The sequence below is a fragment of the Eulemur rufifrons genome, chromosome 16, assembly GCF_041146395.1.
Source record: "Eulemur rufifrons isolate Redbay chromosome 16, OSU_ERuf_1, whole genome shotgun sequence".
Lineage (NCBI taxonomy): Eukaryota > Metazoa > Chordata > Mammalia > Primates > Lemuridae > Eulemur > Eulemur rufifrons.
The window spans coordinates 58,749,546-58,821,634 of NC_090998.1; the positions used below are offsets into that span (position 1 = coordinate 58,749,546).

General features: G+C 37.2%; 1 protein-coding gene and 1 non-coding gene across 5 annotated transcripts; both read right to left on the reverse strand.

Moving 5' to 3' along the window:
• Window positions 1–13,479: 13,479 nt before the first annotated feature.
• NAP1L1 (nucleosome assembly protein 1 like 1) lies at window positions 13,480–44,006 on the reverse strand. 4 transcript variants are annotated; one of them, XM_069489304.1, is made up of 17 exons: window positions 43,916–44,006; window positions 39,809–39,897; window positions 35,529–35,566; window positions 30,631–30,716; window positions 29,108–29,210; window positions 22,604–22,745; window positions 22,259–22,339; window positions 21,296–21,424; window positions 20,256–20,327; window positions 19,282–19,421; window positions 18,710–18,855; window positions 18,595–18,614; window positions 16,583–16,705; window positions 15,973–16,002; window positions 15,416–15,466; window positions 14,297–14,340; window positions 13,480–13,590 (listed from the first exon to the last, which is right to left on the reverse strand). In XM_069489304.1, exons 2-16 carry the CDS (start codon window positions 39,854–39,856, stop codon window positions 14,305–14,307), a joined length of 1,245 nt encoding a protein of 414 aa, XP_069345405.1. In that variant the 5' UTR covers window positions 39,857–39,897; window positions 43,916–44,006; the 3' UTR covers window positions 13,480–13,590; window positions 14,297–14,304. The 4 variants fall into 4 exon arrangements, with proteins under 4 accessions (XP_069345405.1, XP_069345404.1, XP_069345406.1 ...); XM_069489303.1 differs by having other exon boundaries at window positions 14,269–14,340; XM_069489305.1 differs by lacking the exons at window positions 29,108–29,210; window positions 30,631–30,716 and having other exon boundaries at window positions 14,269–14,340.
• A 10,271-nt stretch (window positions 44,007–54,277) lies between these two features.
• On the reverse strand, window positions 54,278–54,398 carry LOC138397780 (small nucleolar RNA SNORA32). The gene has a single exon (XR_011235888.1). It is a non-coding gene; the product is annotated as a small nucleolar RNA SNORA32 (small nucleolar RNA).
• Window positions 54,399–72,089: the final 17,691 nt, after the last annotated feature.

The window sequence follows — 72,089 nt, forward strand, 5'->3', positions numbered from 1 at the left end:
AAGCAATAGCGCTACTGTCAGTTTGGAAGGAGTGGAGAAAGGTGGACCCACTTCAGGTGGCATCTCGCCTTCCTTTTCTTGACCCCGACTGCAGGTACTAGCCTATCTTCTCCACCCACAGCACCTCTCCGGCTTCCTTCTTGACCCGTCTGTACAGCCTGCAACATCTCTTAAAATAGTAACTCAACTACAAACTGGGGGAATGTCCGGTACTAAGAGATCCCACACTTCAAGACAGAGCTCCAAACAGCTGGTCGGCCTCTGCTGGTCCCTCTTTGCAAACACCTAGCTGGATTTCTGTTTTGGAATCTCATTTATCTGTGACCTGGGGAAGGTAATTCCTACTCGCTCCCAGCTCCCTCCTACTCCTACATTTAGACAATTTCTATAGAAGCTGCTTTATGGAAGGCAGAATAAAGAACATAAACTGAGACCTAGCCTCCTAGTAGGGAAATTCACCCATTAAATAAACAGGGAGCCCAACTATGTGCCAACCCTGATGAGGATATGGAGAAGAATCAAACGAAGAAATAAACCAGTGGTGGACAAGTGAGAGTTAGCCAAGGTAAGAGGAAAGGCTGCTGCTGTGACTAAAGTGGAAGAAGAATTGTATGGCCAGAGCAAAGAATTCAAGAGGGGAAGAGAAAGTGAGAGATGAGCTTGGAGAGCAGAGCAAGAGTCAAATCCTTTGTATGTCATGTTAAGAAATTCAACCTTAATCCCAAAGCAATCAGAACAAAGGATAACTTAAACACAGGAGGGTGCAGATTCTTAATCTAAGCAACACTATCTGATTAAATTGGACAATTCCAGCAATCCTGACTCCCACTAAAGTGCACTTGACCAAATCTCTGAGCCTTCACATTGCTAATGTATTAGCAGTCATTTCGGGAGAAAGGCAATTATTAAAATTTTGTAGATTTTTAGTAAAATTATGCTTAAAAAATATTTACAATTCTGTATACCAATGACAAACACTACACCAAACATCTGTTTGTTTCTTTCCCTGCCTTTGTAGGACAAGTGAGCATTCCAGAGAATTTCTACATGACCAGCTGTTCATCCTTTTAACAGAATGGCATTCTTCAGCTCATCTGGAAAGTATAATTCCTTCAAGTCTGTTAATTCAAAGTTTTTGAGGGCAGGTGTAGTTGGGAAAGTATTTCATATGGAAAAACACAAACTTGATAGGTAAAAAATGAGATATAATCTCAAAGCACAAGTCATTTTTGTAGGAGAAAAATATTTGTTGTTACCTAATCCTCTGCTGTTTATCAGGATGCAACAAATGTGTTCTAACTTATTTGAAAATATCTGAACATACAGCCAGCACAATTTTCAAAAGCACCCATTTAATTATTACTAGAGACTTTAAAACTCAGAATTTCCAGTTGGGTATTTCATGACAATTTAATAATTTTGTGAGCAGCTCAGAAGTCTATAATGTGCCCTTACTGACCACAGTACATTATTGGAAATTTTAGTATTATAAGAATCTCATAGATTGAGGACAACTTTGCTCTTAATTTGTCACCACCAACTCACTAAAATGGCCATATTTTCCCTTTAAAACAATGAAATAAATTCACAAGAAATGCATTACAGGAATTAAGTGTTAAAAACAACTTTGGCTGTATAATGAAAACCTACAAATGTCACTTAAAAGTTACTAAAGCTTAGAAACTAGCTGACAAAAATCATTGCTTTGGTAAACAAATTTGAAATGGCTAATTCAAACTGCATTTTACAACTGGCAATATTAAGTTGTGTATCAGCAGCATAGGACCGTGGTTCATTTTTCTTCACTTGGCTTCAAGTACATCACTTAGTTTTCCTTGTACATCTCTGGTCAGTCTCCTCTACAGGCTCCTCCTCGCCTCCCCAGTCTTTTAATGCTGGAGTGACCCAAATCTGAGTCCTTGGTTCTCTTCGTTATCTACACTCACTCCCTTGTTCATGTCATCCAGTCTCATCACTTTTAATAACATCTATATGCTAAAGGCTCCCAAATTTATACCCCTAACTTATATCCAACTGCTTATCGCCAAAGAATAAACTACTAAAGTTAAAAAATAAAAAACATGCCAGGCAAGGGAACACTTACTAGTAAGGACATTGACTGAACAGCTCACTAGAGAGAAAAAGTCTGAGGGGATTTTAGGCCATCGGAAGCAGGTTTCATATAGATTTTATCAATTAAAAAAAAAAAAAAGAGCACCCTGAATAGGATAGAGGACCATAGGTGAATTAAAACAAATTCCTGGATAAAACTGGTTCAATAGGGGCCTGGAGTGCCAGGATCACTTAGAGTTCATAGTTTTTTAATAACTTTGGATTAGAATGGCTATAGTGAAAAATACCCTTCAGTTTTGATATATTCCAGGCCAGTGCTGTAAGAGGAAAATTTTCCTTTTACACATCTCTACAATAGAGAACTCAAATATATGAATGAGCTCCCAAATTGATTTCTTCGCCCTGTTCTACCTGCAGCCTCCTTCTCAGTTGATGGCAATCCATCTGTACAGTTGCTCACGCCAAAAACCCTGGATCAGCACTGCCCTTACACCAGGCCAAAAGAGGCCCTTCTCCAGAGCACTGAAAACATGTCCATTTGGAGTGCATACTCATTCTAGACTATACTCCAGGTACTCAGGATTCCAAATGCCCTGCCTAAAAGACCTCCAGATTGTTTCAGGGAATGCATTACATCACCACCGTGTGCACTAATGTGTAAGGGGGGTGGACCCTTCCACATATATATGCAGAAGGCCCTTTGCCATACACTTCAGAGCCAGGGGTGGGAAGAGATAGAAGGTGGGACATAGGCTGAGGATCGGCTCTGATCCCAAGTTATGTCCTGGCACAAATTCAAACCTGGTTTTCCAGGTTCTTCTGAAAGTATATTTGTCAAGATAGATGCATATTTTCATTTAACAAAACTTTTAAATATTTTAAAATATGATACCTCCATTGTACTTTTGCCCCAAAACTGCAAATATGTAGAAGCATGCCTGCCTTACAATAATTCTTTTTTTCTCTCAATGCCTAATCTACACATTTAGTCAGAAAATCCCACTGATGCCTTCAAACTACATCTGGATTCTACTTCCATCATTACCACTATGATCCAAATAACCATCAACTCCCCCTAGATTAATGCAATGGCCTCCTAACTTGTCTCCCTGAGTCTATCCTTATTGTCCTATAATCTATTTTCGACACAGCCATCAGGGTCATCCCACTTTCTTTAAGTCTTTGCTCAAATGTCACCTCTCAGCAGGCCTATCCCGATCACTCTAAAATTGCAACTACCTAATTCCTCGAATTTTTCCCATAGCATGTATTAGCTTCTGACATTCTACTGGATAATTTATTATGCCTGTTGCTTATTTCTGTTCCCTTTCCTACTAGAGTGTAAGCTATTCAAGAGGACAAAGGATCATTGTTTCTGATGTGTTCTAATCACCTAGAACAATTCCTAGCACAGAGTAGGTAGGTGTTCAAGAAGTGTAGAAATTTTAAATGGAACCACATCTGTCATTCTGTCATAAAAAGAAAATCAATTTCTTCAAATGCTTTTGACAGATTTTTCATAACGCATCCTACTTTTAAAAAGTTTTAAACTGTAACAAGACTATAAAAACACTTGCAAAATCTGTGATATCAATATATATTTGGTACATTTTAAATGGATAACTACTATACATGCTGGGCTTCTGTGAATTCTAACAGCAATTATAGTCCATAGATGCCATCTGAAATAAATCTCACAAACTTTTTTCTGAGCAACATGCAATTTAATATTGTGAGAGGTATTTATATAAACTAGCATCCTGTTGTTCTCTAGGAAGAGTAATTAAAGCAATGAGAAACACAACTGGAAATAAACTGGTTTCTCTTACTTAGCAGTTAAATAGCCAAACACTTGCTTTAAAAAGTCCATTAATTATAACTAGCTTAAAGACTTTAACAGAACTCAGAGAGTTATTAAGAAGTGTTTAATTTACAACTTGATTATAAAATTATAAAAATCTTGATTATATAAACTAATTTGCAATATATACTCATGACAAAGATTTGGACAGAGCAAAGGTCGTGTCTTTCAAGAAATAGTTAAAGCCAATAATCTATGAAAATGTCAGGTCACTCTCATCAGCGTATAAAGGATAACCAAATAGTTCCATGTCCAGAGTGAAATTTAGATTTTGCCATTTATTTCATCTTTGAAATACTTAGAAGAAAAATCTTATAAAGATTCCAATTTCCAAAATGTCTTGAGTTGAAAAGTTAAATATTAACTTTCTTCAACACAGGCTTCTCCAGTAGCTGTCTAGCTGCCTTCCTTTTTGCCTTAGTAGTTGATGAACTACGCCTCCTAGTGATCAATTTGTGCAACACAGCCTAAAGCAAGTCAGAAAAAGGGCACTTGGTGCTGGTTAAGTACAACCTATTTGTGGATCAAGCACTGTCAATCAGCTGTCGCCAACCTTTCTATTCCTGCCATCGGCCTAATTCAGGTTCTCATTTCATCTAGGCTCTCAAGTGGCCCAACCAACCTGATCCATACTATCACATACATGGCCATCGAGTCTATTAATCTATCTATTAAATATGATAGAAAACTTCCATTTGCTTCCTCTCCTATGTAACACTATGATTCTTTACCCTGGCACAGAAAGCACTCCACAGAATGGGTCCTACTCACCTTTACAATTTTGACTCCTTACCTTATTCAACCTTATGTGAGCTCCAGTTATATATCTACTTGTGCTGTCTCCAATTTGCTCTCCCAAATCATTTTTTGTTCTTCAAAGTCCAATTCAATTCTCACCTCTTAGGTCTCCCCTGGCTGTTAATTCCTTCCAGATCATTTCAACCTCTGATCATTAGTTATCAGATTTTAATGTATGCCTACTTCACTAGGTAACTAAGATCTTGGGTAAGTGTTTTCATTGTTGTACCTAGTAGCACAGTGGATCCTACAGACAACCAATATAGCACTTAAAGTGAGGGGAAATGACCAATACTGGAAACGTATTGGTATATCCAAAACTAGGCAACCAGGCTGGGCACAGCGGATTACACACCTGTAATCCTAGCACTCTGGGAGGACAAGGCAGGAGGATCAGGCCTGAGCTCAGGAGTTCAAGACCAGCCTGAGCAAGAGTGAGACCTCATCGCTACTAAAAACAGAAAAATTAAGTGGGTGTTGTGGCGTGTGCCTATAGTCCCAGCTACTCGGGAGGCTGAGGCAGGAAGATGTGTAAGCCCAGAGTTGGAGGCTGCAGTGGGCTACAATGGTGCCACTGCACTCTACCCAGATAGACAGAGCAAGACTGTCTCCACAAAAAAAAAAAAAAAAAAAAAAGGCACTGAACAAAACCAGAAGACAGGCTGAATGGACATTTTATTAAAAATCTTAAGTAACTGGAGAGTCTGGTGGTTTATCAGATACTTAATTAAAACATGACAGAGATATTTAAGGAGAAGAGAGAATGTAATTCAATTAAGAAGGCTGAAAAGAACAATTATGGGGTCACAAAACTAAAACCCTTCAAGAGTAAATATACTGGCCCCAAAGGGGCCATGCCTGGAAGCTGGACATGATGGACAGACCCCAGGACTCACTATGGACCATAAAGCAACTTACCACTGTCAGAAAGCAGAAAGATGAAAGCCTATCTTTGAGAACCATGAAGCTCCGAGAGCCTGTATCTAAGCCTAGGAGAAAATTAAGCCATACTGTATTTGGATTGTGTTATGTATACAACTAATATATATGTAGAAGGGAGAGGGAAAGAATATCTGAATGTTGTTTAAAATTGAAAATGCTCTAGATTAACTCTGGTCTCTAAAATATTTCAGATTCCGAAAGCGTTAAACTAAAGAAAGTGCCTATTTAACCACTAGTTGTGGTAGGGATATCCTCAAGGCAGTGCACCAAGTGTCTCTCAGAGCAGGTAGGAGCATACAAGTGCTAGCTCCAATACAAATCAACTGTGTCCCTTGTTAAATTATGTATAAAAGGGAAAGTTATCCTCAAGAAAGTATGAAGACTAATTTGTATTTGTATTATCTTAAATTGTTAAATTAGGAAGCATTTAGCTCTCAAAATTGCTAAGAATTGTAATGCTATTAAGCTAACTCTTGCTAGTTTAAAAATATTCATGGAATTGCAGGGAAGTTTTTCTCTGAACCCCTCATTGTGGTTACACCCTATCTTTGAAAACAAATCTCAATGGTCATCTTTTTCTTTTAATATGGAGGGGGGAGTGAGGAAAGGGGTTCAATATCCTTTCTTTTTATTTTTTTGACAAGAGTCTCACTCTGTAGCCCTGGGTAGAGTGCAGTTGGGGTCATCATAGCTCACTGAAACCTCAAACTCCTGGGCTCAAGCGATCCTCCTGCGTCAGCCTCCTGAGGAGCTGGGGACCTCAGGAATGTGCTACTAGACGCCCAGCTAATTTTTGAATTTTTAGTAGAGATGGGGTCTCACTCTTGCTCAGGCTGGTCTTGAACTCCTGAGCTCAAGCAATCCTCCAGCCTTGGCCTCTCAGAATGCTAGGATTACTAGCATGAGCCATTGCACCCAGCCGTAATGGTCATCTTACACTTAAAATTTAAGGTTACTTTAGCAATCAAGTTTGACCTTTTCTCGGAATGAGCTCATTATGCATACATCTGAGAATCTCAACTGTCCAAATATAATTCAAGTAAGATTCCAATATCATGGGGAAGAATAAACATTTTTCTCCTTAAAATAGGCGTACGATACGTAATTTAACCTTTCTTGATATTTCTGGTCATCTTGGAAAACTATTGTAGCTTTTGCTTTTGTATCTATACTGTATATATTGTAATAAATTATATATTCCAGAAAAAGACAATTTGTAGCCACTACAAGATTCCAGTTCCTTTCACCTTCCCTTACTCTTCTCCAGCAAGAAGTCTCCTCCCATTAAACCCAGGTGGGCTTATGGAGTACAGAAGTGACTTCCCAGGGTAAGCCACAAAAACTAAAACTTCTGGACGGCTAACTCTTGCAACCCAGCCACCAAGCGGTGAGACCATGTGCAGGCAGAGTTCTGGCCACATCCCAGCTGCCTTAGACAACTTTAACCATCACCTGTGCATTACCACCTATGCATTAAGAACCTTCTGATGATTCCAGTTCCCTTCCTTCAAAAACATCTAAACCCAGTCAGCAAAATAAATCTTGCTGATGTTTTAAACCATGAAGTTTGGAGGTAGTTTTATTATATAGTACTAGATATTTACAACTATTGATATGCCCTACACATTCTCATAGCTCCAATGACTTTACAGAACAGTTGACTCTTCAGTAATGTGGGCTTAAACTGTAGGAGTCTACTTAAGCAGATTTTCTTCTCTGCCACCCAAGACAGCAAGCTCAATCTCTCCTTTCCCTCCTCAGCCTACTCAAATGTGAAGATGAAGATGAAGACCTTTATGATGATCCACTTAACAGTAAATATATTTTCTCTTCTTTATGATTTTCTATTTTCTCTAGCTTTCTTTAAGAATACAGTGATATAATACATGTAACATATAAAATGTTATTAGTAAGGCTCCTGGTCAACATTGTCAACATTAGTTTTGGGGAAGTCAAAAGTTATATGCAGATTTTCACCTGCATGAGGTGGGGGCTTCTAGCCCCCTGTGCTGTTTCAAGGGTCAATTGTACACACAATCCAGCTTTGTTGTTTTTATCAGTTTTCTCAACATGTAGGAATATGACAACTGCAAAGGGCCTTGGAGTACCTTGGTTAATTTAGAAGACTGACCTAAGAGAATCATTCAACTTGCTCCCATACGGGATTGTAGCTGACACCTTGCACTGAGTTCAGATAAATCCTAATTCATCTACATACATAAAAATTTACTGTCCACCTACCACGTTCCAAGCCTAGTGCTAGAAGTTGCAAAGTTCATTAGTGACCAAGCATCCCTAGAGTACTTCTTGAACTAGTAGAGCCAATTCAGAACTGAAAAAACAAAAATAGTAGGTATTAATTCGCTGAAAAAATTTTATGTTTAACTAATAAAACATATGCACAAAAGCCCAGGGGCATAAAGTGAAAGGCAGCTAAAACAGTACAAATCCAGGTTAGACAGTCTGGGTGTTGATCTCCAGATCCACTCACCAAGCCAATTGGAACACCAAAGACAATGGGTCCAGTCTCTCTAGTTCTAAAACTTGTATGACTGGCCTAATTTAAGTCTAAAATCAAATCTGATCTCAAGACAGACACCTATTTCACTGCCCATGCCTAGAAAATACCCCCAACATCCCGAGCTGCAAGTAAATGTTAAGGATGGAGAGGATAGGCAGAGTAATGACTTGGGTCTTCTGAAGCATGAGAAATCTAGTTAGACTTCATTTAGTTTTATCCTAGATCATTTCTGGATTCTGCCAAAGGCCAAAGAAAATACATCAGCACATGAAAATACATGTATTTTTTTAAAAAAGGAATGAGATGAGATTTTCTAAACCTAGCTGATGACTTTAGGTTAAAGGGAAATCTTTTCTTCTATGTATATATATATTTATTTACAATGTGAAAAACTTCAAAATGGGGCATAAGTTTATATTATCCAGTCTTCTTATGTAAACCAAAGAAGACACCTCTTACCTAAGGAGGAATTTTGCCTTTGAACCAACAAAAAGCCCCAACTAATTCTGAAATTAACTGCCAAAATCAATTTTAAAAGTGATTCCAACCACAAATTCTATGGTTTCTTATGTTTAGGAAGCATATTTACTAAATGTCCATTTAGTAAACTACTTTATTCTCATACATATCCATTACAATTTGATGGTAGAGACATTTGTTTAGAGACTGCAGAGTTTTACATATTTTCCATATATATCCATATTTTCTTATTCCTAGGGAACAACCTCATCTACAATTCCTAGTTGAATCCATTTATTTGAAGACAGTTACAGATATGGACTGGAATTGGTTCTTCAGGTAATCACAGGGATAAAATATATTAAACAAAAAAATTTTTAAATGTAGACTGGCATATTCATTGTGTTTTTTCGGCTTTTAATATGATACATGTATAGATTTTCTATACACATACACGTGAAAGGCCCTAGAAACACCCCAGGAACAAGCACACCCAGCATCCAGACTTAGTTTCTAAATAATATTCCCCATTATAAGGAACCAGGATCTTTGGGAAAAGCTCATTCCAGAGCTGGGAGACAAAAGGCCTAGGATGAGCCTAGAAAATTTGAACCAAGAAGTATGTTGATCAAAATAAAGAAAAGGAATTCTTTCAGCTCTTTTAATTTCAAAGTTAAAGGAAAGTTACAATATTGACAAAGGCTACCCAAAAACACCAATTTGAAATGGACTAAGGGGATTCACTGCAGATAAACTTGAATCTATTATTCTTAAAAAACAAAAATTGTTTTTGTTCTTGGTCAAGTAAAAGAAAATTCTCTTAGCTCTCTAACACTATCTTGTTTTACCACTTTTCTACCCCTTACAACACTAGTCACTTAACCTATGGGGCCTTTACTGGCCTCTAACTAGTACTGGGGCCTGCCTACCTCAAACGTTTGTATCTTCAAATAAATGGCTGACTCAATCTATCAATCATCATGTCTTAGGTTTAAAAATTATCTTCATATGGAAAGGTCATCCTTACTTGAAATGTTCTGAAGAGGTGGTTTTCAGTGTTTAAAACCTTTTTAAAAGTCTTCCATAGCTAAGCCTTCTATGGATTGGCCCCTTATATTACCATCAGTTATTTCAATTCCTTGGATGTGCCCTGGATTGTTCTGTTCTGAGAACTCCACCTGTATGTCCTGTTCCCCGACCTGAACTGCTCACTATTCAGAGGTTCCTCCCTTCACTTCACCAATTCCTGCTTACTCTTGAAATCTCAGCTAAAAGCACTCATCCAAGTTTTGAGCATTCAGACAGAAACTATTTACAACCTCATTAAGTCTATCAGAGCCACAAATGCCTAACTACATTACGAATGGTAAAATTATGAATAATACCATTAACTCTGTCAACTTCTGGCACTTATAAGTTTGATCAGTTCCTTCTTTTCAATTATAAGTTTAAAATATATAAGAAACTAAAAACTGCTTTTATTTTAAGCAACATTTTTTTCCTGGGTTTTGAAATAATAAAACTCAAAACAAATAATTAAGAAATCCACAAAAGCTATAAATGCTCAAATTCCAATATGGAAACTACATGATTGACTTATTTCCTGCTGGCAATCCATTATTTCTAAATTAATAAGCCCCATTTCTTTTATACAGATGCTCCAACTTATAATGGGGTCACATCCCAAAACCCATCATAAGTCAAAAATATCATAATTAAATGCATTTAATGCCCAAAAAAACTCATCATAAAGTTGAAAAAAATCTAAAGTCAGTCACCGAGGTCAAGCACTGTCTGTACTTGACAATTTCAGTCAGTAACTTATTCTTTGTAAACTGAAAAACCTAAAAGTGCAGTATGTCAATGGGAAGAAACACAAGGTACAAAATATAGTGATTTTCTTAAAATATAATTAACTGAATACATCAATTAAAATTTCTTATGGATAGCACTTATCCTTAAATAATTTCATACACCAACAAGGATGTTTTCATTTCTTTAAAGTCACATAAGTGATCCTTAATCAGTCCAAGAATTTGGCTTTTTATCCAAGTTATATTTTAATATCTGGATTTTTAAACCAGTATACAAAAATCACCATTATACATCTATTAAGTTGATTTCAGTATGATTTCACCATTATCATTTACATTTACTTTTCAGCTATCAGAAACTTCGTGCTTTAAGTAGCAAATTACCTAAATTATGAACACATTTTCAAAACAAAATCGAGCTCACAATTACCAAGTATATACACAGTGCAGAAGCTTAACCTGAAATCGCATATGTATTTGTCTTTTCTAAAGTTCCTACAAAGAATTTATGCGCTTCTAAACCATCTATTCTGTACATTTAAAATGACATTTGGCTTGATTTAAATAGTTAAAAATATAAAAGCTAAAATTTTTATAAGACTAACCCATAAAAATGGACTCAAATTTTAAACCAAGCCCTGAAACAAAGCATCTAAAGAACAATTGAATATTAGTTTAGTATTTCTGCATGGCATGATAAGGTTTTCACTAACAGTAACTCAAAGTTTTGTCTTTATTTTTAATAATGGGAATGGCCTACAACTTAGACAAACCCACAAATTCATACTGTCTTACAAACAACAGTAATATAAACTGTTGATTCAGTTATATTAGGGCCCTTACCATATACCAATCACTATCATTAACCTATTTACACAATAATAAAAATATTTCTATGAATGCTAATATATCCTTTTCATGTTTGTTGTTAAATGAGCTAAAAAGGAAATAGAGGTAGAATCCCATTTTTCTTTCTTGTAAGCCAATCCACAATTAAGATTATTTTCAGGATCTAAAATAGTGATGCTAATACTATTTCAGTAAACTAGATAAAAGAATTCCAAGAAATTGTATTGATGTGCCTTTCAGACATCTATATTCAACTATTAGCTGATCAATTTGTGGAAGTGTTGTTCTCAGCTCATTTACCATACCTGATGACCATAAAGTGACAGTACTGAAATTTGTTTTTTCAAAGTTTTTCATTATAGGTGACTATATGAGATTTTTACCATTTCTAAAGGGAAAAAAACGAGAGAGAGATTCTTGGTACTAAGTGCATGGGCTAGTGAAAACTACAAACTGAGAATATAAAGACAAATTTTTGAAGTGTCTCAAAAACGTTTGTAGGTACTCAGAATAAAACCTATCAGAAACTATGGAATTCCTTTCTAGCCATCAAATAACAAACTCCACTTTAGCCCGGCTTAGAAGGTTGCTCTTAAAATTAAGCAAATTTTTTATAGGTGATAGTGGCCAAAGCACAAAATAGCCTACTCTATACATCTCTATGCTCCACTCTTCAAAAAAATGTATATTCACTTTTTTACCAAAAAGAAACCCAAAATATCACCAGTACATTTTATAAAATTAAATCCAAATTTTATTAAGGACTTCAAATTACATACTTCAGACTTCTAGAATGGAATAGAACTATTTTGGAACTGGAGAAATCACATGAACACTGACATCCCTTGAAACTCCAATCATAATGAAATTCCGCTGCAAACCACATCCCCATTATATAACAAGACTCAATATTATCTACCCCTTCACTTTGGCAAGAGCTATTTCCTACAGGAATGAAAAAAATAGTGACTTTGCTACTTTTAAGTTCAATAAAAATGGGATTCTATCTTTAGATAAAAAATTTTTCAAGTTCAGAAAAAGCTGTTTAGATGAGCTATCGTTATAAAAAAAAAAAAATAAAAACCAGCACAGAATGTCTAAAGCAACCAAAATCATTTTGAAAATAAAGAGGAAAAAAACTATTATAATTGGTTAAGGATTTCCAGTAGTAAGTTAAAAATCTCAGGAGAGGAATGGATAACACTACACAAATAACAGTATGTGTTCACATTCTAAAACCTTAACGCTACCTTTTCAAAAAGGAAGCTCTATCACCTCTAAACATGAATCCAATGTTGTTTTATTAAGAGCAAGAACTTTAGAGACCTTACTCTAATTACAATCCAGTTAGTCCACCCTCACTATCAAAAAAAAAGTCTATCCCAAAAAATTAACAGTAATTAGCCTGAGGTATTTTAAATGTGGCTCTCCAGTCTCAAACTTAATGGCATTTTTTTTCAAAAAATGGTCTTATTTTCCCATGATCCCTACAATATTTGCTACAGTATGATCATCAAAAATACCTGAAAAAAAAATCCTTGGACCTTTTGAAATAGTTCATCCACCCAGAGCCACACAAAGATCTGAAAGTGTTGCCTGCCCAGATCCAGAATAGAGGTACTTAACCTTTGTTTTCCAGTTTAATTATCAAAGCATGGTATGAATAAGATGCTGAGTATCACACTTGTGTTACAAAAAGGCCCAAAATCTTGAGCTTTTAATGAGACTGAGAAACATTTCATGAGATTAAACTTAATAAGCCTTAACAAATCTGTGAGGTAGTTAGGTAAACAGTACTACCCATTTTAATACACAGTAAACAGAAGCATGGGTAAATGACATACTTCAAGCAATAAGAATTAGTATATACCATAGAGGCTTGGGGCCTTTTCTCTAGTTCTAAACTCAAAGAAAATTAAATTTAACTTTTTAAATTTTTCGTTTTAAAAAACCATCACATCATTTAAGATTTTGTCCTTTTATTTTTTAACACTTGCTTATTAATAGATGTAGTACCTCTTCCAAAGTTGGTACCCTTTTCTTCAGTAATTTGGTAAACTGGGTACAACCCTTAATTCAAGCTACGCCTCTGCTTCTACCTGAATTAGTACAAAATTAAGACATTATCTTGTAAGAACTAAAAGTGTATTTGACAATTTTATTTTAGGCTGCAAAAACAAAAACAAGCAAACAACCAACCAACAACAAAAAACTTGAAATAGGCTTGACAAAAGATGTAAATTCTTCCTTTCCAGGGAAGCAGAAGGCAGACCCTACCACAAAGAAAAGATACTTAGTTAATGGAGGTTAAATTTAAAAGTACAGTTAAATAATATCAGGCTAACTTTTGGAAAGCCTAGGTTTTATTCACCTCCCTGTGGTTCTAGTAACTATATTACGAGTTAAGTTTCTTTATAGTTAACTATGTCACCTAAAATATAAAAATCCAGTAACAACCTAACAATTATCGGGTATGGTCTTACTGGAAATTCTTAACCATATAGTTGATTCACCAATTTTTTTTTTTAATGATGAATTGTCTTAGTTTATGTCACTGCATTTCTATAACAAAGTAATGAAAGGCACAGCTAATGCAAGCAGACTTAACTCCATTCAACTAACAGCTGAAGAAATACTTTGGTTCTTCAAGGAAAAAATTAGGGGGGAAAAATGTGTTTCATTTAACAGTTACTAATTTTAATAGCTGTACTCCAATAGCTACATGACGAAAATATTCCAGAAGAACCAAACTATGTAGCAATGAATGAACATGCGTGAAATAACTTGTGCCTTCAACATACCTGGCAGAAAAACCATAGTTAAAATGCTAGGTGGAACAAATTGGTCTTTAAAATATCAGTTCCTGTTCTTTAAAAAAAATTACTGAGTCTACCAAGAAAATACAAAAACATAAGGCTGTAAGTAAATAATAGTTGTGTTTAGGCTATTACAGTGCAGATTATCCTCAAGGCCACATACATCCTGCTTCACTGCTGCTTGCACTCTGCTGGATTTTGATCCTTCTGTTAAAGGAAAACAACAAGTCAATCTATCTTCTTCTACCTGCTTCAATGAATTTTTCAATAGTAGTTAACTACCTTAATTATCACAGTATCTCACTGTTTTGTCAAAGATTTCACCAAATTAAAGAAATGGTATAGGACATAGACAAGGATGGCAAATTATTTATTCACATATTAGCAAGTCACTGAAATCCTAAAGTCCAAATTTTACATTGTTAAATTAACTCCATAAAATGACACACTATCCCAAAATCTTTAAAAAATAAAATTACCAAGCAATTTATGTTAGTCATATTATCAATTAGTTTTGCCTTTTTATAGATCAATTATTCAAAGATACTAATTCCATTCATATTTAGCTATTAAGAGTAATTTACACCTGCTAGAATATTTAATTTGTTTTTATTAATAAATTACCCTTTCCTACTTGCTAAGTTAAATCATCATTTGAATATTTTATAGCATTAAGCAAATGAATGAATGCACTAAAGAGAAAACCGATGTTTCAAATGAATCATGATGATATACTACATACTTTGTGGAAGATAAAGATCTCTACTAACCCTGATATAACAAATTCCCAGGAATAATAGACTGGGACTCTAAAGGACTAGAGGAATAGAGGTGGTTGAAGAATTTAACAGCACTGCTCCCCAGTTCCCAAACCGTCCTGCATTCAGATCTTTTAGAAACTGACATTTGTTCATAAACTTTCCTTTGGAGGAAAAACATACTAAGAACCCAACCATTAAACTTTTTTAAATGCTTAAAAACTGTTAAAAAAAAAAAAAAATACCCAAGATAATGTGCCATTAAAATAGAATCCTAGAGTTTACTTAGCCTGAAACTATAAAAAATACAGTCAGATCCAAAACAATGTTTCTTAGGAAAGGTCCATTAATATTATGTGTACTGTTAAAAATGCCAATGGGATTGGAAAAAGAAAAAAAAAGTTATCCGGTCAATGGGCTTTATTAAAGACCTTCAATGGGAAAAAATAAACTATATTCAGAAATACCAACTCTTACTTTAGCCTGCCTTAAATTTAATAGAAAGCAGCACTAATTTTGCTCACCTTTGGGTCATAGTCTGGATCATTTTCCTCATCTCCTTCTTCTTCCCCTTCCTATATTAAAGTTCAAAATGCATCCATGAAGTAGGTACATAGTAGGAAAAATTGGCTTATAATGTATGGAAAATTTAATACAAATTACTCTAGGGGCCAACAGATTTTCATATTACAGAGTTCGATGATAACAATTTAATCTGAAAGCTTCTAATATGAAAAATTTCCCAACACAACTTGAGACATCCAAACAGCTTTTATTGAAAATATTTACTGCAGCCAACGTTGAAAAAGTTTACTGCAGCTTTTGACTTCTTCAAAGAGCTGATAACCCTGCAGCAGAACAAAATTATTTGAAATAAAAAAATGTTGCTGAGTTTTGCAATTTATTTATTGAAACCTTATACATACATTGTTTGGCTGTAGAATTCTAAAATCATATTTTCCAAAATGTTTTTATCCCAAATCACAGAATAATGATTATAGCAAAAGAATACATAAGTCATTCAATTCACTTCTCAATGTGTTAAACACACAGAATTATTTGCTCATTTGGTAAACATTACCTCATCCGCTTCTTCACCTTCTTCATCATACTGAAAGGAAAAACAGCATAAGTGTGAGTGAATGTAACAAGCATTTGAGAACAGTATTAGTAACATGCATCAACTGTATAAACTAATATCTAAAAAGAGAAATAATACTTTCCCATAAAGTAACTGATTATAAAAAGCCTATTCTAACAATTGCCATTTAGCAATAAGGATATGCAAAACATTTTTAAGGACAACCTAAGTTCTCCTTAATCATTACTTAATATTCTCTTGGATAAAAAAAAATTCTTAGCCTCCTAATAAATGGTAAAGCACTAAAAAATGTCCTAGTTCTGTGTGGTCAAAGGTAAGAGCATAACAGACCTACAACACTAACCAAACAAAAGTTATACTAACGCAGAGTAATCTTCCTATTAGCAGAAAATTTAAAACTAAGATAAATGAATCCAAAGATCCTAAGAGGATCTACTTAAAACTCAGAAAAGCTATCTACAGGGTCAATGATTAGCCTAATTTTGAATTATTCTGTATCCTGCTTTTTAAAAATTAATTCTAACCTCTTACCATTCTGATTACTATACCCTCACCAAATTATTTCTTTTCAGGATTCAAACTCACTCACATCATCATCATCATCTTCAATAGCTTCTCCAGTGAAGTATAACACTGATCTTGGGATTATACGTTCACGTAAAAAGTGACCAATTTCAAAGTCCGCAGCAAGGATAGCTTCAGCGTCATCATCCTGTTTTTAAAAGGAAGACAAAAGCACAAAACTTATGAATAATTTTGTTATTTAATTTGGCATATGTGAGACTCTTTAGTTTAAATCATATGATGAAGAGAAGAAACCCAACCTTTTTACTGTCATTTTTAAGTTTAGCCTACATGCATGTGATCAAGAAATCATCTATATGCCCTAGTTTTACAAGTTTTTAATAAAATGCAAGTCAGCAGGCCAGTGTACATACTACGTACATGTGGGGAAATAAAAATTAGAACTGGTTAGTTTTTTTTGACTTAATAAAATATAAAAGCAAATTTGTTACATGACTGCAATTTTTAAATTATTATTGAAAACATCGAATGGAGTAATACATAGAATCTCAGGGCCAGGCACAGTGGCTCATGCCTACAATCCCAGCACTTTGGAGGCCGAGATGAGAGGATCACTTGAGCCCAGGAGTTCAAGACCAGCCTAGGAAATAGTGAGTTCCCCATCTACAAAAATAAAAAAATTAGCCAGGCCTAGTGGCACATGCCTGTAGTCCCAGCTACTCAGGAAGCTGAGGCAAGAGGATGGCTTGAGCCCAGGAGTTTGAGGTTGCAGTTAGGTATGATAACACCACTGCACTCTAGTCCAGGCCAACAGAGATACCCTGTCTCAAAAAAAAAAAAAGAATCTCAGGCTTTCATAAATAACAACATTAGGTACTTGGCAAATAGAAGGACATAAAAGGCCACAGAGGATCACTTCATACTTCCTAAACTATACTTTCAAGTAGCTGTACAGTTTTAAGTCTACTTAATGCCAAATGACAATGACAATACATAAACTCAATCTACAATTTCCATTTAATGGCAAAGCACAACACAGAAATGGTTCTGAATACTAAACAATGAGTACACCATCTGTGAATTCAATGAACATTTACTGTGTCATCAATATAATCTAATAAATTAAAAAGTACAAAAAGGGAGGAGAGGTGAATTCTAAAGGAAGACATTCAAATCCCGAGGTAGAGGTTTTCAAGACTGTTTTGTCACCATCAATATTTAGTAACAAACTAAGAAAAAGAACTTGAACACCAGCTCCAACCCATCTATTGACATGAAAACAGTGTGAAGCTCTATCACTCAAAATAATTCTTACCTAAAATTTATACACTGCTTTATACTCCCATTTTTTATCCCATAAAAGGTTATTATTTTGAACTAAGTGCCAGTTATTACTCTTTTCAGACAGAAATACTTGCCTTTTGCAGATCTGATCTAAGCCTTAGGCAAGATGATTCCAATTCAGAAGTATTCAAATTAACATAATTTCTAATTATATATATGTATAAAACTAGTTAAACTCCCTCAGTTAATTTAAATTCAAAAACCTGACCAAGAGAAAAACAAATTCAAAACATACCTAGCCTACCCTGCCTGTACAGACCTTTTTTGAGGTGGCTCGTCAGTCCAAGCTACATGGTAGGCACATTTCATAATTCTTTGTTATATGCCACATACCTAAACATATATGGCTATAATATACAACAATATTTCTACTGTAATAACAAATACAGGAAAGAGTTCTAACCATAATATGGCTAGGAGTTTAGTATATAGTATAAATGAATACATTCTGGTTTCATTAAGGAAGAAAACAATAGTTTTGAAAAGTTAACTCCTTCAGAGAAACATTTACAAGTCTCAAAAGAAAAGAAAATCTTTAACTTTTTTTTATTTCACTGTCTCTCGGTAGAGGCAGTAACATCACTTTGAATAGAACAATTTTCAGATCCACAGAGGTCTACCCAGTGCATTGCAGGCCTCAGAACACAATGCTAACAACAACCATCCCCTCTCCACTTTTGAGGACTGACCAGTGCTTTAACACAGTAAACAATAGATAACAATTCAACTTACCAGATCTCCACTCTCAGGAACTATAAAAATAGAGAAGAGAAATTCAAATGAATAAGAAATTAAATAAAGCTTATTACAAAACCACCATTAATACCCAAACTAAAATAGTACTTACCTTCAGGAGGTGCAAAAAAATTAAAGAAAGAGTCATTGGAAACTGTTTTAGTCACAGTACGAACTGTCCCACGTCCCTTATGTTTCTGCTTCTTCTTAATGGTTTTCAAAGTGACATTCTTTCCTTTTTTCCAGTCTATCTGGCACCTTGCAAAACAAAGGAGAAAAATCTTCTATCACATTTAGCACATTTTTAATTGCTAAATTTTTAGAAGTAAATGTTATATTTAGATTTCAAATTTTAGAGGGGGAAATTGGCTCAAATGTTTTCTGTAGCAGTGTAAAGGGGAAAATTTTATTTCTAAACAAATGTTTAAAATAAACATATTTAGAATCAGCACAAACACACAGTATAATAAATTTAAAGAGGCACTCCTTTGTAAAAATATATGTTATAGTCATGGGCCCAAGGAGAAGTGTAGTAAAATGATGAAGCACTTCTCAGACAACATTTTTCCCAAAAAGTCTGGAGAGAGACTATGCATATATGTAACTGAAAATAACAAGCGTCACAAATCTAAGTACAACAAAAACTGACATAACATTCTGTTTAAGTAGTAAAATTAAACTCACCCTGTACAACCCATAATTTCTGGTCCATCAAAAGAAAAGGGATCAGAATCATCTGGTTCTGACCTCATCCTATATGTCTTTGTCAACACTTCATTTGTGAAATATTCATTCGGTTCAAAGTGAAATTCTAAGACAAAACTCTTTAAAAGAAAATAAGATAAGAATTAAATTCCTACATCATAAATTTTGCCTATGTTTTATTAAATAAAGCTTAATCTGTGGTTTTTTAAAAGCATATATAAAATTCAGAAAACATTATCATGTTTTTTCTACTCTAACCCCAAATTATGTTAAAAGCAAAAAGAGGTAGAAATTAACTAGTAAAGTTTAGTTTCCATTTACAACTAAAGTAATAGTAATTTGTAAAGTGATTTGTAACATGTTTTCACAATAGGATGGGCACATCTTAACTGACCAAGTCTCCCTTTCTCCCTACTTCCCCCACGAAGGGGGCTTTTTAATAGTAGACTAGAACCTGAGCTTGACACAGAAAAAGCCCAACCTTAAAAATCTACAGCCTATACCTACAGTAGCTTTGCCCACAGCTGACATAAAATACTGGTGGTTTGGGGAAGAGGTTGTTAGCTGATCTTTCAGCTGATCTACTCCTCCTACTCATGGGGAAGTAGAAGCCCTCTAACATCATCTGTTTTATAACATTTTCAGGCACATGCCTTTTAATACAGAATAAGTATTTAATTTTTCTTGTTCCCTTGTCATTATTTTTACCCACTTTAATCCAGGATCAAGGATTATATTTCGAAAACAGTTTATGTTCAGAGGGAGGAAAGGAATAAATATCGTGCCATTAGTAACATACAAATACTTATTTACTACAATGAAAACAGTACCAAGTATCAACTTCTTATCGTCTCCATCCCTAACCCTTGAATGGTCACTTCTTTTTAAAAAGGACTATTTATCTACCTGTAAGCACCTGCTATAAAATTATAAATATTTCACAGTTCTTTTACCATTGGCTGGCCAGCATCTGAGAACTTCACTTTAATATCTTTCAAGTGCTTCAGAATAGGTTCATCATGTTCCTTCAAATTAAAAAATAATAAAAATTAGTATCTAACATGGCCTTCTAGGGTTTGTATTCTGTTACTACAGACAGTAGCTGAGACATAATATATTTTTAATAAAGTTTTAAATAATTATTATAACTTTAAGACTTACTCTCCAGATTATGGTTTCTACTGAAGCTAGCTTTTACTGTGCGTCTACTGTCATTGGTGGAAAAAAAGTGACCAAGTAGAGAACTACACCATTATATAGGCTGAATGGGCTAAAAAATATAAAACCAAGTCTGCATGGTTTTATATTTGCTTTAAAAATGTTTCCTGATTGTAATTGCTACATTTTCCAGCCGCTTGTTCCTTTCCTCCTGCCTGATTCTTTTCTACTTTGTTGAAGAAGAAATGCAATAAGCAGTAATTGTGTTGAGATCATTTATTTTTCTCAATGTAACTTCCAACAATCACAAGACAGGGCAACAGGTACTACAATACAGATGGTAGTGGCTCAAGAAATACTTGGAGAGGCACAGTTTCCCAAAGAAAGTGACATCTGTGATAGTTTCACAAAGAAATGTGACAACTGTGAGTGAATTAAACATCTTTATAGTATTCTTTTAAAATGTAAATTTCTCATGGAATAGTTTTGGTTTCAGACTAAAAAGCTCTTTTTGGGAGGAGCCAAACAATTGAAAACTAAGATTGTCTTCCCCATCCTAAGCATGTAAAGACAGAAGGCATAGGGCTATGAGAAAACACCAGTTAATAATGAGTAATTATCAATGGAACCATTTTATTATCTAATTTTTGAAAATAACTATAATTTATTTGATTACATTAATCAAAGCTGTAATCGTCCTCCTACAGATACTAGCTCTTTCAAAAGTAAGCAATCATTTTAGAAAGGTCAACACTGAAGAGAACAGTCATCACAGCTATTTAAATTTCAAAAGTTTACCCTTGAGGTAAACGGGTGTTCTTATGAATAAAATTACCTGAACCATATCACTGAGCAAATCAACATTCTTAAAAACAGTCAACCAAAATTCAGGAATTCCTTTAGGATCTTCTTTTTCTTCATCCTTTTTCTCATCTTCAATCTTGGCCTTTTCTTTTAGCTCCTCCTTGATAAATGACAGCATACATTATTGAATGCATGGATTAGACCTCTCGATAAACTCTTGTAAATCCTCTTAACTTACATGCAGTGGCAAAAAATATAGAAACCCAGAAACCCACAGATCACCAATTATAACTTTCAGCCAAAGAAGTTTTAATCTGATTGTGTAAACACTGCTGTTACCCATACCAAACCTTATTTTCATCAGAATTACTGCTACCACACCCCTCTAAAAAGAATCACTAGGACTAAGAACTATAGGAAAAATCATTATAGGAAAAAAAAATGAAAACCTTCATGAAAAATGAAGACTTAAATAAACAGGAAAAACAAAAGGAAGATTAACTTAACTTTGTCCAGTGCCTCGCCCTATGGTGTTTTTAATCAAAATATTATATCCTCTTTATCAACCAACATTAACTAACAAAGCTACAGAGCTGGGTCATGTAACATAGCACTGAATCTGTGTCATAGTTCTGCCATTATTCTTTGTGGTCGAGTCACTTAAAAGCCTTCATTTCTTCATTTGAAAAATGGGAAAAATCCTATGCCTATCATCATGAAGTTCAAAGGAAAAGCTTATATGAATTTATAAACCTTCAATATTATTAATACTTAAATACTGTAAAAAGATAAGAAAAAAATGATACTGGGTAGATAGTAATAGGTTAAGCAGTGGCTTATCTATACTATCAATCTTACAGAAAAAGAAAACATTTCTTAGGTATAATAATACCACTGATTATATACTGTTATAGCCTATCACCAAATGCTAACACTTCTGACAAAACTCTCAAGATTTTTATCACCTAAAAGCACATTAAAAGTTGATACTGACAGAAATTTCGTCTTCTTCATCTGGTTTCCATTCACATTCTTCTTCCGTAGGTTCATAAATTGCATTAATAATCTCAAATCGCTAAAATGATTAAAAAAAAAAAAAAAGGCTTGCATGAAAACACTGGCATCCAACCTAAAAACTAGTGGTTTCTCATTAAGGACTCCTATAGATTTAATTAATGTATATCACAACCTTAATTGCTATTGATAGCTTTCCCAAGTATCTCTAATAACCATTTCAGTGAGAGGTCTAAAGACTAACCACTTGCAAGTTTGTTTATATTTCCAGAGCTTGTCTTCTAGAATGTTAGATAAATTAAACAAAGCAGTAGAAAACATTTACCTTGTCAAATAGAGGCTGATAGAGAGCAGCATACTTCCTTTCAAGATCATGAACTTCCTCATAGAATTTGGCTTCTATCTGTGCACATTTAACTTGAAGGTTTTTGAGAGCATTCACTCGTCTTTTAACTACCCTAGGCAAGCTGAAAGGTTAGAAACCAGTTACACAGCATCACAGGAAAACAGAAGTCACACTTCCTTTATCATATTGAAATTGAAGCACAAAAGTTAGTGAATGACAGGTATATTCAAAGTAATTAAAATCCAAAATAGATATAAATATATTGATCCACTGACCATAAAATATTTCAAAGTGGAAATTTAACCAAAGTATACTAACAATAAAATGTAAATCATATTGTCAACCCTCAAAGTGTAATCAAGTTCAGTGTTGGACTTGTCATTGCTGGCATCTCAACAATAAAATACAAACAGCTTATCAAATTAAAAGTCATGGACTGACCATCTTAACCCTAACAATGGTTGCTTGGATTTTTCTTTTTTCTTTTTTTTAACATATATATCTCACCTGTACCAGTTATTATGAAAAAGGAGGAGGGGAGGATACGTATATTAGGGGAACTGCGATGCCCTACACCATTATTTTCTATTTTAGTTTTCATATTTAATTCGGAATTTGAAACCACATAAGAATGGAATATATTATGAAGAGGGGACATGGATTTTTAAAATAATAGCTTTGTTGAAATATAATCCATACATCATACAACTCACTATGGGGCACTGATTTTTTAAAAGGTTATACACACTAGGTTATAAGTCCCTTGAAGAATGAATACACTTATAAACCCCTCTACCACCCAAAAAATGTTGACACTAAAAATTCACCTAACTTTAGGGAATCGATGTATCAGATACAAAATCCAGGTTAAAATATGCTGCCACAGATAAATTTTTGTAAACCAAATAATTATTATGATTATTAGAAACAAAACACCTAAAGATCTCAACTTCTTTTCTCACAGTTAAAAATAAAAAACAATGTTCTGTCAAGGTGGTGAACTAGCATGAGCTTCTGGCTTCCCCTGCCCAACCCCCAGCCCCTAAAACTAACCCCAGAAACTTTAGAACCAAGAAGGAAACAACTATTTCAGATACACACACCCCTATAAGCAAAGTAAGATTTAAAGCTGTCTTTGGTACAGGGTGAGCTGCAACCTGGGGAGCCGAAGGGATAACCATAGTAGGTAGCAGTGAGGACAAGTCAGAACAAGGCATTGCTGCAAAAAAGCTTTTTAAGCTCAGGTCTAGCCTTGCAACAATCATTGTCTTTCCCCTTCACCCTTCACAAGAGCCCAGTGTCAGGGTTCCTAGAATAACATGAAGAGTTGATAAAACCTTGACTACCTCAGAGCCCTCAAGCATTCATTCCTCCACCTTATCCATTCTGGTATAATGAATTACACAACCAAAGAGGCTTACCTCCTCCCAAAGCAAACCAAGAAAACTGCCTGGCATTGAGAGCTCTACTTAGGCTCATCTTGCCCCCTTCTTAAACTCCATGGGACTGTCACATACCACAGTCTGATCTTGATTTCTCCCCTAAATACCCATTATTAACTGTATATTGCCCAATGTGCCTGAGCTCAAAGGCCAAAATAACTAGACTTCAAGAGTATAATTTCTAAGAAAGAGTGAAATAATCATTAGCTGAAGCAGCATTTAGACAGAATTTAAACAAGAATGTAAAATATATTTAGAGATGAGGAAAGATAATATGAAACAAGACCAAGAAATCTAAAACAAAGTGGGAATGTTAAGTATGGAAAATACAGTAACTAAAATAACCAACAAATAGGATAAACAGGATAGATTCAACTGAAGAAAAAGTCCATGAGGTTGAAAAGTTCTCCCAGAAAGTAGCATGAAAGACAGAAAATAGAAAATCTGAGATATGGATGACAAAAGTAGCAAAAGGTGACAGAGAAGGGGGAGATTATCTTAAGAAGTGAGAATGACAAATTTCTAAGATTTAAAGCAATATGAAAATCTTTACCCCAAACATATTAATGAGATTGATGAATATCAAAGACAAAAGAAAATTCTAAAGGGGTTCAGTGAAAAAGAGCAAAGAATCTACAAAGGAAAAGGAACCAGACTAACACCAGGCTTCAAAAGAAACACTAAAAACAAGAAAAAATAAATTGTCATTTTTAAGTTACTTAAGAACTTTCAATTTATAATTTCATAGCCAGTTACATTATTATTTAGATATGAAGCCAAGATAAAAGTTTTATCAGGTATACCAGGATTCAGGAGGTATGGCACAGATACTCATTAAATTATTAAAACCAACTTTTGAAAAAGGAAAAAATAACCCACAAATCTAGATTATATAGAATTACAAAGTATGGGTCTGATCAAATATCTTGGTAAATTTCACTGCTGTCTTGAAGGAAAAAAAGAGGACCAGAGTAAGTACATTTATAAACAATACAGATATTAGCAAATTTAAGAAATCAATAGAGATAAATAAACTTAGGTATTAGGTTATACACCACTACCATAACAACAACAAACAGAATGCATTAACTTTGGAACAAGAAGACAACTTGATCTATCCAATGCAAAGCAGAAAAGGACTAAAAAGAGAGCCAATAAATTTAAATAAATGTATTTATTTAAAAATAAATTAAAAATAGAGAAAGATGGCAGCAGGAAGTCCAAAAACAACACAACATACAACTTTCAAGAAATATAAAGAAGCTGAATTTACTAATAAAGAAGCCAACATTCATATCAATGGAAGATACAAAGATGGAAAAAGACATACCAGTTTTTTTTAAAAAAAAAAAAAGAAGCTGAGATATGTATTACAGTATCAGGCAAATAGAATTTATGCCCAAAAACCTGATAAAATACAAAGTAAGACATTACATACCTATCAGTAAAATGGAACAAGAACAAGATATGTACATCACAAACATCATATGCCTAATAATATGGCTTCAAAATCTATCAGTCTACAATTGATAGAAATATACCGAGAAACTAATTAAAGATTTTTAATATACCTTTCCCAGACAAGCAATCAATCAATTAGCAGAAATAAAGAGAGCCTGAATTAATACAATTAATAAGCTAGAGCTATTAATTTCAGTACATAGATCTTCACACACAATATTTACACATTTATAAAAACAAGAGTATTAAGGACATAGATTAAAAAATAAAAGTCAAATGAACTTAAGCATTCAATTTTAATTGGAAAGAAGAATAGAACAAACCTAAGAAAAGAGGAAATGATAAGCCAGAAATCAGTGAGAGCAGCAACAAAGAATAGGCAGAAAGAAAATCAAAAGCGAAATCAAGAAACATTAATAAGATCCAAGACAACTAGTAAAACAATGTAAAAAACAGAATATAAAAAAAAATCATATTTTTAAAAATATCATGAAACTATGATCAATCTAAGGTCTAAATAAAATGCATGCAGGTTTAGAATATAAAACTACAAAATTGACGCAACTTAAATAGACCAATAAGTATGTTTAAACAAAAAGAAAAGAAAAAGAACTATATAGCCCAAAACTTCCCAGGACCTCTAGTTCCCAAACTCCAAAGAACCAAGTAAACTTTTAGCAGAGTTCTACCAACCATTCAAGCAACAGTTAATTCCTACCTTATACAAGGTGCTGCAGAAATAAGAGGAGGGAAAAAGTAAAAGCAGCCCAATTCATTTCATTCAGCAGTTAAAACTTTAACTCCAAAACCAGTTAAGTATTTACCATACCTTCAAAGTTTCTTTATGTAGACCTCACTAAGGTCTACCTATGGTTAGGTCAACATACCTGCACACATGCATACATATGCACACACAAGCTCATTTCACTAATGAATAAAGACCTAAAATATTAACTACACAACTCAATTGTGTAACAATAACACATCCTGATTAAGTTTATTCCAGGAATGCAAGGCTAGTTTGATATCCAAAATATATATTTCCAAAACATTTACTTACTATTTGCTTAATAGGAAAAAGTTCAAAAGAGCATCTTAATCCAGAAAAAAAAAGTCAGATTAAAAAAATAGTAAAAAGGCACAGAACTTGGCCTGGCACAGTGGCTCACGCCTGTAATCCTAGCACTCTGGGAGGCCAAAGTGGGAGGATGGCTTGAGCTCAGGAGTTTAAGACCAGCCTGAGCAAGAGTGAGACCCCCGTCTCTACAAAAAATAGAGAAATTATTCAGGCCTGGTGGCACATGCCTGTAAGTCCCAGATATTCGGGAGGGTGAGGCAGGAGGACTGCTTGAGCCCAGGAGTTTGAGGTTGCTGTGAGCTAGGCTGATGCCACAGCACCCTAGCTCAGGCGACAGAGCGAGACTCTGTCTCAAAAAAAAAAAAAAAAAGGCACAGAATTTAATGGAGAGATTGTATATTCATTCCCAATACTAATGGAAATAAAACAAAGATGACCATTTCTAATGCTAACGTTTAACACAGTACCATAATGTAACATGCAAGTCCTGGCCAATGTTATAAAGAAAAATAAGTATGTGGTGTGATGTGGAAGATTAGAGCTAAAACTGCCATTGTTAGCTGAGAAGATCTTGGGGAGGAGGGGTCAAACAAATTGTTACAATAAATTTAGCAAGGTTACTGGATTCAAGATCAACTTTAAAAGAAAAAGTCAAAAGTACTCCTCTATACATCGAGAACCAGAAAAAAAGAAGATACTATTCATAATAGCAACACAACTAAAATATACAGAAATTAACAGATTAACAAATGAAGAAAATGATGAAACTATAATAGACACAGAATGTCATCTGAATAAATACAAGTATATGGATGAAACAATATTAAAGGTATAATTCTCTGTCAATCTAAAAATTCAGTGTAATTCTTATCAAAATTTTAGGGATTTTTTTTTTGTTTGTTGAAAACCCTGATAAACTTAACTCTCAAATATGTGGGATAAAGGTCTACCTATGGTTAGGTCAACATTAAGATCATAGTTTTGGGGGAATTGGGGAGACATGAACAGAAGCAACTTGCCCTGCCAAATACTGACATACTATAAAGTCATAGTAATTAAGTGTGACAATGACAAAAGAAGAGACAAAAAGACCAATGAAACAGAAGAGTGCAGCCTGTGCTCGCTTCGGCAGCACATATACTAAAATTGGAACGATATAGAGAAGATTAGCAAAAAAAAAAAAAAAAAAAAAAGAAGAGTGCAGCTCAAAGACAAACATAGGTGTTTCTAAGAACTTGATAATGCAATAAAGTGGCACACAAATAAATGGGGAAAGAATGAATTGTTTAGTGAATAGTGTTATAAAAACTAGCTCACTAAGAAATGAAGAGCGGAAAAAAGGGAACTGGATGCTTACTACACCAAATACAAACATGGACTCTATATGAAAGGTAAAACTAGGCAGTAAGAAAGACAGAAAGAACTAGGAAGAACTTCTTAAACTTCAAAAGCACAAGCCACAGGGCAAAATATTTTACTAAAATAAAAATTAAGGATTTCTGTTTACCAGGACTCAATGGGTAAAACAGAAAATGACACAACAGATTATTTACAATGTCTAAAACTGGTAAGGGAATTACCATCCAGAATACGTAAGGACTTCTACAAAACATTTAAAAAAAAGGTAACCCCAGTAAGAACAAAGGGTGCAAATGGGCAACCTAAAAGGCTTTCACAAGCATTATAAACAGAACATCAAAACTCATCAGAAATCAAAAAAATACAAATAAAACAAAATGAGCCCACACGTCTTAGAATGGTTTAAAAATGAAAAAAAAAACCTACAAAGCTGGGTGATGCCAATTGTTGGCAGAGACACAAAGATAAAGCAACCTTCATGCACTGGGTACAGTATTTCTGGAAATCACACTAAGTGTGCTTAAAGCTTGCACATCCTATAAATAGCAATCCCACTGCCGAGTACATACCCCAAAGAAATTCTTACACATTCCTTAAGAGGGCATGTACAAGGATATCTGTCACTATAGAATTTACACTGACAAAGATAAGAGTCCATCAAAGGAAAAGCAGATAATAGAACATAGTGAAAACACACTATGGAGAACTAGGCAACATTTAGAAGCTACTAACTAGATACATATAAATAGCAACCTGAATGGATCTTAAAACCATAAAACTGAGTTTAAAAAATTATGTAAGCTGAATAAGGCTATTATTAATGATTTATATCACCCATGAATTACTAAGAAATCTGTATTTCTTCTGATTTTGTGCATTTCTAACAAACCTCTAAACAAATCTCAGAAATGCTTAAGATCAGTATACTTCCTATGGACTTGAACCAAAATAAACTTTAAAAGACCAATGTAAACAGGTGCTATTAAGAAAATTTTAAACTTCCAATAATCCTATTTTAGATGCTAACAGACATTAGGTTTCCACTACTATGTATATAAATCCTAGATGGTCTTAAAAATAGATACACCTGCAATGTTGATTATAGAAAGATAAACAAGGGCTATGGAAAAGAAGAACTTGTACCTTTCAATGTATCCTGTTGGTGTTTCTACCAGACCATCAAGTCTTTCTTGAAGGGCTGCAAGAATCTGAGGATTTTGCATCATCTGAACAGTCAGCTGACGCGCTTTAAAAAAAAAGGGCATCAAAAGAAGGATTTTATGAAAATGTATTATGCTTTTTTAATAGGACAATCCAATCTCATGAAGTTTTCCTAACTGGCCTATAAATTGCTGGTATATATGAGTAGAGATGGGCAGAGCAAACTAAAGAAAATACACTCTAGGAAAACCCAATGTCCAGTAATAGTTCAGATTCCTAATGATCTTGTAAAGCATGGCATTTCTCAAGGCCACTACCACAACCACTATGAATATCCTTTCTCTTCCTAGTATCTTGTGTTCACCCACCTTGCATTTTGGGAAGCTCAAAGCTTCATCCAGATGCCTATCTATGACTTGTGACAGTCTTTTGAAGGCAGATAATACATAATACGTATCAGAAAACTGTAAATATAGTGATAGGTTTAAGCCTGGGAAAAAGATGAAATGAGTGACCTGAATGTTTATGCTTAATGCTTGTGTAGTGTAATTTCTGGGTATATGAATAATGTTAATAGTTGAGAGGGTCAAAGGTGGTTAACTGAGGCCAAACAAAACTTGGTTATTAGTGGCCTTCAAAAAGTATACTCAATCCAAATATAATCTAGATTTATACAAAACAAATTATGTTGCTATCTTCTCTTCTTCATCAATACAGTTATTATACAAAATTGCTATTAATTTTCCAAATTATGTTTTTAAGGGTCAATTTACTTCTGATATTAATTCAATTAGGACGATGTACAGCTGTGATAACCAACATGCATTTAGAAATATCAATATCAGTTATTAAGGATACAGTCCTGTATTTATTTAAAGAAAATGTTGCAAAATAAAAGCTGAAGCTACAAGTTCAGAAGCCTTTTCACAATTAACTTCCATCTAGCTTAAAAACAAAAAGTTAGGTCTTCTGGTACCTTAATATTCTTGGCCCAGATCTACAGGGCATAACCTAAAGCAGTACAATTCTCCACCACCACTATCCTTTTAAAAATTATCTGCTAAATTTTGAATGATTTTTGCCAATATTTAACAGATAAGGAGTTTTTGGTTTGTTTGGTTGGTGGATTGAGGGAGTGGATTTTTTAAAAGACAGACATACTACATGTTTTCTATATATTAAACACTAAACATACTGTTTAGAAGCACCACCAAAAATAACCCCATCACCATCACCTGTAACATTTCTAAATTCAGACAAAACTCACGGGTAGCTAGCTGGCTAACACAGCTACATCATGTCACTTCAGCAGTAGTGACTCTCTCTCACACACAGAGACACACACACACACACACACACACATACACGTACTAAATTGGATGTCTGGACCAGTGGATAAAGTGGACAATGAACAAGGGTCCAAAAAAAGGGAATGGTACTTATTACTACCCTCTAGAAGACATATGCCAGCAGCCTCTGGCTCCTGAAGTAATTTAAAATAATACCTTTGATTTTTGTTTCTTCACCAGTTTCTTCTTCTTCTACTTCTTCAACATCATCCAAATCTTGATCAAGTTCACACTGTTCTTTGCTACAACATCATAGTATCACACCAAGGTTCAAAATGTACCAATAACCAAAAAAAGTTATAGAAAAACTTAAATTCATTTTCTAAATTAGTATGCCTCTTTCAAAGGTATGAAATAGGAAATTCAAAAGGTAACTCAGTTTTCTAACTCATATGTAAACAAGTACAAATTGCAACTACTTAAACCTTCATTAAAAGCAACTGGTCAAATATAAAGTTCATACTTTTCAAGCTTTAAAAATTTGATTTGGTAGGTTTTTGGGGAATGTCATGTCAGGAAATATGTACTTTCTACCTAATTTCCATTGATTGCATTCTTCCTTCTAGTAAAAACATCCTCATTTTATATGGGATAGCAATACACCAAGCTAAAAGTCTACACTTCCTAGTCTACCTTTTAAGCTAGATCTGGCTATATCCTATGCTTTGGCAGCAAGATAAAAAAGCAGAATATAGAAGTTTGAGGAAGTATCTTTATAAAATGGTAGACAGCTAGGAAGCCTTTTTGATCTTAATCTCTCCTTCCCTCCCATATAGTGCTGGCTAGAGCTCCAACAACAAAAATGGACCAGGGTCTCCTAAAGAATGGAAGTCACTAGCTAAGGATAAAGGAGTTAGGAAAAACAGAAAGATACCGGATCCCTGATGGCTGTCGAGCAACCATATCAGGCTGTACTACCTTTGGACTTTCCTCCTTTTTCTGTACTTCATAGTGGAGATATGGAAGAACAGTTAAGGAGAAGACCTCTGAGCCTACTTCTTACTTAAGAGGAAAGCCAGGAAGATGGTACCATTGAGAGAGAAGGTAAAAAGTAATAAGATAGCATCCTTCCCATCTCATCTTAAAGAATTACCAAAAATCTCATTCATTGTTGAACATGAGATTACATCCAGCATTAAAAAGGGGGATAGGCCAGATGCAGTGGCTCATGCTTGTAATCCTAGCACTATGGGAGGCCGAGGTGCAAGGATCACTAGAGCTCAAGAGTTTGAGACCCGGTCTCTACAAACAATATAAAAATTAGCTAGGCATGGTGGCACGGTCTTGTAGTCCCAGCTACTCAGGAAGCTGAGTCAGGAGGATCACTTGAGCCCAGGAGTTTGAAGTCGCAGTGAGCTAAAATGCCACTGCACAGGAAAGGGAGGCGGGGAGAGATAAAGATACCTAAGTCGATATATAGGGTCATCACACAATTCCTTCTGGTTATTTTACATTAACATTTGGATAGAGCTTCAGTTGCTTATGTTAAACAGCATTTAAAAAATTAATTTTCATGTAGGGACAAATACTAATGTTCATACAGGGACAAGTACTAGGGGATTGGTTACAGGAAATCCTGAGGATACCAAAATCCTCAGATGCTCAGTGTAGAATTTGTATCCAACCTATGCATATCCTCCCACATACTTCGAATCATCTCTAGATTACTTACAATACCTAATACAATGTAAGTACTATATAGTTGTAATGCTATATTTTTAATTTGTATTTCTTATTATTATATTACGCTTTATTGCTTTTTTCCAAATATTTTCAACCTACAGTTGGCTGAACGCACAGATGTGGAACCCATGGATGAGGAATCCACAGATTTAGGGGGCCGACTGTAGTTATAACAGTGACTTTATGTGGCCCAAAATGCCTACAATTTTTACTATCAAGCCATTTACAGAGAGAATTTATTGACTCCAGTTTAAAAAACAAGAATTCCCTCTTTCTCCCACCTTCACAGGGCTAACAAGCATCCAAAATTAAATAACAGGGGAGGGGGAAATCAAATTGTCACAACAAATTTATTCTTTAAAAAAAAAAAGTTTAGGCCAGGTCTCTTCTGCAGGGAAAATTCGCCTCTACTGTTTATGGAGTAGATTTTCTATTTAAAAAAAAAAAAACTTTAAAACAAAATGAAGGCCGGGTGCGGTGGCTCACACCTGTAATCCCAGCACTCTGACAGGCCAAGGCAGGAGGATCACTCGAGGTCAGGAATTCAAGACCAGGCTGAGCAAGAGCAAGACCCCATCTCTACTAAAAAATAGAAAGAAATTATCTGGACAACTAAAAATATATATAGAAAAAATTAGCCAGGCATGGTGGCGCATGCCTGTAGTCCCAGCGACTTGGGAGGCTGAGGCAGGAGGATTGCTTGAGCCTAGGAGTTTGAAGTTGCTGGGAGCTAGGCTGACGCCACCGCCATCTAGCCAGGGCAAAAGAGGGAGACTCTTGTCTAAAAAAAACAAAAACAAAAAAAAAGATGAAGATTCCAAGGCTAACATGGCAGATCGCATAAACTCATCTGATCTTAATCTTTCCAAAATCCCCACTAAAATTATAATAAGGGAGTTTTTGAACAGGCGAACACTAAAAGGCAAGGAGATAAGAGTAACAAAATTGTCAAAGCTGGAAAACAGACAAGTAATAATCAATTTCATTGAGAGAAGTGAAATCTATGTTAGCAGTGGGGAATGTTGAGAACCAGCCCAAATGTAGAGTCTGCAAAAGGATAAGAACTGGTAGCACCAGGTACACTTATAAAACTAGGGGTAGGGTATGAAGGTAGTTAAAATAAGAAGGACTAAGTAAAAACTGATAATAAGTTAAATCTTTAGATCTCTCCCCCAACCCTAACAAAAATATCGCAGTTTTTTCTCTGGAAAGGGTAAAACTCAGAACTTCAACTAGGGGATAACAGACATTTAAGAGTATCAAAGATACAGGAAAGGCTATGTACACACTCCAATGCTGAATGCAGAGACCTCTCCCTAGCTACCTTCTCCCAGTCTGGCTCCCACAATACTAAAAATCAGATCTTTACTCAGATAGTGTTTACTGGAGAATCTACCAACCTAGGAAAAAATACCATTCTGACATTGGGGGTTCTCATAACAAATGCCCAGTCTGATGACTACACTAAAATCCCAAATTAATAAGTCTCCCCCTCCAACACTCAAATTTTCCAATCAACTTTTTTTAAACATCCCTCAACTACTCTTACTCCCACCCCAGCCAATCTTAAAGAGCAGAAAACCAAGTATTGTCTCATACTTGAGGAAAGCCTTTTGCAGAGACTAAAATACAAACAAGGAAAAGAAAATTTAAGAGCAAATAGACCACATAAGAGGAAGAAATATCCAGAGAAAAGACATTACCATCAAAGAAACAAGAACAGGATGCAATAAAAAACAGGAACAGAGAACAAAGGAGCTCTTAGAAACTAAAACAATAGAAATTTTAAAGCCCCACAGAAGAGTTGAAAGGTAAGATTCTTCAGCTCAGTGCAGAAAGAAGAGCAAAAAAACAAAGATGAAAAATAGGACAAAAGAAAATTAGATCAATCTAACACAGAACATCTAACAGGGGGAGCTCCAGAAAAAGAAAACAGAAACTAAGCAATCAAAATAATTAAGTCAAGAACATTCCCTTCGAAAGCCACTGAATTGCTTGACTGAAAAGGTCTACCAATGAATGTCTGAATTAAGAGAAAAAAACAGACAAAATAATGTGAAAACTTCAGAACTCTGAAGCCAGAGTAGCTTCCAGAAATATATACACTGTATATTAAAAAAGGAATTATCACACATAAATGATCAAGAATTATAATGACTTTGGAACTTCAACACAGCAATACTGGAAGGTGACAATGGAGCAATGCCTTCAAAATTCCAAAGAAAAATAATTCCCACCTTTGAATTCTACACCAAAACTATCAAGCAGAGTCATTTTTCAGTCATTACATATCTCAGAATAATTTACTTCACTTGTACTCTTCCAAGAAGTTACTAAAGAACCAAGAGTAAACATGGGCTATAGCAAACAGCAAACCCAAGAGAGGAGAAAACAAAAGGAAACCTGAAGAAAACAGTAATACTTGTATCTGTTGACCTTGTGCTGAAGTTTTCTGCCCTCCCACCTCCATACCCTGATGCCTACCACAGCTGTGGATAAACCATATCATCCTCCTCACTCCCAAGCATTTTATTTTAACACAGGCTACTGTAAAATTACAAGCAACAAATATTGTGCAGCTCATCCCATTCTCCCTGACTATATTTCTGCAAAACATCCACCCACGCTAGAACCCTGTCACATGCCAACTTGATTAAACTGATGTTTCCTAGGATGCATGACCTAGCTCAATGACTACTCCAGAATAGGTCCTTGTAAAGACTTAGGAAAGCTGAAGCCAGACTATGATCCAGGTAGTCTCTTTTCCTTTTTATTATCCTATCTTGGAGCCTTCAACTAACAGCCGTAATATTGCTTTACACATTTAAGTTTGTGACTGCTATTCAGATTTTCAAAATTAAACACAGACTGAGAATTTATAGGTGGTAAAACTCTAAAGACAAAAGCCAAGATAGTGCTTACACCTCTAGAGAAGAAAGGTGGAAGATGCAATTGAGAATGGGCACACAGGGCTTCTGATAGTAATGTTCTATTTTTAAATTATACACAAGTGTCTTAATGTTGTTTAAACTCTACATACACATTTTATACACATCTTATACATATACTATGTATGATTTGTTATAATGTAAGTAGTAAAATCTTTGGAAAATACATATATGGTAAAAAGGATCCACTATTGTGCTCAGCACTTTCCTAAAAATATATACTCACAAATGATTTACTATATTTATGACAATAATTATATATATTTCAACTTGGATACACTGTACCCAACATATTAATAGGTACTAAGCATTAGTTATTACCATACATTTTCACAATACAAAATTTGTACAGCTGCTAAGACTTAATTACATCACAGTACAAAGTGATGTCAAATCTCTGAAAAAGAACCATCTGCCACTTACTTGTCAATGTCTGCCATGTTGTTAAGATCTCCAAATACCTATGGAGAAAAATATCAGTGTTAAAAAAAAGTACTATCATTTATTTAAAACCTGTAAAAATATTTAAAGCCAAAACTCTTCAAATCAATACCATGTTGAAAACCACCCCAAGTAGAAATGTATATTCCCTTTAAAACAGCATCAGTGTTAAGAATTAGAAAAACTCACAGAACATATAACGACTTTCTAAAGTCACGAAAAATAATTTTTTCATAGAGTACTGCTTAAAACAAGCAAGTTACCACTAGGCTTTTTGAATCTATTGTATTAGGACTATGATAATAGCACCCTTGGTACAGAATCCAATATCTGCTATAATTATAGGAAAGGAACACAAAAGGATTTTTATTCAAATTCTTTTAACAATAATGGTCAGTTTTTGCTTACAATTTTAGGCTACTTAGCATTTCAGAACAAACCCCTTCATAACAGTATTCATTTTTTATCAAATTCATGTTAAAAAAGAAAAACCTACTGCCTACTTGTACTTATTATGCCCCCTGGAGATCTGTTTTTAAAAGGCTTAATAATAATTAATCCCTGCATCAAGTATCAGCCATTTAAACTATTTCATGACAGTCTGGAAGCTCTGGTCCCAACCTATAGCAAGTAGGTCTTCCCTGTCTCTTCAAAGGTACCTGTACCTCTTGTCACATCACTGATAACCACCAACATTCTCATCCTCTCCCAGATAAGCTGGCACGTTGTAAAAACTTTTGGTTATAAGACCTGAATAAATGTACTGTTAGGTTTGATCAGAGCATATCCTAAGTTCCTTCCTACTAAAAGATTAGTTATTAACTTAGAGAATACTGCTTTTAGAAAAACAAAACTTGGGCCAGGCACGGTGACTCACACCTGTAATCAATCCTTGCACTCTGGGAGGCTGAGGCAGGAGGATAGCTTAAGGTTAGCAGTTTTAAAGTTGCCATGAGCTAGGCTGATGCCATGGCACAGCACAGCACGGCACTCTAACCCAAGTGACAGAACAAGACTCTGTCTCAAAAATAAAAAATAAAAAGAAAAGCAAAGCAAAATTTAAGGTGAATGCCAATATTCAGGCAGAAAAATGGCCGAATGCCATAAATAATCTACAGATTATGAGAAAAATACAGGTTAAAATAGAATCCCACATTAAAATTATCTTTTAAAAATGAAAATCATAATACATACACATAAAATCCTACAAGATTTGATTACTCTCATATCAACATACTTAATATATCCCTATTACCTAACAAAGAGGTAAGAATAGAAAAGATTGATATTATCAGTCAAATGTTAATATTTGGGGGAAGTATTACTACTGATCCAACGTCTATCTTTTAGATAAATTGGCCGGGCGCGGTGGCTCACGCCTGTAATCCTAGCACTCTGGGAGGCCGAGGTGGGCGGATCATTTGAGCTCAGGAGTTCGAGACCAGCCTGAGCAAGAGTGAGACCCCGTCTCTACTAAAAATAGAAAGAAATTATATAGACAGCTAAATATATATATAGAAAAAAACTAGCCGGGCATGGTGGCACATGCCTGTAGTCCCAGCTACTCGGGAGGCTGAGGCAGGAGGAGGATTGCTTGAGCCCAGGAGTTTGAGGTTGCTGTGAGCTAGGCTGACGCCACGGCACTCACGCTAGCCTGGGCAACAGAGTGAGACTCTGTCTCAAAAAAAAAAATAAAATAAAATAAAAAAATAAAATAAAAAAATAGATAAATTATAAAGAAAATATTTCTTCCCGATATATCCTAGTCTATTTGTAAGTATGTTTTATCTGTTTTAAATAATCCCTACTAATACTGAATTTCTCTAGTGATGCTTGGGTAATTAGCCAGCATTTACAAAATGTTTAGCAAATAATTATGAATACTAATTTAAAAATAAGAAAAATATTGAATCTTATTTATCAAAGAAATGCAAGTGGGGTTCCAGTTTGTCTGTCAAATCTTCAAGGATGTTCTTTTAACACAGGGAAAATTGTTCTTATATCTGGCCAGTGTTCCTATAAACTGTTAACTTTCTGGAGAGCAATCTGGCCATAGGAATATCAAAAGGCTTAAATATGTCCATCTCCAGCCTTAGTTATTTACTTATGAGAATCTACCATAAAAAAAATTATAAAGAATCTAAGGCCTTTGCTTTTCGTGTTCGCCTGGTGAATAAGTCTTGCACCTCTTTTCGCTCTCAGCTCAAAGTTTTACTTCTTCAGAGATGCTTTCTCTAACCTGCACATTCCAGTTAAATAAGACTTCTCGGTCATACGCACTCCTATAAAACTCTATTTTTTTCCATCATAAGATATCTCAGTCTGTAATTATAAATTAGTGTGACCTAAGGTCTGTATTTCTCAACTGACCAGACAAGATCCATGATTACAGAGAATTATACCTGCTTTTACCAATTGTAGCACTGTATTCTTCTTCAGAGAAGTACACAAAGCTTGTGTTATAAACTTAGTACTATTATGCAATGTGCATACAATGGAATGCTTTGTATTTTCAAAAATGAAGCAGATCTCTGAGTTGATAACAGAAAGAACACCAAAGCAAGGCATAGGATGTATGGTAAAATACATATGAATATGTATACTCATATATGCACATGCTTTCATATAAAAAAATCTTTCTGGAAAGATACATCAGAAATCTAACAGTAGTTTCCTATAGGAAGAGACTGTGGGGAAATGAGAACTTGTTTTTCATTCTGCATTACATTTATGCATGGGTTAACAATGGGGATACGTTCTGAGAAATGTTTCACTAGGTGATTTCATCACTGTATAAACATTATAGAGTGTGCTTACACAAACCTAAATGGTATAACCTACTACACATTGGCTATAACAGTATAGCCTATTGCTCTAGGCTACAAACCTGCACAGCATATTATCAAATATGGTAGGCAATTATAACACTATGGTAAGTATTTGTGTATCTGAATGTACAGTACAGTAAGTACATTCAGGTACAGTAAAAATATGGTATTATAATCTTATAGAACCATCATCCTATATGTGGTCCACTGTTGACCAAAATGTCGTTATGCAGGACATGACTGTATTTGGTTTTCCAATACTCAGAAACTTATTTAATAACAATTTGGAATTTGCTGGGCTGAATATAGTGTCTAGTAAATCTAGCAATTGTCAAAAATGTAAAAGAGGCTGCATGTAGCAGCTGACATCTGTAATCCCAGCAATTGGGAGGCTAAGAGTTCAAGACCAGCCTGGGCAACACAGACCCCATTTCTACAAAAAAAATTTTAAAAATTAGCCAGGTGTGGTGGTGGGCACCTATAATCTCAGCTATTCCAAAGGCTAAGGCTTGAGCCCAGGAGTCCAAGATTACAGTGAGCGATGATCAGGCCACTGCATTCTGGCCTGGGTGATAGAGATACAAAACCTCACCAGCTTCCAAATTCAAATTTTTGTTTTTGTAACATTTTAACATGTTCACAGAAGAATGATTACACTGCTATCCTCAGTGTCCACTCTGCAGTGTTATATTTAGAGTCACAACTTTTTTTTTTTTTTTTTTTGCTGTTGCCCAGGCCAGAGTGCAGTGGCACAATCATAGCTTACTTGAACTCCTGGGCTCAACTGATCATCCTGCCTCAGCCTCTGGAGTAGCTGAGACTACAAGAATGCACCACCTCCCCCGACTAATTTTTTTTTCTTGAAGAGACAGGGTCTTGCTATATTGGCCAGGCTGGTCTTGAGCTCCTGGACTCCACTGATCCTCCCACCTCAGCCTCCCAAAGTGCTGGGATTACAGGCGTGAGCCAGGGCGCCCAGCCCTGGAGTTCAAACGCTTAAAATGAAATTATTTGTCTTTCTTAAAGAGAATCCAAGACAGACCAGGATGGCATTCATCTCCCCACTGATGCCTACTATAACCTGTCCATTTTGGCTAAATTGGATTTCTTGGTTGTACACTAGGCCCAATTTTATAGTCACATTACTTGGGTTGACATCAGCTTTATAACAACCTAACTCAGGCAAACAACTTCTGACCCCATTTCATGATCTATAAAAAGAAGGAAAAAAATTTTCCCCCACTGGATTACACTTAAGATTCAAGGAGCAAATCCATATAAAAAACTTAACCAATGTTTGATACCTGGTAAGTACTCAATAAACATAAGCTATGTTTATATATGGTACATTTTGAATTATCCTTAAATATGGGATCAGGATTCTGGCAAAATAATTAGCTGGATGATGGTTAACATTATTTTTGACAAACATACCATTGTAATGCAAGATGTCAACATTAGGAGAAACTGAGTAAGGAACATATGGCAACTCGCTGAACAATCTCTACAACTTTTCTGTAAATCTAAAATTAAAAATAAAAGTTAAATTAAAAAGATTCCTTGTCTGATACTGACAAGCTAGATTATGTATACCAACTCTACCGATGGAAAATTATTAAAAGTACAGAGTAAAATATTTGTTAAAATCTTAAATGCAATGAAATGCTAACAAGATAGTAAGAAATTGCTACTAGTCCAAAATTAAAGGCAAAACAGGAAACAGAAGGCACGCATTTCTGCCCTGAGGGCAATTGCCAATTACCAGCAAACATAAACTTTGGTTTTAACCATCTTATAGTAAAATCAAAATCCTTGGCCTGTCCAAGGTGAGGAATCTTTACAGCAATGCTCCCAAATTAAGCAGGACCCCATAGTGCTATATCCTCAGGGTACAATACTACACCATATAGCCTAGGTATATACCTACGTCTGTAGAAGGCTATATCATCTAGGTTTGTGTAAGTACACTCTATGATGTTTGCACAACAAAATCGCCTAATGATGCCATGCCTCAGAAAATATCCCCATCATTAACCCACACACTGTATATGTATATAAATTCCATGTTCAAGACTCCATGACCGTTATGTGCTGAAACTTTTCCCTGGAGCACAGTGGAATCCAAGAGTGAGTGCTTCTGAATTTGATGCTGCTATAGTTTGAGTATTTGTCTACTCCAAAACTCATGGTGAAATTTAATCCCCAATGTGGCAGTATTTGCAGGTGGGGCCTTTAAGGTGATTGGATCATGAGGGCTCTGCCTCCCTATGTGACACCCTAGTTCCCACTAACAAGAAGGCCCTTGGATTTTTCAGCCTCCAGAACTACAAGAAATAAATTCCTTTGTAAGTTACCCAGTTTCAGGTATCTTGTTATAAGCAACAGAATATGGGCTAACACATGTTCACTTGTAGCAGAACACTGTAAGTCACCAGAACATCCTTTAGAAACCAGTACAAAGATTACCTCATAAGTTTATCACTGCTCTGTTATGTAAGCCTGGATACTCACTCTGTACCAGTTTCCTCGTTAAAATGTTGATACTACCCACCTCTGAAAGCATTAAATAATACACATAAAAGAGTTTAAAATAATGCCTGAATAATCACCCATTAAGTGTTGACTTATGTATTGCTGTTGTGCTCTTTTGCACCCTCTTTAGAAAATAATTCAAAAGCTCTTCAAAATTATAGCCCCCTTCCTCAATAAAATTCAAAATATACAAAAATTCTGAAAGAGTAAAAATATACCCAAATATGTAGCAGTAAAAAGCAGAGCTGGTAACCAGAAGTACAGAGGCCACTTTCTATGGCAAGCCCAGTAATGTGCTCTAGTGGTCCGCTGCCAATATAATATGCTAAACAACTTATAAGGGTAGGTATAAAGCAACAGCTCTCATCTTCTAACCCCAACTCTGCTCAACAAGGAACTTATTCAAATCAAACTAGTTTGACATGGAATTTAATATCATTAATTATAACCAGTTCCCAGTTATAATTTATAACATTCTTAGGTAAAGAATGTTATAAATACTACTCTATGCCCTCCCTTCCCTTTACTCTATACCTTTTTTCTTTATAGCACTCATCATAACTTAACATATAGGTAACCAATGTGCCTGTTTTGCTCATGATATAAATAGGTGTTAACATATTTACTCAAAGAATAAACTAAGAACACAATTACAGGTATGATTAAACTTGAGGATCTGAATAAACTGATCATTAGTATTCATTGATGAGGATTCATTATCTCTAATCCCTTTGTTATATTCCAAAATAGTAACCAAGCAAAAAATTAACAAAGTAAGCAAAGTACGGTATTTTATTTTGACATCTTCAGACCTTGAAGTCAAACCAATTCTGCCTCTTTAAGCCCCTTCTATTAAAAACCCTCTGTTTTGAACATACTTTGGGGAGTTTAGAATCAAATCAGTCACTGGAGCCAATAGAGGCAAGCTGAACAATAAAAAGAGGAACAGCATTTTGGATTTAGTTCTGGTACAGGTGTTTTTCCAGAAATGTCATTAAAGAACAAGAGCAGTCATTTGCCACATTTAGTATTAGCTTAAAAATCCTGAAAATTAATGGCCCTAATATAAAAATAGTACTTTGAGTACATAAAATTTACAAAGATTTTAAGTTGTTATGGTGAAAATTTTTAAGTTTCTATTTATTAAATTAACATAAACAATGTTGGCTTGGAAAGAGCATCTCTGAAAGTCAAGGTCTTATAATGATAGATGTCCAAGTCTACGTGCCAATGTTTAGTTCCATATATTCTCCAAAGGACCAGCCTTCTTGAAACTAAACTATACAGTTAAGATTTAGGCCATTATTTGAACTCAAGCAACTTCCAACAAACTTGAGACACAAGAGTCCTTGAAGATCACTGTAAACCTCATTTACCTCTTTCAGTTTTAAGTAAGCCACACTATACCATCGATGTTTTTTCTCTTAGCCAAAGGTAATGTGTATTACTTCCTAAGTAAAATTAGAAAGAATTTAAGCTAACAACAGGACCCAGACACCAGTTTCAAAGGATGTTCTGAATCCACCTATTTTCAAAAATGGCAAATTTTACTTTACAGCTCTCCTGAAATCAGGCAAGCAGTGTTTAAGTTGTTGGATTTTTAAGATGTAGCCATTTCAGAACTGATCAGACCGTCTACGTTGAGGACATCCTGTGCCTGGTTCATCCTTTTTGTACTATGCAAGCCTAGTCCTCCCAGACAGATCTGTCTCAGCCTCCCCTCACTGCCCTTCCAGAGATTTTTTGAGTAAGTGGCATTGACAATGTAGCAGGCCTACAAACTCGCTAAGTTTATATTAACGCCCGATTCTACCCCACACTTCTTCCATCCCACCCCCACCCACCTTAAAATGAAAAGTTACTTAAGTATCTTATTCGGGGAACATCAATAAACTAATTTTTAAGAAAGCAATGGAAAGCCTAGAACAAAGCCATTACAGGCCAAAGTCTTTATTTTCATCTTCAAACCGTTTAGAGGTCTAGATCAATTAGGATCCATTCTTCCCAGATAAAAAACACTAGTCAAGACATCTAAGTTCTACCTGTATTTGGGATACATAAAACAATCTTTAGTTAATAACAGCTAACATAAGCGATTTACACGCGTTAATACCTTAAAATCCTAGCAGTGGAAGCCCTTCCCCATCATGTACCAGCTAACATTCATACTGCCCTCTGGTACCAACAAAAAGATTAAGACCAAAGAGAAGCAGGAAAGTTTGAAACTCAGGGGCCGGGCTTATTAGCTCACTATTCCTTTCCACATCCCAGCATCTCTAAAACTTTCAGTAAAGTAAGGACAGGCCCCAGGAAGGAAAGGGTCTCCAGTCAGGCCCAAGCGGGCCACGCAGCCCACTACCACGTGTCGCGGGAAGCCACCGGGGGGTTCCCCTCCCAGCGTGGCCACCGCCCCCAGTGGGCGGAGAGCCCGGGAGCCTCGCAGCCTCCCCCGCCCCCTCCCCGCCGCGGGGCCTCGTCCCTCCACAGCCCCTCCCCTCCCGTCGGAATTTGCAGCCTCCGCCGTTCTTTCCATCCCCCAGCGGCCTCTCTCTGGGGGTTATTTTTGAGGGGGAAGCAGGGGCGTCGAGGAGGCGGCGGGCTCCACACTCGGGCCTGGCCCACACTCCCGGCGCCTAATGGCCCCTCAATAAGCGGCCACCGGCTCTCCGAGCACCCGGGCGTCGCCGCGGCCTCGCTCCCTCCTGTCCGCTCGGAGAAGACGGTGGGGCTTCGGTAACCTCAGGCCCTTCAGGCCGCGCCGGCCCCCACGGCGCCTCAGCCGTCCGGAAAAAAGCGCTGGCCGACCCCAGGGCTCCCCTCAGGCCGTGAGATCGGGACTCCGCGGACGGCGCCGGCCTCACAGGACGACCCAGGAGGCCCCGGACGACCAGCGGCCCCGCCTCAGTGTTCCCCGTCCCTCCATCCCTCCGTCCCTCTGTCCTTCCGATTCGCGTAGGCAGCCAGGCCAACTCTTCGTTCCCCCTTCCCTTCCAGGCCCCCATCCGTTACCGGTGGCCAGTACGAGGAGCCAGGCGGCCGGAGCTGCGCAGTGACTCAGGGCAGCAGCGGCGGCGGGAGGAGCAGGAGGCGGCGCCGCGAGCAGATGGCGCTAAAAAAGACCCGAGAGCCCGCCGCTCGCGCTCATATACAATTAGCGTCAGCACGTAGGACCCGCTCCGCCGCCCTCCCCCTGGCCTCGTCGTCTCCTAGCAACGCGAGCGGGAGGCGGGCCCAGGCTGAATTGCCTAGCAACAGAACCGTCCTTCTTCCCAGGCGACCTCCATGTCCTTACCTGGGGCTTCTCCGTCCAGGCTACCCCAGTGCTGCGCTTGGGCTCCTCTGGTTCCCGCCTGTGTCTATCTTATTCCCCCTAGTACGCACCCCGCCATCTCTCTTCCCCAGCTGCGCTGGAAAGGAAATATGAAGCTCATCAGTTGTGCAGAGAGGCCTGACCCACGGGCCTCGCTTCAGGCCCGCCTCGCCCCCTTCGGCGTTGTGCGGGCGGAGCTTAGGTCGGGGGCCAGTCTCCGGGTCCCGGGTTCGCTACATCCTAGACGTTGAGCGTTTGTTAGTTCCCATCCCGGCTGGGGCCTAATTTCTGCAACTCCCTCGGTAACCATTTTCCCTCCCCGCCTAAGAACAACAGTTCTTTCCTCGTTACCACCTCGCGGTGTCTGCTGCAGGTTTTGCTTCTCCTAAATCATGGGTCTCCACACCTTTCGGGAATGCTTCTCATCCCCACCCCTCCATCCTTTTACCTGATGTGCAATCCCTCATTTCTGCTTTATCTTTTTGATAAGTGCATATTTGTCATTCTCTAGGACACGCTATATCCGTTGTTTCTTCTTTCTAATCCTATTAAATCTTCAGGCTTGTGAAACCTCATGGCTACTTTTCAGTTGATGCTGAATTGACTATCATTAACTCTTAAAACAGTCGTTCTCAAAGTGTGGTCCCAGGGTCCGCAGACCCTTTCAAGGAGAAACTCAAAACTATTTCCATAATATTATAATACAAAGACTTTGCCTTTTGAATTCTCATTCTCTCACAAGTGTACAGTGGAGTTTCTGGAGGCTACGTGACATGTGATAAGGAAACAGACTGAAAATAGAAGCAGATAAGAGAATCCAGTCATCTGCTATTAAACCAGACATTAAAAGAGATTTGTAAAAACTGGATTGGGGCGGGGATTAGTTATTTTTCATTTAGAAAGCTATTTTATGTAAACATTTGATTGCTTTATTGTTTTGAAATAAAGTAATAACTACTCAAAATTTCTGTTTTAATTTTTAATCTGATGAATATAAGTATTTGTAACGCACATAAAAGTTCTTGGGGTCCTTCAATTTTTAAGAGCATACAGGGGTCCTGAGACCAAAAAGTTTGACAACCTCTTCTCTAAATGTAAGTCCTCTATTGTAATCCTCAAGTTTAGCAACTATCTCCTCCACTTCAGAGGATTCCATTTTTTTCCTTTGCACTCCCCACCCTGATTGAAATTAATTGCCTTTCCAACTAGACACTAAAGACATCTCAGTTACTCACTCATTTTGGTTTTTCATATGTGATTCTTTTGTTTTTCTCAACCTTCCTTCTTTGTATGTGCCCTACTCAACAATGATGTGATGCTAACAAGGATTATAATAGCATCAATAATGGCTGGTGGGGGGGTGACTTGTGCCTGTAGTTCCAGCTACTGGGGAGGTGGAGGTGGGAGGACGCTCCCAGCAGTTCAAGTCCAGCCCTGGCAACATAGTGAAAATACATATATGTCTGTTTTATATATACTGTACATATATATTTATTTTATATATATTGTGTGTATACAATAAATAAATAAATTAAATAATGCTCTTCAGGAAGAACCCACTGTACATAAACAAGGCAGACCAGTGCTCAGTATGTACATAAGCTCGGCACTGCCTCTTCAACAGTGATGCATTCTAATCAAAGCTATGCACAATGCAAGGTAATTAGCATATTAAAAATGAGCCAAATAGCTATCACCTCCTTTCCATAAACCTTTATGGTAATAGAACTGAGATAAAATTGAGAAGTTAGTCTTCATAATGGTTTTTATATCACTTAAAGAGCCTCATCAATTTCAGGCACTTTATGGCCATAAGTTTCTGAATTTCTTAGGTTCAATCCTCCACCCCCATAATTAAGGGCTTATCATTACCAGTTTATATGTTCTTTCTCCCTTTTCTCCAGCTTGTTCCTCTCCTTTCAGTGTATCCTAGCCAATCTGAGAAATTAAACAATGAATAATTGCTAATAATGCATGCCTTTGTAATATGGTCTTTTGAACCACAGTTTATAAATCTAAATCTTTACCATTGAAGTCTAGGAAAAGCTAATCATTTATGCATTCATTCAACAAATATTTATATTCAGGCATGACTTGAAACAATGGAAATACAGCATTGAACAAGAAAGACAAGGTTCTTGATTTTATTAAACTTATGTTCTAGTGAGGTGAGACAAATGATAAACAAGTAAGGAAACAATTTCCAGTATGGGTAAGTGAAAAAGCTATAAAGAAAATAAAATGAAACAAATGAGTAGAAGGCAGCTGACCTGAAAAATACCTTTGAGCTTTTCATATTGACCTCCCTTATACCCCCAAAAATCGCACAATGTAGTTAACTCATCTAATTTAATTGTAATAAATGGTGGCCCTGGTCACTGATCTTGGCCCATGCTAAACTTTCAGTTGAAGCTCCTTTTTTCATGTTCACTCAGGTAACATATATTCTAAAATTGAAGCTCCTTTTTTCTTCATCCCCCATTAGTACTAGATTTTTATTTTGTAGATTTTTATAGCATTGTAGCCTACAGGTCTAGAGATACGGCATTGGAGTCATTTGGTTAAAGTTCTGTCCCTACTCTACCACTTAATAACTATGTAACTTTGGATAAGTCACTTAACTACCCCAAGTTTCAGTTTCTATATCTTTAAAATGAGGACAATAAATGCATTCTTCATAGGGTTGTTGTGAAATTTTAAATAACATATGCTTAACGTGGTGCTCAACACATACTAAACACTCAATAAAATTAACCATTATCAACCTCTTCCTAAGGTGATGGTTTTATTTTGTTTTATTTAAGGTTGAAGGAATTCCTGTGAAGTCTTCTGATAGTACCTGGCACTGTCTTGTGAAATATTTTATTAAAAGCTATCTAGTCACAAATTTTAAAACATATTTTTCTGAACTGAAATAATTCACACCAATACCAGAAAAGTATTATATTCAACATTTCTAAATACTGGATTACAGACACTGTAGAGATCAACAAAACAAGTCAGTGACAGAGATGGTATCTTAAATGTGCTTATGTCTGTATTTCAGCCCCTAAGTAACAGAGAAAAGCATAGGCTTTAAAATCAGATAGGCATATAAGCTGTTCCCAAAAACACTCTGTGACCTTGCAAAAGTACTTATCCACTCCGACCCTCCAGCTTCCTATTTGAAAAATGTATTAGTAATTCTAATAAAACCTGCCTCTTTATTATCAGGAAATAGAGAAATGTATGTAAGGCCCCAGAGCAATGACTTGCACTTTAAGTACACAATAAATATTTATTTTCTTCCCTCTCAATTAATCTGTAGGTAAAACATCTAAGAGAACGAACAATAATTATCTAGAAACTATGCAAGATACATGTAAGTAAACATCTTACTTTTAGATCTATTGGTTTTTTTCCCATTTTTCCCAATTAATTTATAAATGCAATCTAAAATTAATCAGATTCCAACGGGGAATTAGGAACAAGATGTCTTAAATTTCTCCCTTTACACCCAAAAATGGATTAATAGTGGGGTTTTTTTTGTTTAAAAATATCTTTATTCTGCTATCATTTAAACTGAAATTTTTTTGTAATAATTATAGATTCATATGGAATTATACGAGACAATACAAAGAGATCTGTGTAAATTTTATCCAGTTTACTACAATGGCAACAAAAATCCATAATCTTGTTCGGATTTTCCCAGTTTCACTTAGATCCATCTGTGTGTGTTTGTGTATTTGGTTTTATACAATTTATCGTGTGGATTTGTATGTCTATAACCACAGTCAAGATACAGTTGTATTACTGTAAGGACCCCTTATTGTCTTTTCATTATGGTTGGGGTTATTTTTTTTGTTTTTTACATACCAAATATGGTTCTACATTCCCAGATTTTATTTTATTTTTCTTGTTTCTCACAGATAGACCACTTAGGTAGAAAATAGGTCATGCTTTTGTGTGGACCTTCAGTATTTCTTACCTGAATCATTTGCAACAGCCTCACAATTGGTCTTCTTAATATCAGTCTTTTACTCTGCTCTGATCTACCAAAGTTATTGCTCTAAAATATATGTCTGGCCATCATGGTGGCTCACACCTATAATCCTAGCACTCTAGAAGGCCAAGGCAGGAGTATGGCCAGAGGTCAGAAGCTCACCTGAGCAAGAGTGAGACCCCAACTCTAGTAAAAATAGAAAAAATTAGCTGGATTTGGTAGCATGCACCTATAGTCCCAACTACTTGGGAGGCTGAGGCAGGAGATTGATGTATCTCTCATCACCTGAGCCTAGGAGTTTAAGGTTGCAGTGACCCGGGGCGACAGAGTCAGATCCTGTCTCAAAAGATAGATAGATAGACAGATAATAGGTTGGTGCAAAAGTAATTGCGGTTTTGGACCAACAATTTTAAATCATTATAACTAGGCTCAAACACATCTTTATTAATCAAAGTAGGAACCATTACAATCAACACATTTTTGCCAACGAGAAATAAGTTTACTTATTCCTATAGCATAAAAATTCGCACTTTGGGATTCCATGAATTCTTGGAAAGCATTTTCTGCATCCTGCTGGTTGTGGAAGCATTTTCTCTGCAAAACGTTGTCGAGATGCTTGAAGAAGTGGCAAGAGGTCAGGTGAATATGGTGGATGAGGCAAAACTGTGTAGCCCAATTCGTTCAACTTTTGAAGCGTTAGTTGTGCAACATGTAGTCAGGCATTGTGGTGGAGAAGAATTGGGCCCTTTCTGTTGACCAATGCCGGCTGCAAGCATTGCAGTTTTCGGTGCATCTCATCAATTTGCTGAGCATACTTCTCAGATGTAATGGTTTTGCTGGGATTCAGAAAGCTGTAGTGTATCAGACTGGCAGCAGGTCACCAAACAGTGACCAAGAGCTTTTTGTGGTACAAGTTTGGCTTTCTGATATGCTTTGGGGCTTCTTGGTCCAACCACTGAGCTAGTCATCACAGGTTGTTGTATAAAATCCACTTTTTGTGACACATCACAATCTGATTGAGAAATGTTTCATTGTTGTTGCATACAAGAAGAGACAATGACACTTCAAAATGATGACACTTCAAAACGACAATTTTTTTTTTTTTTTTGAGACAGAGTCTCACTCTGTTGCCCAGGCTAGAGTGCCTTGGTGTCAGCCTAGCTCACAGCAACCTCACACACCTGGGCTCAAGTGATCCTCCTGCCTCAGCCTCCCTAGTAGCTAGGACTGCAGGTGCACACCACCACGACCAGCTAATTTTTCCTATTTTTAGTAGAGATGGGATCTCACTCTTGCTCAGGCTGGTCTCGAATTCCTGATCTCAAGCAATCCTCCCTCCTTGGGCCTCCCAGAGTGCTAGGATTACAGGCATGAGCCAACCTCAATGATATTTTGATTTTCAGTCAACTCAGGAGGCACCCACTTATCAAGCTTTTTCACCTTTCCAATTTGCTTCAAATGCCAAACGATCATAGAATGGTCGATGTTTAGTTCTTTGGCAACTTCTGGTGCAGCCATAAGAGGCTCAGCTTCAATGACTGCTCTCAAAATTGGCCACTGTGAACTTCTAATGGCCGGCCACTGCACTCCTCATCTTCAAGGCTCTAGTCTTGCAGAATTTCTTGAACCATCACTGCACTGTATGTTCATTAGCAGTTCCTGGGGCAAATGCATTGTTGATGTTGCAAGTTGTCTCCACTGCTTTATGACCCATTTTGAACTCAAATAAGAAAATCGCTTGAATTTGTTTTTTGTCTAACATCATTTCCATAGTCTAAAATAAATATAAAAGAAACAGCAAGTAATAAGTCATTAGCAAAAAAAAAAAAAAACCATAAAGCAATAAATGTGCATTAAAATGATGTATGACATTTATTTAAGAAAGCATTCCAATATCAAATGGCAAATTTCAACAATGCTAAAACCACACTTTTGCACCAATCTAATAGATATCTTTGACATAATAATGAATAAAGAAAACAAGTTACATAGTATAATTTGAAGACAATCAGAGTGTCCATTATCAAGAAAATTGAAGTGAAATGTAGTGGATGTACATCATGGAGTATTACGAGGCAGAACATTGAATATAATATGGCAATACTGATGACTCTTTAAAATGCAATGCTTGCAAAATAAAACCACAATGAGATACCTTTACATACCTATTAGAATTGCTCAAATTTAAAAATATCTAGGACTGGGCACAGTGGCTCAAACTTACAATCCTAGCACCTCGGGAGGACAAGGTGAGAGGATTGTTGAGCCCAGGAGTTTGCAGATGCAGTGAGCTATAATGATGCCACTTCATCTAGCATGGGCAACAGAGTGAGCATATCTCAAAATAAATAAATAAATAAAAATATCTAATGGTACAAAATGCTGACAAAGACATAGAACAACAGGAACTTTAATTCATTGCTGGTGGGAATGCAAAATAGTCCAGTCACTTTAGAAGACAGTTTGGCAGTTTCTTAGAAAGTTTAATACATACTCACCATATGATGCAGCAATCTTACTACTAAACATATACCCAAATGAATTGAAAACTTAAGTATAAACACACATACACACACACACACACACACACACACACACACGCACACACACCCCTGGATATAAATGTTTATAGCGACTTTATTCCTAATTGCCAAAACAAGAAAACAACCAAGATGTCTTCCTACAGATGAGTAGATAAATAAACAATAGTGTATCTATACAATGGAATACTGGTCAGAAATAAAAAGGAACAAGCGTCTAATTCACAAAAAAACATGGATGAATCTCAAATGCATTTTTGCTAAGTGAAAGAAGTCAGACTCAAAAGCCTATATATTACCATTCCATTTATGCAACATACGTGTAAAAGGCAAAGCTATATAGATAAGAAACATCAGTGGTTGCCAGAGATTGGGGGAGAGATGAAGAGTTGACTTCAAAGGAGTTGCAGAGGAGATTTTTTTTTTTAAGATAATGGAATTGTTCTGTATTCTATAGGTAGTGGATATACGACTTTACTTATTTGTCAAAATCCATGTGGTATATTCAAATTTTTAAAAATCCTCCAGATGTTGAGGGATCCTAGGATGGAATGTAGACTGACAAATTAATCTAACTGTATTACAAACATATAATCTCAGTGAGGGGTTAAGTAAAAAAGTAGTAGACTTTGGAAAACAATGTTTTGACTAGACTAATGGTAAAAAAGAACTACACGTAGACATTGTACTATAGTCGGTAAATGTGTTTTTTTCACAGGGGTAGGCATTAGCAATTCTGAAATTAATTTAACTGTTGAACTGGAAAATCTGTATTAGTTTGCTAGAGCTGCCATAGTAAAGTGCCGAACTGGGAAACTGGGTGGCTTTTGCAACAACAATTTATTTTCTCATAGTTATGGAAGCTAGAAATCTGAAATCAAGTGGTTGGCAGAGCTGGTCCCTTCTGAGGGCTGCGAGGAAAGGACCTGCTCCAGGGCTCTCTCCTTGACTTGTAGATGGCCATCTTCTCCCCGTTGGCGTCCCTCTAGGTGTATCCATGTTCACATTTTTCTTTTTAATAAGGACATCAGTCAAATTAGGGCCCACTCTAATTAACTCATTTTAACTTCATTATCTCTGTAAAGACCCCTATCTCTAAATAAGCTCACATTATTAGGTTCTGGGGGTTAGGACTTCAACATACAAATTTTAGGGTGACACGACCAAACTCATAATACTAGGTTTGAGCAAATAAGTAAACAATTGTAGATAATGGGATCCAGGTCTCTCACTATCAGAGAAAAAGTCACGAATAAGCAAGGGGAGAAGGCTGGAATGAACCATGTGGTGCTAGATTAGGGTCACAGATATCCGTATAAATTCATGTTTATAGGTAGATAGATGATATATAGAGATGTGTGCATACATAAGTTAATACACATACATATGTTTCCTAGCTTTGTCCACAGAGGGGGCCTAAAAGCAGGGATAGCAACAAGCATGTCCAGCACACAAATCTTGGTTTCCAAATACCATTTTCCAATTAAAGGAGGGAAAACACAAGATGAGTTTGGAATATCTCATAATGCCAGAAAGGAAAGAAGTGTGAAAAAGTAAAATAAAAGTAGGAGAGAGATATTAAAAGGTACCGAAGCCAATCTGAAAGAGCTCCCAATGGCCAAAGCTGGAACAATTTCAGCAACAAAATAATGATAGTATTGGATTATAACCCAAAGAATAAAATAAATATTCACGGCTCTTCCCCCTAAGTGGCCTGAGGTGACCTGTGAAAATGGTTCACTGCTCACTTGACCCAGAAAACTCCACAAAGTCATGCAAATCAAGAGATTCAAATCTTCATGTTCACTTTAAGGACACCCATGAAGCTGCCCAGGCCATCAAGGGTATGCATATACAAAGGTATATCTGAAATATGTCACTTTACAGAAACACCATTCCAATGTTACAATGGTGATGTAGGTAGGTGAGCCCAGGCCAAACAGTGGGGCTAGATGCAGGGTCAGTGGCCCCCAAAAGAGCGCTGAATTTTTGCTGCACATGCTTAAAAATGCGAGTAATGCTGAACTTTCGGGTTTAGATACACATTCTCTGGTCCTTGAGCATATCCTGGTGAACAAAGCACCCAATATACTTACAGCGCTCACGGTCAGATGAACCCATACATAAGTTCCCTCTGTCATTGAGATGATCCTTACTGAAAAAGAACAAATTGTTCCAAAACCAGAAGAGAAAGTTGCACGGAAGAAAAAGACATCTCCGAAGAAACTAAAGAAACAAAAACTTATGGCATGGGAATAGATTCAGCATAAAATAAATGCAAATAACAGTAAAATAAATAAATAAATATGCATAAGTCTATAATAATATAAAATTATTGAATAAGTAAATAAATGGTAAAGGGGGAAATCGTCCTTATAGAAGAATTCTAAAGAATATATATAGACACTCTTCTCTCCAGGAGTTGGAGATTAATTCTCTTCCCTTGATTTCGAGGTTACAGTGAGCTATGATGGTGCCACTGCACTCCAGCCTGGGTGACAGAGCGAGACCCTGTCACAAAAAGAAAAAAAAAAGGAAAAAAAAAGAAAAAAGAAATAAGTATGGAAAGGGAGGGAAAACTTTACAGTGATGAAACCAGGCAAACACCACCTTAATTAAAAGATCAAAGTTAACATGAATTATAAGCCATGTTAATGTCAAGTACCTGGTGATATAATAGGGTGAGATGAACGTCTTTACTAATTAAATACAAACAGATATATATTACACACATTATAGTGGGAGTAGGTAGAAGGGAATGGGAGTGGAGTACAGAAATGAAAGGGAATCAATTTATTGATCAAGAGTGCTCATATCAGGGAGTAGAGAAGTACAGGATAAGTCTAAAAAAAAAATAGTGGAACAGGGCTATGTACCTTTTGCCAGTACTAGACATTTAGTATCTCATTTGTCAATGTTCTATCTCTGCAGGATCAGATTGTGATTCTTATATTAAATATGTTTAAAGGTTAGTTCTTTTTTTAACAGTGTAAAAATAATTATTTTTTAGTATGGCATTAGGCAAAATTATTTAAAGTCAATAAATTTTTATTCAAGGAATTTCACATGTGATTCTTTACACTGTCCATCAAGGGTAGCCTTAGTTCCTCAAAGGCTGGAGTCTTTAAAGATTTACCTTCATGACAGCCCTTTTTAATAGAACAGATCCTCAATCCATAGTTCTCCTGTCAGACCTACATAACAATAACATAAAAGTTTACATTTCTAGAGATGATCATATAATGAATTATAAATGAGCCTACCTGAGTTAGCTATTATTATCATGATTTATTATTATTATTAGCTATCCAGAAGGGTTACAATGAGAATCAGCTAGACAAAGCACATCTGCAAGGTACAAGAGATCTAGGTATGCACAGCGGTCAGTGAGAATGTAAAACATGGGTCTGTTGTAAAATCTTACTGATTGCCTGTTTCATATGTATTAGATAATCACATGCTGCTTGCTTTGTATTTCCACTTGGACAGTGCTCATCTAGGCAAAGGAAGTAAAACAGTAGTCTAATAAAGGGTTAATAAAATGTTCCCAATAGGCTGATTGCTAGCAAAGTAGCAGATAGAAAACCTGGTGGGAAGTTTTTTTATGGTCACATCCACAGCAAATGAGAAACGGCATTCTAAAAGCCTTGCTAATGACCAGAAAGGTTAGTTCTTGAAGCTAGAAGAAGCAAAGAGCAGTAAAATTAGATTTGTCATTAATTGTAATCTGAGTAAATTGAGCAATTAGAGGAAACTAGAGATACAATCTGGAAATAAAGAAAAATCAAGTCAATAGCAACAACAGTAATCACTACCGTTTATTAAATGCCTTCCATGTGCTGGACACTGTTCCAAAGAGTTTTACAAATATTAATTCATGCAATTCTCATGACGACCCTATGATATACTACTATTATCTCTGTGCTGTAGATGAGGAAATTGAGGTTCAGAGAGATCCAGCACCTGTCCCCAGGCCATAAAGCCCATAGTGGTGGGGCAGAGTCAGTATTTGAACACAGGCAGCCTAGCGTCAGAGCCTGAGCATGTAACCACATCCTCTCCAGTTAAATGCATAAGAGGTGGTTCCAGAATTCGAGGAATTCACTGCAAGAGAAACAGACATGTAAACTGTCACAACTCAATGTCAGTGCTAACAATAGAGGAGAAAGCTTCAGAGAAGACTTCACAGAAGTGACACTGAAAATGAATCTTGATTGGGAAATAACGTGCTTTGTGACATGAGGACAGGATTCCTGGCAAAAGAACAGTCATATGGAAGAAGTTTTGGTATGGCTGTTCAAAGTCACGTGCGAAATTCAGAGTAGGGTCAAACAATGACTTCTACTTTTGACTGGGTATGGATTTCACATACAGAAAAACTCTAGCCAAGCCATCATGAAATGTATTGGTATGGAGTGTTTGTCAGTTCCATTTGGGCCTATTCATTCTCACTACTTTCAGGTGCCAAAACTGAACTTCTATTTGAAATATCACTTCTTAATAATGAAAAAGTACATTCACATTGTTTCCCACAATCAGAATTCTATTCTTTTTTTTTTTTTTTTTTTTGAGACAAAGTCTCGCTCTGTCACCCTGGGTAGAAGAGTGCAGTGGCATCATCATAGCTCACTGCAACCTCAGACTCCTGGGCTCAAGTGATCTTCCTGCCTCAGCCTCCCAAGTAGCTGAGACTACAGGTGCACACCACTATACCTGGCTAATTTTTCTACTTTAGTAGAAACAGGATCTCGTTCTTGCTCAGGCTGGTCTTGAACTCCTGAGCTCAAGCAATCCTACCACCTCAGACTCCCAGAGAGCTATAATTACAGGCATGAGCCACCGTGCCCAGTCTCCTGAGTTGTATTCTTTATAGGTCATGAGCCAGATTAAATCTATTCTTTTTTTTTTTTTTTTTTTGAGACAGAGTCTCACTCTATTGCCCGTGCTAGAGTGCCGTGGTGTCAGCCTAGCTCACAGCAACCTCAAACTCCTGGGCTCAAGCGATCCTCCTGCCTCAGCCTCCCAAGTAGCTGGGACTACAGGCATGCACCACCATGCCCGGCTAATTTTTTTTTTATATATATATTTTTAGCTGTCCAAATCATTTCTTTCTATTTTTTAGTAGAGATGGGGTCTCACTCTTGCTCAGGCTGGTCTTGAACTCCTGACCTCAAGCGATCCTCCCGCCTCGGCCTCCCAGAGTGCTAGGATTACAGGCGTGAGCCACCGCGCCCGGCCTACATCTATTCTAAAATCTTATGAAACAATCTTCTTTTAGAAACATTTTTGAAAACTATGTTATAAAATCCAAAAGAGAATAACTGAAACAGTAGGAGTTGAGGCAGCAAACACTATAGTTTACTATGTGTTGGGCATTGTTCTAAGTTGCCTATCTGCTTTAGATCATTTACAACTTATGAGTAGCTACTACCATGGTCCCTTCTTGTCTTCAGGGGATACATTCCAAGACCTCCAGTGGATGCCTAAAACCACGAATAGTACCAAACCCTATATGTGCCATTTTTTCCCCATATCTACATACTTTTGATAAAGTTTAATTTATAAATTAGGCACAGTAAGGGATTAATAATAATAAAATAGAACAATTTTAAAATTTACTATAATAAAAGTTATGTAAATGTGGTCTCTCTCAAAATATCTTATTGTACTATACTCACCCTTCTTTTTCTAGTGATGATGCAAAATGATACAATGGCTGTGTGATGAGCTGAAGTGAGGTAAATGCAGGTTGTGTGATCTAGTGTTAGGCTACTATTGACTTTCCATATTTCTGAATCCGTGTGACCATACTTTACTTGCAAGTAAATGGTGTGGTGTCATTTGTTTCAGGGTATCTCTTGCTGAAGTCTTTGTATTAGCCTCCATGCTTTCTGGCACAACACATTGCTGTAAATTGGAACATGTTTCTGTTTATGTCTTCCACCCACAAATTAATGCCTTTGCCATCTTAATTAAGCATTTATCATGCACTGTGGCAGTAATTTTTGCAGTTTGAGGTGCAAGGTCAAAACTAGCATGAATTTCTTTTTCTTGCTTCACAATTTCACAGATAGAAGATCCTTTCTTACAATAGATCTCAGCAACTTTAGCATACAATTTTTTTCCCCTTATTAAGTCGAGAACTTTCACCTTTTCACTTAAGGAAGCACTTTACAACTTCTCTTTGGCCCATTCAAATTGCCAGCATCACTACTGTTATGCTATGGGGGCCACGATTAAGTCAAATAAGGGTTACTTGAACACAAGCACTGTGATACTGCAATAGTCAATCCATCTGTTTTAGGCTCCAAAGTGACTAATGAGTAGGTAGTGTCTACAGTGTGGATACGCTGGACAAAGGGATGATTCACATCCTGGGCAGGACAAAGTGGGACAGTGCAAGATTTCATCACCCAACTCAGAGGGTGCACAATTTAAAACCTATGAATAGTTTAGTTCTGGAATTTTCCATTTAATATTTTCAGACTGCGGTTGACCAGAGGTAACTGAAACTGTGGATTAAGGGGGGACTATTATATTGTTATCACTATTTTATAGACGAGTTAACTGAGGCACAGAGAGCTTAAGTAACTTACACAAAGTTGCCATCAGTTTAGTAACTGATGGAGCCAGGATTCAATAAAATCAGGTAGTTCCAGCCTAAACAGAAAAGAATGACGCTATTTCTTCTTTAATTCATCTCTCTCTTAATTCAACAGGTGATCTAGTATGGCCTAGATCAGTGATCACTAACTGGAACCCCTATAGGGGCCAGGCCAGAAACATATTGTGTGAGGTCAGGCAGGGGCAAGACAGTGAGGAGCAGTAAGGGTGGTGAACAACAGACCATAGGCCTCATTCAAAGGGGGCGGATGTTCCTCAGCTCCACTCTCAGTAGTTAACACATGGGTTCAGTATCATCAGATTTTCTAATATTTTAAGATGCCGGTAAAACAGATATTTATATGAAATCTTCCAATTTGTGAGAAAGAGTGCATAAAGTGAGTTCAGTTCTGGACATGCTGCATTTGCAACAGCTGTGGAGCATCTAGCAGCTAGCAATTTGAATGTGTGGTTCAGGAAAACAATGTAGGGAGCAAGTCCATATTTAAAAATCTTTAGCATGTATGTAGCAAGGAGTGTTAGTGAGGCTGCCCATGAAAAAGGTATAGGCTGGGCGTGGTGGCTCACGCCTATAATCCTAGCACTCTGGGAGGCCGAGGTAGGTGGATCGTTTGTGCTCAGGAGTTCAAGACCAGCCTGAGCAAGAGCGAGACCCCGTCTCTACTACAAAGAGAAAGAAATTATATGGACAACTAAAAATATATACAGAAAAAATTAGCTGGGCATGGTGGCACATGCTTGTAGTCCCAGCTACTCGGGAGGCTGAGGCAGGAGGATGGCTTGAGCCCAGGAGTTTGAGGTTACTGTGAGCTAGGCTGACGCCACAGCACTCTAGCCTGGGCAACAGAGTGAGACTCTGTCTCAAAAAAAAAGAAAGAAAGAAAAAGGTATAAAATTAAGTAGAAAATAAGAGGACCAGGAGCCCCAACATTTAACAAGTTGGCAACACAGGAAGCGTCAGCAAGGAAGACCTCGAGTAAGAGGAAAGGAGAGAGTATTGTCTGAGATGCCAAAGGAGGAGGAGCAATCAGGCAAGATCCATCAGTCTCACCTTGATAAAAGGTGAAGTGCTGCTTCCCAGACCTCAGTAAGAAGAGATATAAGAAGTTCAAAGAATAATTTTTTATGACTTTCTTGCATCAAAGATTTAGCATCAGAGGAGGATTCTAGTACTTCCCTACTGCTAATCATTTTGATGGCTCTAATTTTAAAAGCAGAAGTATTTTAATTCCATTTTTCCAATTTTAGTGGTATTTTATTAGCATAATAATTATTATTCCATCTCATCAGGTGTTCTTTTCTGGTATTTGGTTTGTTCTTGGGACATTGTGAAACTTCTGAAATACTCATCAAAATGTCATCAGAACCACCAATAACAAAAACTGTGATGTTTGTTGGGGAAGCAATACCCATTTAGATTTATATATTATAAAATTCTTCACATCTACAAGTTAAAACTTGGATCACCTATCAAAAGTTATTTGTAACTTAGCTCACAGTTTTATAGTGAATTTAGGACATTTTTATGAGCAAGGAAGGTAAAGAAACCTATTTGCATGTTGGGTTCCAGGAAGCTGGTAAATAGAATCCATTTTCCCTGAGTTTGAAACCATGTGGGAGAGAGATTCAGGAGGCCAGCATATGGAGATCAAAATATCACCTTTCTTGCAGATAAGGTAGGTTGGAAAACTTGGATTTATGTCTTCAGTGGACTTCACCTCTGAGCAACAAAGGCCTCCCCAGCAGGTATGGCCCCTCCCTGCCTTACAGCCAGGCAGAATGCAGACCTAGACTGACAAGTCCTGAAGAAAAGGGAACACAAGAAGGAACTGGGCTTTGCTAGCCAAGTTATCTTTCCCAGACTCCCCATAATCAGATAAATTCTGCCCTAGGGATAAACAATTAAGAGGGGAAAAGTAGAGCAGGTTTTGCTGGCAGAAGAGGGTGTTGAGGCCAGGGAAATGGAGGAGCCTATATAATAGTCTGACTGCCTTATCTCCTTTTATGCTCATCCCCACCAGGCAGTTTCTGTTATCCCTGTGGTCATGTTCTCATAGCTAGTAAAGTACTAAACCTGAACTCAAACCTGGCCCTTGTGACATTACAACAATGAACTTCACACTATCCTAGGAAGTTATGCTCCAGAGGTCTGTAGTTCAGTGAAATAATCCCATTTAAACTAATTGTCTGGGTAGTTAAGGAAAGGTGATTTATTGGGATTGGGGAGACCTAGAACACAGCTGCAACAATGTTACCAACCCAGCCATGGTCAAGTCACTAAATTCTTTGTATTTTAGTTTCCTCATCTGCAAAACCAGTTTGGCAAGTCCTGCCTTTCTACAACCTAAAGGAACAAATGAGATATTTCACAAAAGAACCTTGAACCACTACCATTCTATAGTAAAAGTTACAGTTATTATTTGGGATGAAACTATTGTTTCAATAATCTTAAATAAAATAGGGAAATCAGATTGTGGTTCTGAATGTTTACATTTTAAAAGAAGATGCTTTGAAGGTCAGTGGAGGTGGATTGAAATCCCAGAGTCCTCCATTCCCCACCTAAGTAAACCTGGACATGTAATTTAATCTTTCCAAATCTCTTTCTGAATATGTGAGGAATTATATGCTATTTACCTAATAGTGTTTTGTGAGGATTACATAAAGAGACTATCACACAACATACTCAGTGTTACTTTTCTTCCTTTTTCTTGTTCTAAGAACCTATCCTACCTTTAGAAGCTTTTACTGAACCATTAAAAAGTTAGCTTTTTTGAGGCTGTGCATGGTGGCTCATACCTGTAATCCTAGTACTTTGGGAGGCCGAGGTAGGAGGATCATTTGAGGACAGGAGTTCGAGACCAGCCTGAGCAAGAGTGAGATCCCCGATCTCTACAAAAAATATAAAATTAGCCAGGTGTGGTGGCGCATACCTGTACTCCCACCTACTTGGGAGGCTGAGGCAGGAGGGAGGGTCACTTGAGCCTCAGAGTTTGAAGTTGCAGTGTGCTATTGTGATGCCACTGAACTCTAGCCTGGGCAACAAAAAGATTAGCTTTTTTTTTTTTTTTTAACCGGTTTCACTTTTTAAAAAAAAGTGCTGAACTAATCGCCAAATTAAATAAGAATTATTCCATGAGTCAGCATTGTAGAAGACATTGGCAGCCATCTTTGATCCCCCTTGTTCTACTGTGATTTATAGTAAGAAATAGATATTTTAGTCTTCATCCCCACTTCCTGCACCGAGCTCCTAAAACTCTTGCAACAAATTTCCTAAGCAATAGAGGTGCTAGCAGAACCATTCGGTCTTGGACTCCAGTTCCTGACCCAGAACTCCCTGAAATTTCTTGGGTAATGGGAGTGTCTTTCGTTCTAATGAGGCCATTCTTTGTGGCCTCCTGGACCGGGACTGGTCACCAGAAAAACTAAGCCATGATTTAAAGCCTGGAACTTTCAGCTCTATGCCCCATCTTCTGGGAAAGGGGATGGGGCTGAAGACTGAACTGATAATTGATCATGCCTACATGGTGAAGACTCTGTGAAAAACCCTGAACTGCAGGGTTCGGAGAGCTTCCGGATTACTGAATACGCGGAGCGGAGGTGCCGGAAGGTGGCGCACCCGGAGAGGGGACGGAAACGCTGCTCCCCTTCTCCATGCCTCCCCCTATGTATCTCTTCACCTTGCTGTTCATCTGCATCCTTACATCCTTTATTAATATAATAAACCACTAAATGTACATGTTTCCCTGAGTTCTGTGAGCTGTCCTAGCATATTAACCAAACCTGAGGAGGAGGCTGTGGGAACCCTGATTTACAGCTGGTTGGTCAACAGTACAGGTGACAACCTACTACTTGTGATTAGCATCTGTAGTGGGGGGCAGTTTTGTGAAACTGAGCCCTTAACCTGTGAGATCTGACTCTCAGGCCAGGTAGACAGGGTCAGAATTGAACTGAATCATAGGACACTCAGTTAAAACCCCATACATCTGACGCCAGAAGTGTTGAGTGTGAGAATAGGAAAAACGGTTTGGTTTTTTTCTATCTCTTATAATCCTTAATAGCTGCCTTGAGTGCCTAGTTCTTATTAGAATAATTAGTTCTTATTAGAATAATTTACCTAAATGTAGCAAGAAGTCTGCTTCTATCAGTGTCTAGCATCAGCACATAAATATACGTTCATCATTTATTCATTTTCTCAGCACAATTTTGTTAAGCAATCGCTAAATTTAGATGCTGAATTTTGTAATGTTGGGGACACAATTGTATGATCTGGTTAAGGATGTATTCCAAATAAACATAATATCAGCTGGGCAAGGTGGCTCATGCCTGTTATCCTAGCATTTTGGGAGGCCAAGGTGGGAGGATAGATTGAGAACAGGAGTTTGAGACCAGCCTGAGCAACATAATGAGACCACATTTCTACAAAAAAATAGAAAAAAATGAGCTGGGTGTGGTGGCACACGCCTATAGTCCCAGCTACTGGGGAGGCTGAGGCAGAAGGATCACTTGAACGTGGGAGTTTGAGCTATGATGACACCACTGTCCTCTAGCTTGTGCAACAGAGTAAGACCGTGCCTCAAAACAAAAACAAAAACGGAAAACTACAATGAAAGCAAAATGTACTATAAAAAGAAACAATATTATATAACAAAGTTATATAATCTAATACCTCGATTTCCTCATTTGTAAAATGGAAATAATAATTTCTATCCCATAGAACTGTTGAAATCATTAAATAAGACAATCAAGCTGAAATTGGAAGAATAATCTCCACAGAACCACAGCCCAGCCAGTCTGGGAAGGAGAATACCCCTTGGCAGAGACTGTTACTTACCCACCACAATTCTTTCTCTTCTCCTTCCTGGGTACATGGCTGCCTTCCTAGACTATGTTCTCCAACCTTCCACACTTGGAATTGTGGCTGTGTTACTAAGTTCTTGCCAATATTACATGAGCAGAAATAATGTGTGCTGCTTCTAGGCTTGGATTTTAACATATTTGATAAGCTTTCTCCATGTTCTCACTGCTTTTCCTGCTATATATAACCTTATAAATTATAGGGCAATGAGGAAAAAAATGTTTCTCTTCCTACTTACAGACTTATTAGATATTACAGTCTTCAGGAACTAATATTTTCTCTTCGTGTATATGCAGGGGACAAGAGTATTTGTGGGTCTGTGTGTGTGTGTCTAAAAAAAGGAAATAGAGAAACAAAGAGAGCCTGAGACATAGTGAGAAAAAAAAAGAACGGGGGAAAAAGAGAGACAGACCCCAGATCTGACAGTTACACTCTGGATAATGGAGGTGGGGGAATAGAGGAGGATCAGAACTTATTCTGGTGGGGAAACCTCAAAAAGTATTGGACTTGGCAGTGCACCCACATATTCTGCCTGCCCTTCAGAACTCGGTATGCTGGACATGCCTTCTAGGACACCACAGCCTCACCCCACAGACATCCACACTGTTCTTTGGGATTTGCAGTGATGAAGGTCACCACTGGTGGCCTTAGGCAGTCCCTGAAAACTCGATTGCAGGGGAATGAATAAGGATCCTGGGATAGGCCCTGTGGGTATAGGGTGACTAGGCAGATGGGCAGACACAGGAAGAGGGATACAAGAGCAATTAGATATAACAGCAAAGGGTCTAGAGCTGCCCTGTCCAATACAGTAGTCACTACCCAAATGTACCCTTGATCACTTGAAATGTGGCCAGTCTAAATTAAGATGAGCTGTAAGTGTAAAATATACATCACATTTCAAAGAGTACAAAGAAAGAATTTAAGATATTTCATTGGCCAGGCGTGGTGGCTCACGCCTGTAATCCTAGCACCCTGGGAGACTGAGGCAGGAGGATCGCTGAGGTCAGGAGTTCGAGACCATCCTGAGCAAGAGCAAGACCCTGTCTCTACTACAAAGAGAAAGAAATTAGTCAAACAACTAAAAATAGAAAAAATTAGGCAGGCATGGTGGCGCATGCCTGTAGTCCCAGGTACCTGGGAGGCTGAGGCAGAAGGATTGCTTGAGCCCAGGAATTTGAGGTTGCTGTGAGCTAGGCTGACGCCACGGCACTGTAGCCCAGGAAAGACAGTGAGACTGTCTCAAAAAAAAAAAAAAGGTATTTCATTAATGATTTTAATATTAATTACATGTTAAAATAATATTTTGATATATTGGGTTAAATAAAATATCTTATTAAAATTAATTTCACCTGTTTCATTTTACTGTTTTTAATGTGGCTACTAAAATATTTAAAATTACATTTGTGGCTGTTGTTACATTTCTATTGGACAGTGTGTGTCTAGACCAGGGGTCAGCACAATATAAACCACAGGCCAAACCCAGCCCAATGCCTATTTTTGTAAATAAAATTTTATTGAAATTCAGCCACACCCATTTGTTTGCATATTGTCTGTGGCTTTTTTCCCTGCGATGAATGGCAGAGCTGAATCGTCACAAAAAGACAGTATGGCTGCAAAGCCTAAACTGTTTACTCTATGGCCCTTTACAGAAAAAGTTTGCCAACCTCTGACCTAGACTATGAGAAAAGTTATATTTATCATGCAGTTTAAAATGTCCATCAAATCCTATAAGTCCTTTTAGTAACACTAACTTTAAGTGAAGCCTGAAATAACTATATAGGCTTCAATGGGAGGTAGAGGAAAATACAGTCAAGACAATAGAAAATGTGAGATCTGACCCCCACCCCAATCTCCCATCCCTCTGCAGGCATTTGTGTAGAGGCAGCTGCTTCCTATCAAGGAATTTTGGGTGGACACCAAGATTAAAGCCACTGTGTGTCAGTGTGTCCCTGTGTTTGTCTGTGTGAAGGTGGTGAGAATCCAGTTTGAACTGGAAGTGGTAGGAGGGGACTCATGCTAACAAGGAGTTTAAAGGGAAAACCTCTAAATGCAAACTTTTTAGTCCTTGTAGTACAGGGCCTCAGGGCGGCCGGCTAGTTATTGGAGGTGGGGTAGTGGATTCAGTCTTTCCTAATGGGTTACACAGCACGCAGAGGACAGAATGGTATCCTGGCTAAGAGGTGGAGAAATGTGAGTTTGTAATCCTGGCTCTGCCACTTACTAGTGATTCTGCTCAAAGGGTGTGAAGATGAAATGAAATCACGCGCAAGTAAGTGGCTTACTCAGTGCCTGGCACTGATCAAGAGTTCAGCAACTTATTGTTTTCTTTTGAACAAAATACAGGTCAATTTAGAGAAAAAGAAGTAGAAAGAGTCTTCATTTTTAAAAATAATAGGAGTTTTAGAGAAAACTGGAAAAGTAATAGGAAATAAATGTAATTTATTTTTATTCCTAAATCTTGCCTGACAATAAATTAAATGGGGCTGTGTAATAAGAAATGGTTCCTTTGCTATTGGCAGAGGCTCTGGATCCTGTTTTCCTGTCCCTCTGCCCACAATACCTGGATCTGCAGAAGAAATTGTATGATGAGGAATAGCCCTACGTGAAAATGAAATGTTGGCTGGGCACAGTGGCTCACACCTGTAATCCTAGCACTCTGGAAGGCCAAGGTGGGAGGATTGCTTGAGGTCAGGAGTTTGAGATCAGAGTGAGCAAGAGTGAGACCCGGTCTCTACTAAAGATACAAAAATTAGCCAGTCGTTGTGGCGCATGCCTGTAGTCCCAGCTACTCAGGAGGCTGAGGCAGGAGATCGCTTGAGCCCAGGAGTTTGAGGTTGCTATGACGACAGAGTGGGACTCTAACAAAAAAGGAAAGGAAAGGGAAGGGGAGGAGAGGGGAGGCTTGGGGAGAGGAGGGGAGGGAACCTTAGATTTGCCAAAGGATTCTAACTTTCTGAAATTCTCCCTCTCCTCTACTGACTTACTGTGGGAGGCTATTCCATTTCTGATGAATCCGCACCTACCCCCCCCATTAGAATCATTCCAATAATTTTAGAGTTGGACAATATAAATGACTCTAAAAGGTCACTGCTAAAATATATCTAAGGAGAAAGGAAGAAGGAGGCCCAGATATTTATTTTGTTGGGTGTGTTTTAGGGGTTTTTGGTGGTGGTTTTCCTGTGATTGGAACTTGGTATGTTTTCCATCCCTTGTTAAATGGTTCAGAGCTCTCTTCCCTGAAGCTCGAGCTATTGCTATTGCCTGTGTATGTGGGGTGTATGTGTGTATGTATCTGTGAGGCCACTGTGGCTAAAACTGTGCACTAGCAGGCATAGTTTGTTTTAACTTTTTTTCTAGGCATAAAATGCAGAGTCCTTTGTCTTAAATGGTAAAGGGGTGCCCAGCTATGATACTCTCTGTTTTTCTACCACAGCTCATGAAAAATATTGCTCCAGAGACACATCAGGTTCCCACTGTTTATGAATTTCTTATCTCCGAGGGCCCAGTGGGAAAAGATCTCCTAGAATTTTCTGAGATTCAGAACTGCAAAATTAATGAGGAATAAGTAAGGTCTGCATTTGACTTCAGCACTCATGTGGCCCCTAATCTGATAATACTCTTTCCATCCAAAGTTCCCAATCCTCTGTCCCTCTCTTGCATTCTCCAGAAAAAGAAGATTAAGTGAAGACAGACACTCTCTTCAAGCTTGGATAAATCTCCTGAGCTCTAAGGATTTTTCAGTGATACATTAGCAGATGTGCTGAAGCCAGCCTTGTCTGTCTTTTAGGGGTGGAGATGAGGGTAGGCCTAGTCATCCAATCTCTTCATTTCATATTTTGAAAACAGATGATAATATATATATATATATTTGAGTCTTACTCTGTCACCCTGGCTAGAGTACAGTGGCATCATCATAGCTCACTACAACCTCCAATTCCTGTGCTCAAGCGATCCTCCTGCCACAGCCACCTGAGTAGCTGGGACTATAGGTGTGAGCCATAATGCCAGGCTGATTTTTTTATTTTTATTTTTAGTTGAGATGGGGTCTCACTCTTATTCAGGCTGGTCTCTCTTGAACTCCCAACCTCAAGCGATCCTCCCACCTTGGCCTCCCAAAGTGCTAGGATTACAGGCGTGAGCCTCCTCTCCCATCCCTAATTGAAGTTTCTTGAACTAGGCCTTATTTGATTACAGCTAAATTAATGCAGCCTTCCAACATGAAAAGGTCCCCCACCCCTGGCCTAGATGGAATCCAGGTGTGATCTTAATTCGACCCCTCAAATTAAATCAATTTAATTATAGATTGATCAGTATTTTGAATTATGTCATGTTTCTTCAAAAATCTGTTTACAGGTTTCAGAAGCATTTGTACCTTTATCATTATGGTCACCATTGACTCTTTTAGAGTCCCCTAGTTTTACGTCAATATTGTTAGCTGATAATACTTGCTATCATTTATTGAGCATTACTCATTGTCAGGAGAATGACGCAAATTATCTCATTTAATTCACACAAATTTATAATTAGGGATTAGTGTCACATTTGATAAATATGGGAATTGAGGCTTGGAGGGAGTGAGCAAATTGCCCAGGTAACACAGCTTGTAAATGGTATAGGTAGAATGCAATATAGAACGCAAACCCAGATCTTTCTGACTGAAAGCTTAAGCAATTAAACACCAAAGCATACACTGTCTTGGTTAACTGCTATCAACGTACCTGGGACATATAATCTGTTATCTGCAAAAACATTCTCATTAGTTAAATGTAATAAAAACTTTTAGGGAAAGTCCATAAAATAATTTATTTGAATAGCATTTAGTTGTTCTGCAAAGCCACAGATATGGCCATTTTTGTTACTTGATGTCTTTGAATTTAGTTCAAGAAAAACTGCCTCCATGTGCATGCTGTTTTTAGTTAGAACAAAAGTCATATATCCCAATATATTTTTCTTTTGGCCTTAACTGCCAGGAAATTGTGCCAAATTCATTGCTCAACTATCACAATGAACTTTTCTCAGGTGCCTACTGATAACATTTGTTTACTCAACATATAATTATTGTCTTTATAAGGGGAGGGGTTACAGAATGTGGTGATGACCATGAAAGAACGTTCCTTGGGCAGCCCACAGTCTAATAGGACAGAGAGAGAGAGAGAGATTACATAAATAACAACACAAATGATTAATTATAATGTGACAAGAGCCACAAAAGATATATAGATGGTGGCATAATCTGGGCAGGCAATAGGCCCAACTTAATGAATTAGTTAATAAGAAGAACCTCTGAAAGCAAACTTTGTGATTTAGTCAGAGATTCTATTATGCACTGATATTTCACTGTATATAATTTCATAATAAGTACACTTGAAAAAAACATAAAAATAAATAAGAGGCATAAACATCTCTTTTATTTATCAAGGAATACCTAATAATTATTCCTGCACTAACTTTTTTCTTTCCGTAGAACTCTAATTTTTAAAATCCCTCTGGAAAATATATAAAGCAGTTCTACTTTAATAAAAATGGAAATTGAGTTGAAATGATGTCATTGCTTTTGGCATCTGCATTATGAATTTGGAGAAGACAAAGACTAATAGAGTCTTAGCCTTCTGTTTAGAAGTTAATATTGACAAACAAAGATCATGCCTTTGTGAAATAATTAATTCTGACATCAGAAAGTTATACCAAAAATATGACTAAGGAAAACGAGCATCTCCTGTCTTTGAAAGCTTTAGTTCATTGTTAAAAACTGAGATAGAGCAGGTTGCACTGGCTCATGCCTGTAGTCCCAGCCACTTGGGAGGTTGAGGCAGGAGAATCGCTTGAGCCCAGGAGTTCAAGGCTGCAGTGAGCTATGATCGTGCCACTGCACTCCAGCATGGATCACAGAGCAAGACCCCTATCTCTAAAAAAAAACAACAACAAACTGAGATTTAAGAAAATATCATCAGGGGCTAAGAATTTGTAGAAATTAATTTTAAGACTTTCTTTTCTGCTTAGAGCTCCTCTAAAAAGGGGTAAATGTAAATTAATTTTCATATGGGTCAGCCAGTAATCAGCATATACAGGTGTTAGCACATTAACAACAGTAATAGGAAACCTGGTCACAAAAAAGATTCCCATTTCTTTCACAGTGTTGTCCTTGCCTTGGTTTGATCTATAGAATTTAAAAGAAGTTGAATGTGCTAATTTATCTTTGCTGGTACTTTCCCCTTGTGCTTCTCTCATGTTCAGAAATGGAGAAGGGAAGATGCTGTAAAAATAGAAACAGCTCTGACATGTGGCCTCCAAGGACTGATGCTTCAGAAGGGCCAACCTGTCCACCTAGGAAGCAGGAACCCCCATTCTGCCCTACACCGCCAGGTCCGCCTGACTGAATGCCACCAGAAGCACATTTGATTTATGCAGTATCCTCTTTGAAAATAAAAGCATCTCTGGGAAGTTTCTTCCTAGCACCTGAGATTAGCTATACAGAAGTAATGGGGGTTTTGATGGGTAGAGGTGGGAGAGTGCAGAATTTTGGAGCATGGAGCATTTTGGTGGGTAGAACTGGTCAGGGCAGGAGCCAGAGAGAGAGAGCACAGGTCTACACATGTGCCCTGGCAATTTGGAAAGAGGTGCTGAAAGAGTTAAGCAGGGATACAGAAGGAAGATGAGTGACAACACAAACCAAAATATATATTTAATATATTTAAATAGTTGCTTTATGAAGCATTTATACTAGCACCTTGCCCAAAATAAATATTCACTAACCATTGGTACTAGGCTAGTCAGTTGCCACAACAGGGAGAGAAAGTTCTATTCTTTCCCGCTCCTTTCTTATCACATGGACTGCTGTTTCCAAGGCTCAAAAACATGACTTTCACAATTTGTGCTACAGTTTAGTTCCACGGTAAGGACAAAGGCTTTAATGAGTTGGCCTTGGAATCCAAACAATACTCATTCTATTGTTCTGATGGAAAAAGTGTTTGGCGGGTCCCAATAAACCTTTGTTTAAACAAAAACGTGTTTAGTATTCCAAACAACTAATGTGCACTTTGGGAATGGATCCTATTTGTAGGTTGAGTGCTCCCTACTTGTAGAAGGCATTTTCGTTTAGCTCTTCACAATTGAACAAGAAATGTTTGTGAGCACTTGCAAGTGGTACCCGTACTTAAGTTTGTGATTTTGCCTGAATTAACTGTATTTTCTATTGAAAGTGAAAGAATTGAACACCTGAACTTCGGACAGGCTGGAGAAAGATATTCTTTGTTGAAAAACTGAATCAGACAAGCTTTTATAAGCAGCACTGGGGGCCTGGAGCTAAATCTGGGGTCCAAGACTTGGAGGCTTGAGTGAACTAAATTCCTCAACGCAGGAAAATAAAAGATGCCTATTGGTTCTACTGCTGCTGCTCCTAAGGGAGCAGAGAAGAAAGGAGGTGAAAAGCAGAGAGCTGAGCAACAAGGCTGGACCCCAAAGTGTAAAAAGACATAACACCTTTTTATGATCCACCTATCTTAGGGTAGGAAACAGGTGATATCATTAAGGCTTATAGTGATTAACAGATTGGACATGATACTTCAGGTACAAATGGCCACGGACACCCAGAGAGCCAGGGACAATTGGAAATCTCATAGGTAGAACATGTTCTTGGCTTTGTAATCTGTCACTGAGTCAAAATCATGGAAATGTGGTAAAGGTTGAGCATCAGAAACAGAGATAAAATCAGTGTGATCTAAGAAGCATTCCGAAAGCCCAATAAATAATCACTGATTCATTAAACTGGAGGAGAGTTAGATGCCTGGGAATATTAACCAGTGAGTGCTTTTATAATCTAAAATAAAGTGAGAGAGATATGTTTACAAGGATATTAAAGGCAAAATTGTTAAAAGCAAAAGAACCATTCTTTTCTATTTTCAGAATAGCTAAAACTCTTCCATTAATAGGACTCCAAGTTCTCAAAACAAAGTTTTCCAGGCATTATTTTCAAAGCACTGTGTGAATTAGTCACTGCTTTTCTCATAAGGTCGAGAAATAGCTCCTCACATCGTACCTGTGGAGCTTCCACATTAAAATATCTCCTTTGCCGTTTGAACATTGTCCACAAGAACAACTTCTCAGTAGTTTCTCTCCTATCTTCTGAGCGCTAAGTCTGCTCAACCATGCCCATTGCGCTTATCCTGCGCTCGTTCACCTTTGGTTTGGGCTCGTGTCTTTGTTCTCCTCATTAGCAACTCCCGTGTCCCTACCTCCCAATGTGGTTTTTAAAAAATGCCCTCGAAATTTTTTAATTCTGAAAAGCACAAATAACTGGGGCAAAAAACATCCAGGGAGCCTTAGACATGGATGATAGATTATTTGTTTACAGTGACTAATACGTTGGCATCACACTGAGTGACAACAATGATAAAATTTACTGCTTACAACTAGCGTTTAATGCTTCTGTTTTCCAGTCTCCTGAAGAATTCCCTCCTTATTCCTAGCCCAATACTGTAAGTCCTACTCCTCCTAGAATTAGGGTCTTTTTCTCCTCCCTTCCTGGTTCTGTTTTTACTTGCAAAAAAAAAATCATTTTTAAAAACTCTAACAAGATTCCACATAGGAAAGAAAAAGGAGGTGATAGGATGCCAAGAACAAGAAACTTGGAAGCTCAGCTGCCATGAATTATAGGTTCCAATGGGATACAATCTAGCAACTCTTAAATAAGGGCACCTGCACTTAGAACAGGAATTAGAGACCTGCATCTCCAAATGGAAAAGGCTAGATCTAGCACCCAAAACGTTTCCAGCCGAAGAGGTTTTCTGTCAGAAAATCAACACTTAACAATTTACAATCCAAAGAAAATTCACTGCAGCTACAAAAAACTTTTCCTCTCCGATTCTAAATGGAACCAGAGAGAAATGATGACTCTGCCCACAAAATAAAAGCCCAAGGCACCACTGACCCATTTGTGCTGGTGGCAGCTAGTTTGGTTCACGGCACAGTTGAATCAACTGTAGCAATGGCCTTCTACACTAAAGAGAGCATAAATGCGTAGATAATCATGCCCCAGGCCAGTGTGCTAGCCACAAGACTCTAAAAATAAATAAGTGACACCGCGGAGAGCTTTGGAAGAGAAACGTTATCTGCAAAAAAGGATACATCAGCCCTGCATGTTTTTCCAAAGTCATTAATGAGTGACTAGGGCAATTCATATGTCTCAGAACTGAACTATTTGTATTTTGAGTCCTCAACAGTATTTGCGTTTGAGTATTTTTTCTTGGAAGGGAGGGACAGGAAGCAGCCTGTTTCGGAGTTTCCCAAAGCATGCATGTTTATCTACGGGGATGACAGTACAGGCCTGGAGGTGGGATGGGAGGGCTTCTGGCCAAGCTTGGAGACATATGGCCTTCAGACATTTGCTAAGCAGACTTCAGTTCTTCGAAGGATTGGTGCGGTGTGGTAAATGGGAGTTGATTACCAGAGACAGAAAGAAAAGCTATTTAAAAATCACAATGGCATGGAAACAGCCTCAGGATGAGCTGGAGGAGCTGGAGGACAAGCATTTTGCCCATGGAGCTTTTTATACTTACCTTCTATTTATGACCATTGATCCTAGATTTCCACTTACGGTACTAATGAACCTTCCTTTTTAAATAAATATTTTAAGTTTAAAAAGCTATTGACCTAACGTAAAATGCTTATTATTAAGGATATGGTATTCAGATATGACAAAGTGTCTGAAACCAGCCCATGAATGGCTGGCATTTAAGAGCTGCTGGTTTGAATAAGAGTGCTGGGTTTTAGGGCTGCTCCGCTCATGCCCCCGGAACCTTGGGCGAGTTATATAAACACTTTCTCTGAGCCTCATGATCTTCAACTACAAAAAGTTTGGATGAGAAACACCAACC

What these genes read in the sequence shown, in the direction of transcription:
- NAP1L1 (XM_069489304.1), bottom strand. Translation starts at nt 39,856, where the DNA reads ATGTTCCTTACTCAGTTTCTCCTAATGTTGACATCTTGCATTACAATG. An exon ending in ATGAAGAAGACGAAATTTCT is followed by an intron (nt 21,425 to 22,258) that starts GTCAGTATCAAC and finishes TCATTTATCAAG; the next exon opens with GAGGAGCTAAAAGAAAAGGC. An exon ending in TGCTCAGTGATATGGTTCAG is followed by an intron (nt 20,328 to 21,295) that starts GTAATTTTATTC and finishes TTTAATTTGAAG; the next exon opens with GAACATGATGAACCTATTCT.